The sequence below is a fragment of the Protopterus annectens genome, chromosome 5.part0, assembly GCF_019279795.1.
Source record: "Protopterus annectens isolate FY-2018-M chromosome 5.part0, PAN1.0, whole genome shotgun sequence".
In the NCBI taxonomy this organism is placed as follows: Eukaryota; Metazoa; Chordata; order Ceratodontiformes; family Protopteridae; genus Protopterus; species Protopterus annectens.
In genome coordinates, this window is record NC_056735.1 from 271,700,162 (window position 1) to 271,772,250 (window position 72,089).

Below are 72,089 nucleotides of genomic sequence, written 5' to 3' on the forward strand. Positions count from 1 at the left end.
GTCTCTGATATGGAGCATAAAATACAAAAACAAAATCAAACAATTTGACCATTTGTATACATTTCCTTCAATACATAAATTAAGGTGCCAATTCCACTTTTAATATATGGCTGTCTATCTCCATCTACTCTCCTCTCAAAGCACAGTAACCGTGTAAAGAAGGATAATTGAATCACTACTACCAATGTAACAAAAATATGGGTTAACTATAAATAGTCACCTCATTTAACTGACCAATGATTCTTTGACTACAAAACGTCTAAAACCTTAAGAGGCCATACTGTAAAGTAGCACTCCAAGCTATTTTTTTTTTTTTTTGGAGGGGGCACACCCCGATGTGAAGGCAAGCTCTCACACCCCCAAACTACATATAATATCAACTCTAAAAATCATATAAATCTGGAGAACAGAGAGAAAGTAATAAAAATACAACAGTCACCTTATCCCACTTCTCTAACAATAACAGCCTTTGCAAAATACCTGACACTTTCCATTGATGACATTCTGAGTAATGATCAGCTGACCAACAATAATCGTAGGTTTTCTATTAATACATTATCATAGACTTAATTTGCTGCATGGTGAGACTAACCAATATTTTCCATATGTGTAATTAGTGACATTTCTGCAGCGACACTATTATTTATTTGCATGCATGTGCATTCCGGTTCCCCTGCTAGTGCTACAAGTCTGATCTTTTTCTGTTCTCGAAACAGACACTGTACATTGGCACACTGGAGTTAATCATGAGTTTTCTCATACAGAGCTTATTCAACATGCATTGGCTATGTTTCAGATGATCACATATGATGAGTACAGTTAATAATATGCACTTTATCAGCTTTGCATCTATAGCAAATGCTCTTAACAGAATTGCCTGCAGTAACATACTGTTAGATGCAGACTCATGGTTTCTGTTGTCCAAAAGCACTGCCATGTTTAAAATACTCTGATCATTTGGTCCATTAAGAAATAATACTGTCAGTTTTTGAGCAAAAAGCGGGAAAAAGAAGCAAGTTTATTTTTTCATGCATTTTCTGGATTTCTCCCATTAACATTTTGTACTACTGTGCCATGCAAGTGCTGATATGTCTTGGTATTTACATAGGACCTTGGTTTGTTTTTCAAGACTTTGCATGTGGTATTACCTCCCATTACTTCAAACAAGAAAGTAACACTAGGCTGTGTTGATTTAATCTGAAGTCATTGAAAGAGTGTTTTATTGCAGTACACTAGCAGTGGCAAGAAAAGTGATATTAAGCATTAAGCATTAAAATAAAACTTTGTTTATAAAGTATGTATAGAATCTCCTTTCTAGTACTTGTTTTTTGTACCATTTGTGTTCATCTTACATGAAGCTATATATACTCAGAATGCAGAATCTTCATGTAATGCTGTTATACTCACAGTCACAATTATTTCTTCTATAAACTTAACTGATGTATACCTCAATGTTTTCCATGTAGGACAGTTATTTATAGAATAGGCATTGGCAAATGGCTGCCTCTCTAAATTCTAATTAAATCAAGAATAATTTTTATGGATAATATTAAAAAAAAATTAACACACAACTCAGTTTAGCACATTCAGCCAAATTCAATAAACTCTACATGGTAGCACAGTTTTAGATTCAGTAAGTGCCATGTAGAGGCTCGCATCACAGCACAAACAAAGTAAACACTGTGGCATGCTAATTACAGCATAAGCAGCTGAATTGCATGCTAATCAACCAATCCAACATGGTGGAGCTATTCAACAAGCTATAAAACAATCATGTAGACTCCATGCTGGTTTTCCCTGCAAATTCCAAAACTTGTTGGAATACAGCCACAGAAATAATGTTAGGGGGCTACTGCTGCTTTAATTCATTTGTATGTGCAACAGGCTAAAGCCTGTGCTGCTGCTGCTGCTGCCAATAGACCTAGGCCAAAAAGAAGAAGACTTTTCAGGCCTCATTTTAACTTTTCATAGCCTACATGATGTAAAGCTCTACTGGGTGGATAGTGACACACTACAGGAACTCTGTAACCTCTGTCGTCCTCAACTCAGAGCCAGGGCCAACCAAGGGGAACCCTTCCCATTGGAGACAAAGGTGTGTGTATCACTTAGAATCTTAGCTACAAGTACCTTTCAGAGTCCAACAGGGGGCATGCTGGGAGTGCCACAGGCATCAGCATCCAGGATCTTCCATCAATTCCTGAATGCTATGCTCCAACATGGCAGGGACCATTTATATTTTCTCTGTAAACCTGATGAGAGGGGCCAGAAATATGTAGGAGTTCTACCATGTAGCAAACTACCCTGAGATACTGGGTGCCATAGATTGCACACATATAGAAATTAGGGCACAACCCATGGAATAGGGTAGGCTCTACATAAACAGAAAGGGCTACTACTCTATTAGCAAGTCATGTGTAATGCCAAGGGAATCATCCTAAATGTGTATGGTGGCAACCCTGGCAGTTACTATGACTCACATATCTGGCAAATCTCCCAACTGTACCAGATGTTCATCAGGAGGAGCTATCCCACAGGGTAATTTAATGGGAGATGCAGGTTATGCACTGCAACTGTGGCTGATGACACCCATCAGAAATGCAGACACACACACACACACACACACACACACACACACACACACACACACAAACACACACACACTGAAGAACTCTGTTATGAGGCACATGCTCGGACCAGAAATGTCATAGAATGTGTGCTTGGGCTCTGAGGTCATGGTTCTGGTGCCTAGATACATCTGAGGGAGCCCTGCAGTACAATCCAAGGACATGTACTGAAACATTCACAGTATGTGCTATGCTGCACAACATCATTTTGAGAGAACAACTTCAACAGGATCAGCAAGGAGAAGGAACACACATCCCACCACCAATGCCAAGGTCACCACAGCCAGAGGCAGATGAGGAGTCAGAGGGGGAACCATCAGCTGCTGTGGGTGTAGGCAGATGTAGGCATGCTCAATATGCCCTCGCATTGGCTAAGAGACAATGCATAGTACACTCACCCACCACCTAGGGGCCTAAAACCTTACTCCTACATACATACATATAGTAACATTAATGCCAGGCAATTCTCACAGTCTTTACCTCCCCATGTATTGGCTGTGTACTGCTTGCATCAGACAGAGTCAGTCCTGACCTAAAACTGTGGCAAATGCAGCATTTACAAGTTAAGTCTTGAACCTGGAGTATGTTCTGTAATAATATGAATGAGTGGTATATCCATACATGTTATTAACTTGGTAGCGCAAGCAAGTAAAAGATGGGAGATTTGTACAGAAATTACTTTAACATGTGACAGCAGAGACATATTTGATTTAGATGTGCAGGCTAAATGCAAAAGAAGGAGAGTAACAATAGCAATGTATCCTTGTTTTTGCCATAATAGAAACACAGTTTTGCTTCTCCACCCCCAAAAGAACAGGCAAATGACACATTTGACAAACAAAACATCATTGAAATGCTAAAAGTGCTATCAAATCACCTGTCCCTGAAACATGTCTACAGATTTAATACAGAATATTTAATGTGAAGGTAATGCCAATCATATATACATGTGAAATGCCCTGACAAACTTGCCCATGCCATCAGTACAATTCTAAGTAATGCATAAAGATAAAGGTATAAAAGTCTGTGTTAATCAAAACATATATATAAAACTATTAAACAGATTATCCATAATTACATGTCAGCATATGCAGTATACAGCTGACAAAATGCAGGCATAACGTGTAGATTCAGGACTGTCAGCACAAAGAAGATGCAAATGACGTGTGAACTCTTTAGCATTGCTGAATCCCAAATCCTTGGCTCCATGTAGCACATGTAAACATAGCGTAGGCACTCCCTCAATGTTTATTTTTAATGGATTGCAACTGTGAATGATTACTGGTTGGAAGAAGGTAAACACAACAGCAAAGCAGACTGCTCTACATCCAGTGGGTCTGTCAGGTTAGACTTACAAAGTAAAAAATCCAAAAGAGGCCCCTTGTCACAAACGACAGCACCACGGAAAGAACCTTAACGCAATTTATTAAAAAGTAAAACAAGCGTTTTCGCCACACCAATATGCAGCTTCATCAGAGGTAGAGTGATATACAGGTAAAGAACATTACATAAATAAGTATCCTGACAACCAGGAAGTGACTTTGTTCAATTTCCTGAAGTTCACTATAGCAACATGCTATGTTTAAAAATACTAGCGCCTCTGCGCCCACATTCTGTACCTGATTTTTAACATTATACAACAAACCAGCTCACATACAATGGATGAACATGTGGGATCAAGTTTAAAAAGCATGTTTTTAAAATCTTTTAAAAATATATTAGATGTACAACAATAGACAATATATAACTAAACTAAATCCTTGACAGCCAAAAGTATTTTTAACTGCAAGAAAGTCACTTCCTGGTTGTCAGGATACTTATTTATGTAATGTTCTTTACCTGTATATCACTCTACCTCTGATGAAGCTGCATATTGGTGTGGCGAAAACGCTTGTTTTACTTTTTAATAAATTGCGTTAAGGTTCTTTCCGTGGTGCTGTCGTTTGTGACAAGGGGCCTCTTTTGGATTTTTTACTTGTTTCTCACGTTTCGCTTGGTGTGTTAGACTTACAAAGTGTTAGATTTACTTTTGTCAAGGTTGGAAATGTAACTAATCAGCACACAATTCACAAGTTCTGTTCATGAACATCCAACCTCCCCTTCATTTGTTGACAACTGAATATGATATTATTACCATGGAATATCCTCACACCTTTTAAGGCCAGTGACATATAATGGCTTACAGACTGCACAGCCCTGTGGTCGTTAGCCTAGTAAACACTTATGAACCTAAGAATGACCAACAAACACAGAGTTAACACAGAGTTGTATATTTGCAAGCAATAATCATAACTGATTGTGAAATCACTTAGTACGCTACATCCAAAAATAATAAATGTACAAATAACAGTTCTATGGTGTCATATTTAGAAGATGTTGTGGTTGGTTGTATGCAGAATGTTTTCAGTTCCTTGCTGCAAAGCTGTTTGTGTGGCAAAGAGGCATAAGGCACCATTACTGTGTTCTGAAGGTTCAGTGGAGTGAGAGTTCAAATCCATACCTCTGCTGAAATACTTCATGTGTAATAACATGTCGTAGTGTGTATGCTATACATTGCTTTTCCTCATGTTAGCTACTTTTCTCATTTTTATTTTTTCCTCTTTAATTGTTTTATTTTTTTTTTATTTTTTTCACCAGTGTCTGCGTGATGTTTTGCTTACAGCAATCATGGGAAAGGAGTAAATGAATGGTAGGACTGGCTGTACTTATCTTGTTTGCGTGAAGTGTGGCAGTGCGCAAACTAGACAACTGGACCACCCAGGAAGCAGCCAGAACCCAGACAGTCAAAAATAGAAAGTGGATACATTCAATTCATTCTACTGGCACCGCTTAAACCTGATAAGAGGTGTTGTATGGCAGTTAACAAAGAGACCTTAAGAATGATTATTAAATTATGAAATCTCGTGTAACTAGTCCTCTGGCAGCAGGTGTAAGTGTGGGACTGGAGTACAGATGGTCCTGGATTCTAGTAAATGGTGTGCAATATTTTTTTTTTACTGTTGTGATATTGCAGTTAATAGCAATGAACTGAAACATGAACAACTGTTATTTCAACATTCTTGTGGCAACAGGTTTAAGTGTAGACTGCCATACACATGGTCTTGGGTTCTAATACAGGATATTCCATAGATTTTTACTGTTGTTCCACTTCCCATTATATTCACTCTCACAAAACACTTTAGATAGTGGAGCTGATATTAACTATATGTATGAGGGATGAGACACTGTTATTGATACCTGTGTGGAGGATCATGCCAAAACTCTAGGCCAGATCACTATAGGCAGGGTGCACTGTCTTACCTTCATCCAGACCTATCATATGGAATCACTGGGCTGTGACAACATCACAGATTACATATGGTGTGAATCAAGTCATACACCTTCCTGATACAGTTGAATACGCACTTCAACACACCCTCCACAAGGGCTATGTTCCTGTAGAAGAGTGTACATCAACATGCATCCATCTTAGTTGGAGGGACAGCACCTGATGCATGCATGTACGGAGACTGATTCTCCTCAACTGTGAGGTAGACCAACATGTCATCAAGGACCTCTTCTAAATGGACACTAGTAATATTCCAACTGTAAAAAATCCAAAAAGCGAAATCTCTCCACTCGACTGAATAACAACAAAAAAGAGAAAACCAAGGAGAGAAAGTACTGCCACTTCTTTATTACGATTCCTCACACCAAAAATAACGTTATGAACACCTTCAATTACAATTGTGTTTTCGTCCCAACAAGCATGGACTTCATCAGATAAAAACCATTTCATCTCATTTGTCTTTTATACAACTTCTTAAACTAGGTAAAACAAAAAATGTGAACTAAACCAATGAGAGCGATAGTTGCCAGGTGTATTTAGTGTTAAAACAATTAAATATAGAACATGCTTTCAGTAAAGACTGTGCTTCACCTTCATCAGAATACAAAATACAAAGTGTCAAATGTAAAACACTACGCTTTTAAGTTGTTAACAAAAGGTAATTAGGAACGTCACTTCCCTTCTACAAGAAGGCATGAAAAAAACTGGCATTCGTTAACCTGTAGTTTAAACATTTCATATTAAGAACTTTGTACAAAGGTGTGTTTAAAAGTACGTTTAAAAATAAAAATCTCCTTTTCAGACTTGTAAATAAAATAAAATGTGTATGTTAAACACACCTATCATCAACAACACGCAACTAAAACATGTCTTTATATGTTAACTCGTAACTACATCCAGCAGCCGAGATATTCAATGCCAGTATGAATAAGAATCATTGTCAATGAATTACAAAATCAATTATTAAACCTAAAAGTTTTATTTCTTATTTGTTTGCTCAATTTAATACATTACCATCGTGAAAAATTGTTAATCAATGATGTTATGTCTTTAAAATTCTTACTATCTTTTTACCTTTTATGTGTAAAAACCAGTATAATAGTTGTTACTAATTATTTTAGATAGTATTTAAAGTTTTGATCATAAATGTCCCATGTATTAAATATTTTAGTAATTTAATTGTTTTAAATATTTGAAATGTGTAATTTGTTATAAAATACATTATGTAAAACCTAATATATTTCAATAGTGAAAATTAATAAATATAAATTATTAAATTTTCGTACATAAATAGACTATAAAAATTCTCAAATTTATAAAAGAGAGGAATGTGAAAATTAGATCTAGTATTTTTTGTGTATGTATATAAAACCTAAGAGTAAAAAACCTAAAATTGATAAAATATAGAATACTGTGATAATCATTTTGTATTAAAATGTAATATAATATAGTGTGCATATTTCTTATAGCCTCTTAAGAGCTAACAGTTTAAGAATGCATTTAATTGATATATAGTCATTTAATCCAGGATAGGCACTTGCGGTAGTTCTAATTTGCCACATTAACTCATCTATCTCCAGAGTTAACTGCCATGGCCCACCTCTTGGGTCATGTGTTCTTTGATGTAAAATAACAAACTTAAAGTTGTGGTTGGAATGCTCAAGTATATGCTTTGCTAAGGCATTATTAGTATCCTCCTTACCAATAGCGTACCCATGCTCATAAATTCTTTGCTTGATTTTTCTCTCAGTTTTGCCTATATAAAAGGCCTTACATTACTCACATAATGCTACATAAACAATTCCTTTACTTTCACAATTATATCTTTTATTTATCTTGTATGTCATGCCATTAATAACTACCTCTTTTGTTACTAAAATCAAGGAGCATTGTGGACAAGCGCCACGTTTATACATGCCTTTAGATGAAATAGAGTGTAATTCATTCTTTTTTTCTAAAAGCATTTTCAGATTGTAATTTCTTCTATAAGTGATTTTAAGTTGTGGACCTAACTTGTTGTGCAATGCTGGGTCTTCAAAAATAATTCTCCAATTTTTGTTCATAATGGCTCTAATGAATTTATGATCACAAGAAAATGTACACAAAAAGCTGCTCTTGTAAGGCTCATGTATGACAGAAAAAGATTCTACCTGTTGCCCATCTATTAAGTTGGTATTAGTAGATGTTTCATTTAGTAAAGGTGTGAAGTGGCCTGAAAGTCTTTTGGCCCTAACTTCGTCCCTAATGTTAGCTACTAATTTAGAGGGATAAGCTCTGTTTATAAACATGTTTTCCAAATTCTCACATTCATGATCAAAATCTGATAATGTTGTGATCATCCTTGCTGCCCTGACCATTTGGCCCTTAACAACTGCTTTTTCCTGATGAAATGGGTGGCAGCTACTAAAATGCAAAAAGGCATTGGAGTATGTGGGTTTCCTATAAATCTTGCTAATATATCTTGAATTTAATCTGTCTTTAATAAATAAGATATCTAGGAAATTAATACTATTATCATCTAGGTTGAAGGTAAATTACAAAAAGTCAGTTAATTCAGTGATGCTTGTAATAAAGGAAGGGACTAAACCTTTTGGTCCCCTCCAAATCAAAAACATGTCATCCTGGTATCTAGTGTACCAGGAGACATGTTCCTTGAATATTGGGTGGGTAAAAAGTAGGGTATTTTCCCAATGGGCCATAATTGCATTCGCAAAAGTCCCCCCACAAGGGGAACCCATCGCTACTCCAGATCTTTGCAAATACAATTCTCCTTCAAACATCATAAAGTTGTTAGACAGTACTACTTCAAGTAATGTTTCAATTAGGTAAATAGTGTTGTCCATGACCTTTTTAGCAATTAAATAATCTCTAATCCATTCCATCCCTAAATGTTCAGGGATGACGGTATAGAGGTCCTTAACATCTATAGTTAAAAACTGTGCCTCTTCATGATATTCTACATTGTAGATGTTGTGCAAGAAGCTCCATGAATCTTTACAGATTTGGGTTTCAGATTCAATAAAGGGCTTCAATAATTTGTCAACTTGTTTGGCACAGGCATATGTCACCGAACCTCTCCCATCAACAATTGGTCTAAATGGTGGATTACTGATAGATTTATGTAGTTTAGGGACTCCATAAAGGTATGGTACCCTGGGTGCTATCATCAATAAATATTGGTACAGATCTAAATCAATGTACGCTTCTAAAAAGAGATCCTCAAGTATGTTCTTAATTCGCCCATAGGCTATATTAAGCTCATTTACTGAAACTTTAGTGTAAACATCTGCGTTTAAGAGCCTAAGCATAGCTTTAACATATGCCTCTTGGTTCATTAGGACTAACCCTCCACCTTTATCTGGCTTCATTGCACGTATTTGGCATATTTGTAGTAGGTTAATTATTTCATATTCTGTTGTTTTAATATTAGTGTTATTGTCAAGCTGGTTACCAGAGGTCCTTTGCAAATCCCTAAAATCCATTTCACACATTCTGTTAGCTCTTAAGAGGCTATAATACAAAATGATTATCACAGTATTCTATATTTTATCAATTTTAGGTTTTTTACTCTTAGGTTCTATATACATACACAAAAAATACTAGATCTATTTTTCACATTCCTCTCTTTTATAAATTTGAGAATTGTTATAGTCTATTTATGTACGAAAATTTAATAATTTATATTTATTAATTTTCACTATTGAAATATATTAGGTTTTACATAATGTATTTTATAACAAATTAGACATTTCAAATATTTAAAACGATTAAATTACTAAAATATTTAATACATGGGACATTTATGATCAAAACTTTAAATACTATCTAAAATAATTAGTAACAACTATTATACTGGTTTTTACACATAAAAGGTAAAAAGATAGTAAGAATTTTAAAGACATAACATCATTGATTAACAATTTTTCACGATGGTAATGTATTAAATTGAGCAAACAAATAAGAAATAAAACTTTTAGGTTTAATAATTGATTTTGTAATTCACTGACAATGATTTTTATTCATACTGGCATTGAATATCTCGGCTGCTGGATGTAGTTACGAGTTAACATATAAAGACATGTTTTAGTTGCGTGTTGTTGATGATAGGTGTGTTTAACATACACATTTTATTTTATTTACAAGTCTGAAAAGGAGATTTTTATTTTTAAACATACTTTTAAACACACTTTTGTACAAAGTTCTTAATATGAAATGTTTAAACTACAGGTTAACGAACGCCAGGTTTTTTCATGCCTTCTTGTAGAAGGGAAGTGACGTTCCTAATTACCTTTTGTTAACAACTTAAAAGCGTAGTATTTTACATTTGACACTGTATTTTGTATTCTGATGAAGGTGAAGCACAGTCTTTACTGAAAGCGTGTTCTATATTTAATTGTTTTAACGCTAAATAAACCTGGTAACTATCACTCTCATTGGTTTAGTTCACATTTTTTGTTTTACCTAGTTTGTTGGAATTCTGTGAGTTGCGTGTTTTCATGGCGAACGAAACCGTAGCAGGTAGTCAAGTTCCTCTCTTCTCTCAGGACGAAGAGAATAACCTACGTATTCCCAAACAGGATACTTCGAATTTGGACAACTCGATTGGAAATTTAACAGCACTTGTTCAAGTGCTGTTGGGGCGAGTTGACACTTTAACTCAAAGACTCGATGCTCCAGTACCTTATGGGGCTAATCTACAGCAGCAAAGCCAGATTTTGCCTACTGGAAATACAAGGAACATTGAAGGGGTAAATGCGGTTTTAAACCAGAATGTTGTACCTAATTTGAATGCAGCTACTCCAGCCATTCCTTCTACTTCTCAGGCTGACAATAATACAGGTTTGAGGAACCCGCAACCAGTCGGACGGAGTTCTCCGTACGGGGAAGTCATAACACAAGAAAACGGCTTACCGTCTATTAATTCTTTTTTGGACAACAACAACTTTTTTTCTCTTGGGATTCAAATGGCCTGTCAACATCAAAGCCAGCCTATTGTAAGTACTTTATCTAACATTATAAATGACTTTGATTATAAACTGTTTCGTTGCAGAAAGCTGCAACTAGAGGTTGCTTATTTATCAGAGAGTATAGAGAAAAAAGTTGTACCTAAGGGTTTACGCCAATGGCGATACCCTACGGGTCTAATCGAAAGCTCTCTCTCTTTCATCAAGAACTATTGAAAATGTTTGACAGGCAGGGTGTAGAATTTTTAAATAGACTGATTATTCATTATAAAACTGAGATTGGGGACTTGAAAGCTGACTTGGAAATCTTGGAACATACCATCAAAACACATGAAGAGTTTTCAAGATACAAATATGAATATGCTCGTATTTTCTCTAGCATAGACGCTACTATTACCAAGTTGCTGGCCAACAAAAAGAAAATAATAGCGCGGGATGTCTCTGATTACACTAACAATAAGGCCTATCCAAGGCCTCCAGTTTTTCATCCCAGAAGTACCAATGCCTCTAACCAAACTATCAGGTTTCTTGATGAAAACAATACAGACCTGTTAGAAAATGCAACCACTACTAATGATCTCACATCAGATGAACCAGAAATGCAACAACCAAGGCGTAGTGAAAGACTAAATAGTAATAGAAACAACAGGAATAATGAGATGGCTAATACCAACAACCAACAGCAGAGTGTTAATAATAATCACAACAATAATGCTGATACATCATCGCAGGGTTTTCACAGGAATCACAATGGACCACAGAACAATTATCAATTGCACAAGAAGCAATACCCATTCAAGAACAAGAGGAAACAGAGGAGGAGATAACTGACAGTTTTACACTAAATGCTTACCCCGCAACACTCAGAAGCACAGGGGGTAACTTTAGTGTTTACAATTTCACAAAATTGGACATTAAACAAGAATGGGTTGACTTTTCTTTCAAAGGGCCTTTCCTTTGTCCCTAGTAAAAAGATGGATTTAGTTAAAACCATTATAGATTTAAAATTATTTGTTCGCAAATTGAACCTAAATGTTTTAATAGGGAATAGTACATCTTTAGTTAATTCTAGAAGAGTTTCTAGTGTATTTCATCCTGTTCTCCATCCCACTCTTGGGTTATTTGAAAGAATGTGCAAAATGGATTTTAGGGATTTGCAAAGGACCTCTGGTAACCAGCTTGACAATAACACTAATATTAAAACAACAGAATATGAAATAATTAACCTACTACAAATATGCCAAATACGTGCAATGGAGCCAGATAAAGGCGGAGGGTTAGTCCTAATGAACCAAGAGGCATATGTTAAAGCTATGCTTAGGCTCTTAAACACAGATGTTTACACTAAAGTTTCAGTAAATGAGTTTAATATAGCCTATGGGCGAATTAAGAACATACTTGAGGATCTCTTTTTAGAAGCGTACATTGATTTAGATCTGTACCAATATTTATTGATGATAGCACCCAGGGTACCATACCTTTATGGAGTCCCTAAACTACATAAATCTATCAGTAATCCACCATTTAGACCAATTGTTGATGGGAGAGGTTCGGTGACATATGCCTGTGCCAAACAAGTTGACAAATTATTGAAGCCCTTTATTGAATCTGAAACCCAAATCTGTAAAGATTCATGGAGCTTCTTGCACAACATCTACAATGTAGAATATCATGAAGAGGCACAGTTTTTTAACTATAGATGTTAAGGACCTCGATACCGTCATCCCTGAACATTTAGGGATGGAATGGATTAGAGATTATTTAATTGCTAAAAAGGTCATGGACAACACTATTTACCTAATTGAAACATTACTTGAAGTAGTACTGTCTAACAACTTTATGATGTTTGAAGGAGAATTGTATTTGCAAAGATCTGGAGTAGTGATGGGTTCCCCTTGTGGGGGGACTTTTGCGAATGCAATTATGGCCCATTGGGAAAATACCCTACTTTTTACCCACCCAATATTCAAGGAACATGTCTCCTGGTACACTAGATACCAGGATGACATGTTTTTGATTTGGAGGGGACCAAAAGGTTTAGTCCCTTCCTTTATTACAAGCATCACTGAATTAACTGACTTTTTGCAATTTACCTTCAACCTAGATGACAATAGTATTAATTTCCTAGATATCTTACTTATTAAAGACAGATTAAATTCAAGATATATTAGCAAGATTTATAGGAAACCCACATACTCCAACGCCTTTTTGCATTTTAGTAGCTGCCACCCGTTCCATCAGAAAAAAGCAGTTGTTAAGGGCCAAATGGTCAGGGCAGCAAGGATGATCACAACATTATCAGATTTTGATCATGAATGTGAGAATTTGGAAAACATGTTCATAAACAGAGCTTATCCCTCTAAATTAGTAGCTAACATTAGGGACGAAGTTAGGGCCAAAAGACTTTCAGGCCACTTCACACCTTTACTAAATGAAACATCTACTAATACCAACTTAATAGATGGGCAACAGGTAGAATCTTTTTCTGTCATACACGAGCCTTACAAGAGCAGCTTTTTGTGTACATTTTCTAGTGATCATAAATTCATTAGAGCCATTATGAACAAAAATTGGAGAATTATTTTTGAAGACCCAGCATTGCACAACAAGTTAGGTCCACAACTTAAAATCACTTATAGAAGAAATTACAATCTGAAAATGCTTTTAGAAAAAAAGAATGAAATACACTCTATTTCATCTAAAGGCATGTATAAACATGGCGCTTGTCCACAATGCTCCTCGATTTTAGTAACAAAAGAGGCAGTTATTAATGGCATGACATACAAGATAAATAAAAGATATAATTGTGAAAGTAAAGGAATTGTTTATGTAGCATTATGTGAGCAATGTAAGGCCTTTTATATAGGCAAAACTGAGAGAAAAATCAAGCAAAGAATTTATGAGCACAGGTACGCTATTGGTAAGAAGGATACTAATAATGCCTTAGCAAAGCATATACTTGAGCATTCCAACCACAACTTTAAGTTTGTTATTTTACACCAAAGAACACATGACCCAAGAGGTGGGCCATGGCAGTTAACTCTGGAGATAGATGAGTTAATGTGGCAAATTAGAACTACCGCAAGTGCCTATCCTGGATTAAATGACTATATATCAATTAAATGCATTCTTAAACTGTTAGCTCTTAAGAGGCTATAAGAAATACGTACACTATATTATATTAAATTTTAATACAAAATGATTATCACAGTATTCTATATTTTATCAATTTTAGGTTTTTTACTCTTAGGTTCTATATACATACACAAAAAATACTAGATCTAATTTTCACATTCCTCTCTTTTATAAATTTAAGAATTTTTATAGTCTATTTATGTACGAAAATTTTATAATTTATATTTATTAATTTTCACTATTGAAATATATTAGGTTTTACATAATGTATTTTAAAACAAATTACACATTTCAAATATTTAAAACGATTAAATTACTAAAATATTTAATACATGGGACATTTATGATCAAAATTTTAAATACTATCTAAAATAATTAGTAACAACTATTATACTGGTTTTTACACATAAAAGGTAAAAAGATAGTAAGAATTTTAAAGACATAACATCATTGATTAACAATTTTTCACAATGGTAATGTATTAAATTGAGCAAACAAATAAGAAATAAAACTTAATAATTGATTTTGTAATTCATTGACAATGATTCTTATTCATACTGGCATTGAATATCTCGGCTGCTGGATGTAGTTACGAGTTAACATATAAAGACATGTTTTAGTTATGTGTTGTTGATGATAGGTGTGTTTAACATACACATTTTATTTTATTTACAAGTCTGAAAAGGAGATTTTTATTTTTAAACATACTTTTAAACACACTTTTGTACAAAGTTCTTAATATGAAATGTTTAAACTACAGGTTAACGAACGCCAGGTTTTTTCATGCCTTCTTGTAGAAGGGAAGTGACGTTCCTAATTACCTTTTGTTAACAACTTAAAAGCGTAGTATTTTACATTTGACACTTTGTATTTTGTATTCTGATGAAGGTGAAGCACAGTCTTTACCGAAAGCGTGTTCTATATTTAATTGTTTTAACGCTAAATAAACCTGGTAACTATCGCTCTCATTGGTTTAGTTCGCGTTTTTTGTTTTTGTTTTACCTAGTTTGTTGGAATTCTGTGAGTTGCGTAACTTCTTAAACTAAAAACCAATAAAAACCTTTCATTTCAAATTAAATAAACAAATCAAGTTCCACTAAGTTCATTAATTATTAATGATAAAACAATTCATTTTCCAATTTTCGTTTAAAATCAGCAACTTATTAAATCATTCATTCATTTTAATGTCTTATAATTATATAAATTCATTTAAAAATGTTATAAAAATATATAATATATATACTTTAAAAATGTTTTATTACATTTCACAGTGATGCATTCAAAACAATGAAATAAAAGTATCCCAAAATTTCATGACAACAGTGCCACCTTCTGTTTTTGTTTAATATTACACTTGTTGTATTTTTTCCTTTTACATTCTAGCTGCTCTTAATTGTAATAGGGGTAAGATGGATATATATTCATTCAATCCAAGGGCTTTGTTCGCTTCTAAGGTTAACTGCCACCACAATTCCTTGTAACCTACTGTTTCCTCCCAGGGGCCTCCTCTAATATCACATTTAATTTGATCCAGGACAAAGAAACAACATTTGTATCCCTCACATATCTTAGAATGTCTAAACAATGCATTAGTCTCTTTCCCCTTTTTTATGTCATAAATGTGTTCATATATTCTTTTCTTAAGAGTTCTCTCTGTCTTGCCCACATAAAAGGAAAAACATCTTTCACAGATGGCAAAATATACCAGGCCTCTGGAGTCACAATTGAAATATCCCTTACTAGTTAACCAACGTCCCCTGCTCTCCAAATAAATTTTTTCTGTATTCATTATGAGTTCACATTGTCTACATTTCCCACACATAAATGCCCCTATTTTTTCTCTACTGTCCCTTTCTCCTTTTCTATACAAATTATTTAAATGATTTAATAAGTTGCTGATTTTAAATGAAAATTGGAAAATGAATTGTTTTATCATTAATAATTAATGAACTTGGTGGAACTTGATTTGTTTATTTAATTTGAAATGAAAGGTTTTTATTGGTTTTTAGTTTAAGAAGTTGTATAAAAGACAAATGAGATGAAATGTTTTTTATCTGATGAAGTCCATGCTTGTTGGGACGAAAACGCAATTGTAATTGAAGGTGTTCATAACGTTATTTTTGGTGTGAGGAATCGTAATAAATAAGTGGCAGTACTTTCTCTCCTTGGTTTTCTCTTTTTTGTTAATATTCCAACTGTATTCATCAGACCTGTGTGTTGTTCATGCTAAATCATGTCTGTTACATCTGATAGATGTCCTCAAAGAGGTCATTGAGGGCATGCATGGTGACAACACTATCATCTTGTGGAACTTGACCAGGTCAAGGCATTTGACACAAAGCCACACTGAGGTATTCAATCAACACTGTCATATATGACAATAAACAGCTATATCACCAAGTGGGGAGACCAGTGTATCACATAGGTGGCATCTCACTATGTTAAAATGTGTGAAGTGTCCTATATCTCAGGTCCAGTGATAAGGTCTGTACATCAGGGCTGACTGCTAGGCCCTTTCCTGTCCATTATTTAAGTGATGGACACCACAGATGACATGCACATCCTGTGTCCAAACAACTGTGTGAAGGCCTATAGATTGTGGACAATCATTGACTCCGATTGTGATATTAGTATAATACAGACAACATAAACACATACCTAAATTGCTGCCACTGCCCTAACAACACCTGCAATAACAAGAAAACATGGGGGGATTTGCTAAGTCAGGAAAACAAACACACAACCTAGGTATAATGTGAGCATCACACACTATAATCAGACCAATAGGTATGTGACACATGTCCTGGGGTACATGGTAAGTGGAGCATCCACCAGCATGTGGTCACAGTGTTGAATACTCCTTTGAATGTAGCACAAGTACTGGGCATGTGAAGGACATCCACATCAGAGGCCATAATATCATAACATTCAAAATACATATAAAAAAAAAACCCTCAAAAACTCTGGCCTGATATAAACTCAATCATTCAACCAGGAAAATCTACTACACCAACCCCAAACATCTACAACAATTCTGATAGCATAACTACCATTTTTAACAAACATTTTACTGAATCTATAATTGCCCTTTCCAAGCAGCAAACCCCTACTACTGATACCAAACCAAATAGCAATGCCTTGTTCTCTTTCTCCCCAGTTCTTACAGCCAGTATAAAAAAAAAAACTACTCCAGAAACTAAAACCTACTACACTTGTCATATATAACTTACCCAGTGAATACTTCAAATTTTCAGCTGAATCTATAGCCTTCCCAGTATCAATCCTTATAAATAAATCCATTCTCGAAAACAAGGTCCCTCAACTGTGGAAAATCTTCCATGTAATCCCACTTCATAAAGGGGGACCTTCCACAGAACTGACAAACTGTTGTCCAATTGCTATTCTTTCGCATCTTTCTAAGCTACTGTAGGTGTATTCATCTCCAGGTCATGAAATGCTTACTAAACAAATAACCTTCTCTGAAACACTCAGCATGGGTTTCACCCATCGCGTAGTACCACTACAGCTCTCTTATCCTTGACTAATACCGTAAACCATCACAGGAATCACAACTTTTTATCTGCCGTCTTTCTAGACCTATCAAAAGTTTTTGATATGGTCTCCCATTCCAAACTAATAGATGTACTAACTGAACTATCCTTCTCACCATCTGCCACAGCTTGGTTTAATACTTATTTATCTGGCCATCAACAATCTGTTCTATGTCAGGGTGACCTATCTCCATGCCTTCCTTTATCCATTGGTGTCCCCCAAGGATCTATCTTGGGCCCTCTCCTTTTCTCCCTCTTTATTAATAATCTACACACAGCTACTCACATGGTTCTATAATACAGTATGCAGATGATTCAACACTTATCTGTGACTAATAATCTACACACAGCTACTCCACATGGTTCTATAATACAGTAAGCAGATAATTCAACACTTATCTGTGCTGCCACTTCTCTATCAGCTCTTCATTCTCAAACAAAGGAATCTTTCATGTCTGTTGAAACATGGTTAGCCAATGCTCATCTAATCCTGAACCCAAACAAAACTAAATTATTACTCTTCCAGCCTAACAAGGCATCTATCTCATGCCCACCATTTAACACAATAGTCAAAGACAATACTGTCATCTCCCCAACAACTCACAAAAACCTTCTTGGAGTTGAAATATACAATAACCTAAAATTTGACTTACATGTCTCCCTAACAATAAAAAAGTCCATAAGAAACTTGGAAGTCTATATAGGCATAAAAGGTTCCTAACCAAAATGGCCAAAATTACATTAACACAAACCCATCTGCTCTCCGCTCTACTATATGCCTCTCCACTTTTACCTAATCTAAGAAAAACTGACTTATCTAAGCTAGAAGCATGTTATAATAAAATTGCTAAGTTTGCATCTGACTGCCCATATAAAACACATCATTGTACAGTTTTAAGGATACTAGACTGGCTTGAACTTCCCAACATTATTCTTTACAATCAATTCTCTCTAACTCACAAAATTGTAACACAACCAACTAGAACCCCTGCACCACAAAATCTCATCCTTTCTTACAGTTCCAGCAGACCACTTTACTCTAACAATAAGAACGTACTCACCATCTCCAAGGCCAACAACACTGCAGGAGAATCTTTATTTTCCAGCTATACTGTACATGTTGTATATGCAACTTCCTTCCTAACTCCATTCTCTCAATCTCATCCACTAACCACTTTAAGCCATCACTTAAAGCTTATCTAAAAAATAAGTGGCTAGGTTCCTGTACTAACCCCTTGTGAATGCTCTGTTACATCACAGTATACCCCAACCATATCCAACTTCTTCCCTGGTGTTTAATCTTTTATTCCTACTGGCCTGTCTTAATCTTATATCTTGACATAAGCCATACTGTACAAACAGTACTAGCTATGCTCAAAGCCTAGGTTTTGTTGTCATGATGTAACAAATTTGTATTTTCTTATTAATACTACATTTTGTTTACTTTATACTTTATTGATTATTGTAATTCATGCATTAAAATTTACTGTTACTTATGGAGCTTTTCTCCCTGGGCCTCCGCTGAAAAAGGACCTGTGTCCACTCTGACTTTCCCAGTAAACAAATGTTCAATAAATAAATAAATAAAAATAAAATAAATAATACTTTCATAGTTCTGAGCCTTCATCACACCCATAACTGAGTACAATGTACCCTTCTTCATATAACTCCCTACACATTTTCTAATGATGTGTTACTGAAGTGTACTGCCTTTTTCACAGTCAGCTGTCACACAGCTTAGTGGCTATACCTAAGTATTCTTTCTGTGGAATATACACGCATGACTGCCTGATGGTGTGGAACACCAAACAAGTTGTTACACTAGATGCATTTGTGCCACCTGTTCTGCTGATGCACACACTATATACATAGGTGTTTCACGACAGTAATAGCATGGGTAGCATTCATGACAGTGTGGATTGTGGTATATATATATATATATATGTATATATATATATATATATATATATATATATATATATATATATATATATATATATATATATGCCACACCAGTCAACTAACCTGCATTGCTCATAATGTTGCATACAGGTATAACAGTGTCCCTCCTAACACCTCCAGCAGATGTTACAGTGCCAGGACAGTGTGTGTGGCTACCCTCATAGAGTGTGGATGCATGATAATAGTTGTTGAAGTGTGTTTGTGCAGACTTATCTCTTATCACGTTAAATCACATATATGTCAAAGGCATGGGATTAGTGGTGGCATTATTCTGATATTGTCCATAATTGTTGCTGGTTCTTTTAATATTTTCCATGAGTCTGTACCTGTGTCCTACTTGCTGAAGACATCTGCTAGGATTACCCTCATATTCAGGCATATCAGTTTGCACAGCTTCACAATATGCACCCCACCCGTATTTTATATAATATCCTTGATAGATGCCCTGTACATTATTCATATAAGGATGCTTATCTCACACAGACATCCTCCTCATTGTTATGTCACCTTGTGTGACAGTCACATAAAACATATTTTCACAGTACAGTCTCTGCTGTACCATATAGATATGTGATTGGTGTTGCTGCTATAACCATCTTCCACTGACATGCCCTCATCTGGTGTACTTTAGGTTGTTTCACCTCTCTTCTTTCCCTGTGTTCATTTCTACACTTAATCTGTGTGTCCCTATTCAATTCACACACACCTCCCTGAGTGTTCATTTTACATGGTAGTCCATGTACCATTACAGATCATTTACACAACTTCAGTACAGACTGCCAGGAATGGGATACCACAATACTCTGCACTGTGGATACATTGTCCTGTACTGTGTTTGGACCGTATATTTCGCATTCATACCTCTCAACTGCCCAGATATTCCCAGGATGTCCAGATGTGTTCCTTATCAAACTTGTGTCTTTCTGCCATATCACTGGGATGATCTCAGGACTGATGTGAGTCAGTATTACATACATTTCAGTCATACCTCTCAAATGTCCTGTTTTTGTCTCTTAGTTTTTATCTTTTCTTCATAAAATTTTGGTTTTCTGGAAAATCATTGGCATGTCATTGCAGTTTAAACTCAGAAAATAATGACAGATATTTGAGTTTCAAACTTCATGATCTTCAGTAAATTCATGCTACTGTCAAACCTATTATTCTAGCAACTTTCTAATATTAAAAATTGTCCCTATTTTTGGGCTTTTGTCCTCCATTATTTATGGCTTTGTATAGATTTCTTGCTCTAAGAGATTGAGAGGTATGTTTGAGTTGAGTCTAGCTGATAATATTGAAACTGACCACAATGAAGAGATCATCAAGATGACATCCACAAAAACCCACATCATTGAGAGACTGGATGAAATAAATCCCTCCCAGGGTAAGTACTAACTCACCCAAACACACAAACAAAACCAACACCAGAACACTCAAAACCCGCCAAGGTGGGGGGCTACTCCCCCCACAACCCCCAACATGGGGGCTGCAACCCCCACCCCCCCAATTAAATATACTAACTCCGATATCACACTACAGTTTGGGAGAGGGAAAAGTTCACCTTCACGGCGAACAGGTTACTTACCCTAGGAAGGATTTAGTTCATCCGGTCTGTTGATGAAGTGGGTTTTCATGGATCTCATCTCAATGATTTTATTTTCTATGATGTTGGGTTTCAATATTATCAGGTAGACCCATTTGAGTTTTCATTCTACCACATTTCTATGAGACATCTATGTGAAAGATGTCCCTATTTCTGGTTAATTCATTATGTTGGCCATTGTGCAGATGTGTTGAACTAACAGTTTGAGAAATATCTGTGAAGCCCTGGTGATCATTGTGGCATTCCACTCAAAACTGTGGACCAAATGTGCTCTGATTTAAACAGCATTGCTATTCATGTTTGCTTACATGGTTTCCTGGTCAGCAACAATGTTGCCAGCCATGAAACCTAACTTAGACGCACCAAGTAGCATGAATATACATTACACAATGGTGACCGCTGCCGCTCGCTATGCATCACCATGCAAACATGTAAACTCCATGTAGGGTATGTATGGAGCCTACCCGGAGTTTATTGAATCCCAGGGATTCATTGGTTCATAGGTTCATAGGTAGGTACTAGGCTATCAGCCCAAGGGCCTACGTAAGCCTAGCCAACAAGGTTCCCTGGCTTACACCACCCAAGAAAGTTATTTTCCTGTGCCACTGTCAAGCAGAGACACAGAAGTGATCCCCGGGGTGTATTTTCCATCCACTCATCAAGATTTTTCTTGAAGAGTGCTAATGAAGAACTTTGCTTGACATAGATGGGTAGCCTGTTCCAGAGTATGGGAAGTCTCTGGTACAGGAATCTATCCCTCCAGCATGTCTTGTTTATTGTGGTGACAAGGTTTAGGTTCCTAGAGCATATAGCTCAGAGGGATTGGGATTTCTTTAGGTGTAGCATGTCCAACAACTCTGGGTTTGACATAGCTTTATATGTTAGGCAAAGATCACCATGGAGTAGGTGATATGCTATGGAGTAAAGCTGGAGTTTTTTGAGGCGGTCAGTGTAGAGCATTTGTTTGAGGCCAGTAATCCTCTTTGTGAGATACTTCTGTGGCCTTTCCAGCTGCTGCAGATGTCTTGTGAGGTACATTCCAAAAGGGGCGTTGTACTCTATAATGGGTCTAATGAGTGTCGAGTAGAGGGGAACAATGACCTCTTTTTTCCTAGATGAGAACCCTTTTATGATGAGGTGTGCCATGTAGAAGGACTTCCTGACTACTGTGGTGATGTGACTATCAAAGGAGAGACTACTGTCCACCTGGGTCCCAATGTCTCTTATCACACATTCAGTGTTAAGTAGATTGCTGCCTATGTGGTAGTTCATGGGTACAGAGTTTTTACCAAAGGGGATGACACTGCACTTTTTGCATTGAGCTTGAAGCCATGGTTCTGACACCAGGCATCTGTCTCAGTGAGGCCCTTCTGTAGGATGTCCACATCATTTGGGGACTTGACTATGGCTCCTAGTTTGCAGTCATCTGCAAACTTCGTTAGCCAGAGGCCTTCTGTGTTAGCCTGTACTTCAGAGAAGTAGATACCAAACAGGAGAGGTCCCAGGATGTAACCCTGTGGTACTCCACTTGTCACTGCTTTGAGGTCATATTTGGAGTCTGCAACTTTTACAGTGTGGGTTCTGTCAGTGAGCCAGTTGGCAACCCATCTTGTAATGTAGGGATTTATACCTAGTTTAGAGAGTTTAGCTATAATTCCAGAATGGGGGATGGTGTCGAAAGCCTTGGCAAGGTCAAGATAGGCTGTGTGAACCACCTTACCCTCATCTACGGCTTTGGTGACTGCCTCAAAGAAGTCGATCAGATTCAGGAGGCATGATCTGCCTTTCACAAACCCGAACTGGGTGGGATCCAGAGTTTGGAGGTTACCAATGTCTTTGCTTATGAGTTCCATGATGATACACGTTCCATGGCCTTGCAGACCAGGCTCATCAGGCTAATTTATTTTTATTTTATTTATTTATTTTATTTTACATTTGTTGACTGGGCTAGTCTAACTGGATACATGTCCATTTTCAGTAGAGGCCCGGGGAGAAAATCTCCCAGGAAACACAAAAATACAATCACATATACAAAGATTAATTTCATGTTAAACATTACTAGAAAGAAAGACTAGGAATAATCTCAGAGTTCCAGGGAGATAAGCTCTGAGGAAGCATGAATATAATAACATATACAAGATTAAGTTCATGTTAAACATTGCTAGAAAAAAGACAAGAATAATCTCTGTGGTCGTTTGTTCTTAGTGTAGTGCTAAGTTAAAAACACAACATAATACAGACGTAGTTGCAATATAGCATTTAAAGGATAGCAGCTGAGTTAGATAAGTTATTAGTAAGCAGGTTGGCATAAAGAAGGACAACAAAAGTATGAGCTGCAATATTCAGAATATGTGTTAAAAACAGGTTTAATTAAAGAAGTTATGAGGAGATAATAAGAAAAGATCTAGAAAGGAATAAGTGTGTTGTTAGTAAGAAAGGGAACAAGAATATAGAAAAGAGGAGCGTAGGTAGATCCAGGGAAGAAAGGTAATATATCAGTCAGGTTTAGTACAAGGGCATAACCACTGTGTTCTGAGAAAAAGTTTCAGTTTGCTTTTGAAGAGTGATATTGAGGGAACAGAGGAAAGTTCAGTAGGAAGAAGGTTCCAGGATTTTCCAGCAGTATTACAGAAAAGAGAGTCTCCAGCCCTGTTGTTAGATTTACAAATATTTACCAGCAGTCATTGTGATGAACGTAAGGTCTTAAGATTGTTGTAGGGGACAATGAGGGTAGATAGTATAGGGGTATCTGTAGGATGGTAAAGGGTTTTGTGGACAATGGCAAATTGGTGGAATTTAAGCTGATTTTGTAATTCAAGCCATCCTAGTTGCTTTAGGTTGATACAGTGGTGGGTTCTGAAAGGGTTTCTAGTGGCAAATCTGGCTATGCTATTGTAGGCACTTTCCATTTTATTAAGGTTGATTTTAGAGAGGTTAGTGTATATGGGTGAGGCATAGAGGAGAGAAGAAATTAGGTAAGTATGAGCAATAGTTGTTCTTGCTGAAGGAGAGAGAAAGGGTTTGATTCTGTAGAGAGAGCCCAGTTTTCTGTTAACAGATTTTAAGGTATTATTAATATGGGTATCAAAGTTAAGGTTGTTATCGATGGTGATACCAAGTAGTTTGGTAGTCGAGTCTGGGGATATAAGAGTATTGTTATTGGATGTTACTGTGAGGTTTAATGGGGGGGGCTTACTAGTAGGAGTGAAAAGAAGGAGTTTAGTTTTTTTGGGGTTAAGTAGGAGACAGCGCTGAGTAAACCATAGTTCGACTGTGTTAAAGACCTTTTGGGTAAGGGAGTAAAGCTCAGGTATGGATGGGGCTGAGCATATAAGTATCAAATCATCTGCATATTGTATGCATGTAGCTTGGGGGATTGCTAGGTGAAGGTCGTTGATAAATATAGAAAATAGGAGTGGTCCTAATATGGACCCTTGGGGGAACCCTATGTTAATGGGTAGATGGGTAGATAGAATATTATGCCAAAGCACAGCCTGTTGTCTGTTTTCTAGATAGGATTGGAACCATTTTATAGCAGATGCATCTAGTGACAGAGATTTGAGGATATTTATAAGTATTTGGTGATTTACCATATCGAACGCCTTAGATAGATCTATAAACAGTGCAGAGGAAAGCCTATTAAGGTTACGGTTTTTGTTGATACAGTGAGTGAAGGAAAGAAGGGCAGTAGTAGTGCTGTGTGAGGGTCTGAAACCATGTTGTGAGTTGGAAAGTAAGTTATATTGGATTAGGTGGTCTAGCAATTGTTTATGGATGCATTTTTCCATGATTTTAGCTAGGGAAGACAGAAGGGCAATGGGACGGTAGTTGGAGAGTTCAGTGGAGTTACCTCCCTTATGAAGGGGAATAATATGGGAAACCTTCCATATGCCTGGGATGTGTCCTTCAGTGATAGTTCTATTAATAAGAATGGAAATGGGGTATGCTATAGATTTGGCTGCCTTTTGTAAGTATTCAGCGGGAATCTTGTCAGCTGAAGGAGTGCATGGTATGAGCTTTTGGATGAGGGCTAGAATGTATGTAGTTGGTACTGGTTGGAAGAGAAAAGGAGGGGGTGGGTTAGTGATATGGTTGGATATAGATAAGTCCTGAGTAGATAGCTGATTAGTAAGATTTTGTGTGGCCTCAGTGAAATAGGTATTAAAGGTATTAGCAGTCTGTTTCGGATTCTCTTGGTCTGTGTCTTGTGGGTGTGGTGTGATGGATTGACCTGGGTGTAATAATTGATTAATACTTGCCCAGAACTTTTGTGGTTGATTATGGTGGGTCTGTTGGAATTGTAAGTAGTAGTTTGTTTTCTCAGTCTGCACTGCTTTTTTAGTTTTGTTTCTCAGTTGTCTGAAGTTTTGTTGATCTATTGGGTTTTTAGTTGATCTTGATTTGTTCCAGTATTTATTTCTGAGTTTGATGTTTTGCCTGGTTTCTTTTGAAAGCCATGGAGTAGATTTCGTTCTCATTCTTATAGAGCGAGTTGGGGCATGGTGGTCTAGAATGGATAAGAAGTTAGAGTTAAAGTAATTGACAGCTTCCTCCAGTGGGAGGTATTTTAAGGGAGTCCAGTTGCATGTTCTTAGTTCACTTTGGAAGAGATCGGGGTTAAAGTTTTTCTTGGTTCTAATTGTTCTAGATATGGTTGAGTTGGGTAGGTTGGTTTTATGCCTGATGATGTAGGTTAGTGAGTGGTCACTTACATCATCTGGGAGGGTACCAGATTCATATGTCTGGAGATGACTATTTGTGAGTATCCAGTCTAAGATACTTTCATTATTATTAGGCTTGTGTATCCTGGTAGTGGTGGTAATGGTTTGTGAAAAACCAAAAAGGTTTATATGGCTTGTAGGGTTTAGACTGCTAAAACATTTCCAATCAATGTTAAAATCACCTAGGATGATGGTTTCTTGAGGTAACTTATGAGATAGGCAACAGAGGATATTTTCTATTGTTTCAATATTATTACCAGGAGGGAGATATGTACAGATAATAAAAATGGATTTGAATTTGTTAAGTTGGAGCTTGGTAATAAGAATTTCAGCGTTGGAGACCTGAGGTGGTAACAAGTTGTAGGTAGTAATCTGTAGATTTGATTTAAGAAGGATTGCTACACCGCCACCATTTTTGGTTGTATTGTCAAGTTGCAAAATATTATAACCAGGAGGAATGATTTCATTGTCTTTAGTTGAAGGTTTTAACCAAGTTTCTGTTAAACAAAGAATGTCGAAGGAGTAGACCTCTAGAAGAGTGTGGAGTTGTGTAACTTTGTTATTAAGGCTACTTATGTTGAGGTGAGCTAGTAGCAGTGAGTTAAGTGGTTTAGTAAAGTAGTGGATTGGATGGAGGTTGAGGTTATGGAGTTGAGTAGTAGTAGTAGTAATAGGACCTGGGTTAGGATGAATGTCTCCATCTTTCAATAAGAGTTGTAGAGATTGAATTTTAAGATCTGGGAATTTCGTATATAGAGCGAGAGGTTTTCTTGGCTTGGGAAAGTCATCTCTAATGTGGGTAATCCTATGGATTTTTGCTGGTAGATAGCTAGGAATGGATGTTATGTTAATATGGTTATTGAGAGTAGGTAGAGTAGGAGAAGTAGATAGTGCGTTGGGGTGGAGAGTTTGTGGATATATTCAGTGTTCATAGGAGGTTAGCAGGTAAGCTAAAGTTAGGGGTGGTAGAAGTATGAGTATGAGTAGCCTCTGTCAGAGGGTTGAGTAGGGTGCTAAATGCATCTGGGAGGGTAAGTTGTTAGGTTGTAGTTATTGGTTTGGAGGTATGCTAAGTGTGGAAGGAAAATAGGTGTAGGGTGTTGTAGGAGAAATAGGTAGAGGTAATTGAAAGTAAGGAAGAAAGGTGGTAATTAGCAATGGGAGGGGCTATGATTAGTATGAGAGGGAGAGGGTGTGGTTAGCTGGTATAAGAGTAGGACCCCTGGAGGTGGGAGGGAATTGAGGGTAGGGAGGGGAGCGGAGTGAGCCCGCAGGGCGAACGGAGCTGGAAGAGACAAGTGAAGGAGAATAAATTATCAGCAATGCTGATAACTGAAGGTAAGTAGGTGAGTCAGGAGTGGGAAAGATCAGAGGTATACCAGTAGTCTGTGAGATTAGAGAAAGAACAGGTCAGAGTATGCAGTTGAAGTAAGGGGTAAGGGAAAAAATAGTAGCAGGTCTACGACCTAAGGGGTATTTTGTGTAAAGCAGAGGAAAACTACAGAATGATTAAAGCTTGAGATAATTATAGGGAAAGAGGTTGCCACCTAGTAGGCACATCCAGTATAGCAGGTAGATATGTAGGGAGCTGGCTGGTTGAGAACCAGGGATGGAGTGAATACCAGGTCAGAGGGGGGTGTACATGAAGTAGAGGAGGTTGATTAGATTCAGGGTGGATAGGAGGGGGTAGTAGAGGCTGCTGGCTGTTCAGGCTCGTAGCTTACTTTATGACCCCTGAAGCAATTAGTAGACAGTAGTCAGTTGTAAAAACAGGACTTAGTCAACCACATACTTCCTTGCTTCCTTGAGAGAGGGTGCAGGGCAAAGAAAAGACAGTTTAGATGAGGCCGCAGAATTGGATAGGGTCCTTAGTCACCAGGTAGGTAGGCAGTTAGAGACTAACTCAGGAACAGCACAGAGGAACACAGGGTATTCCTTGCTTCCTTAAGAGAGGGTGCAGGGCAAAAAAAAGGCAGTTTAGATGAGGCCGCAGAATTGGATAGGGTCCGTAGTCACCAGGTAGGTATGCAGTTAGAGACTAACTCAGGAACAGCACAGAGGAACACAGGGTATTCCTTGCTTCCTTAAGAGAGGGTGCAGGGCAAAAAAAGGCAGTTTAGATGAGGCCGCAGAATTGGATAGGGTCCTTAGTCACCAGGTAGGTAGGCAGTAAGAGACTAACTCAGGAACAGCACAGAGGAACACAGGGTACAGAGGTAAAAGGAACTTGGGCAGGAGCAGACAGCAGCCAGGGAATAGTCAAGAAGAATAGGTCGATAGTTCCCAGGATCAGTGGTGGCTCCCGCGTGGGATAACTGTTGCTGTGTGCCATTCAGTGGGCACAAAGCCTGATGCAAGGCTATTATTGAACATGGTGCTTAAGTGGGGAGGCAGTTCATTCAGAAGTTCATGTAAAATGCAGCCTGGGATGTTGTGTTTTTGGCTTTAGAGAGTGCAGCTTTTACCTGCATAGTTGTGATTACAGGGACTCTGCATTCTTCCTGTATAGATATGGGCCCTTTACGGGGTGGGGGGGGGGGTAAAGTTAGCACTGAACCTATCTGCCAGGATGTTGGCAATATCAGTTGGTTCTGTAATTTTCATGCCGTTGTGCTGTAACTCAGAGCAGATCTGGGTGTTGCCATCGAGATTCTTGATATAGCTATAGAATGCTTTGTGGTTGTCCTTAGAATTAGTGGTGATTTTGTTTTTGTAGCTAGCTTTGGAGGATCTTATAAGGGATCTCAGCTTCTTCCTGAGGCTGACCAGGGAGCTCTTCCACTCATGGGATTTTACTCTCTTTTGCAACAGTTTCTTCCTTCTGTTGTATAGTTTGTTTATGGCAGGGGACCACCAGATTGGCTTCCTTTTTTTGGAGGATAGCATCTTGGTTCTGTTTGAGATAGCACAATCCATGCACTCGTGTAAATGCTTATAGAGTGCATTTGTGTAGGATTCAGCAGTTGTAACTGTATTGTCCATCTGCATGGGTGTCATGAAGTTCACCATTTCTGTCTGAAGAAGCATGAAGTTGGCTTTGGAGAAATTTTTTACCGTGATTTCCTTAATGGGGGGTGGGGGCGGGATGTGGATATCAAGGGTGATTAGCTTATGGTCGGATCGGACCAACGAGGAGTTGATTTCAGGTGTGGAACACCGGTCACTCATGTTGGTAATGACTAGGTCTAGGATATTGTTGCCCCTGGTGGGGGTGTGGATAAGCTGATCCAGAGCATTGGAGTTTATGAATTCCAGAAAGCGTTGAGCTAAAGAGTTGGTACACGAGTAGTTTTCCCAGTTAATGGTGGGGAGTTGAAGTCACCCATTATTAGGGTGTTTGGTTGAACCCTAATATTTTCCAGTACATCAAGAAAAGAGGAGTGGGAATCCTGGGGCATGGTGGGGGATATGTAGCAAGCTACAATTTGGATTGCAGTTTTGCCCAGAGTTAGTTGCACCTGGATAACCTCGGATGCATTATGCTGAGCAACTAGCCTGGAGGTGTGGATATCCTTAATGAATATGGACACACCTCCATCTTTGGTGTTCCAGTCCAGGTTACATGGCCGAAAAGTGTGGTATGAGTTATAGCCTGGTAGTGCAGGGGTGCTCTCTGGAGCCTTGAACCAGGTCTCAGTCACTGCACAGATATCGATGTTCTCTATTTTAAGGATTGCCTTGAGTGAGTGCATTTTGAGATTTAGACTTCTAGCATTGAGTAGCATTACCCTCAGTTTTTGCTTGCCTGTTCCTGTTACGGTGGTGAATTTGTTATTTGAACCTTGCCTAAAAAAGGCACTATAGGGGCAGCAAGGGCCTTAGCCAGTATCCGGAATCCCAGGGGCGACAGGTGCAGGCCATCTGTGGCAAAGCATCGTGGTCTGTCGACCATGTCATCCCAAGCAGACAGATACTGGATCCCCTTAGAATGACAACAGAAGCTTAGCCAATTGTTGAAGTCAGTCATTTTGTCCTTGTACTGCGGTATCATTCTGGGCAATGGCAGAATGCTACTCAGGGCTAGGAGTTTTAGATTATTTTTTTTAGTGACTGCATTTCTTTATTTATAACAAATTATTATTTTCTGCTATCACATTGTAAGATTTTTGACGAGTGCACTCCACTGTACTATACAGCTTTCATTGCAACCATACACCTGACGTATTATCTGTCTATTTGGTAAAACTTACTTGTCAAACACTTAATGTCTTTATCTATCCACACTGCTAATCCTCACCATACTACTGTTATCTGGCTTCCTATTATCCAGGTTTTAAAACTGGCACCTCCTTCAGACAATAAACTTTAATACGGTAAAAATGAATATCTAACTCACCAGAAAAATAATACATACTTATAAACATCCACATATTTTTATTTGTTTATTTATATTTGTTGAATGGGATAGTGCACTGATCCCAGTCAGCCATTTGCAGGCACAGCCCAGGTGAAAAGGGTCACATAAGAAATTAACAAAGCATATTTACAGATACAAGGATATGTTAAAAAAAAAAAAATATATATATATATATATGTGTGTGTGTGTGTGTGTGTGTGTGTGTGTGTGTGTGTGTGTGTGTGTGTGTGTGTGTGTGTGTGCATGAATGTATAGTTTTATATATATATATATATATGGGTTCCTATTACAAGAACGAAAGTTCACAACTTCAAACTTGTAATAGGAAGCCTCACTTATGCGAAAGTTGACTTTAACGAAAGTGAACGTCCGCGAAACTGCACTTCACCGAAAGTACCGCAGCACATTGGAGGACATCAAAAAACAAGCTATGTTCTCCACTAGGGTGCGATACTCACAGACCTTAGGGTTAGGGCACGGGTTAGGGTAAGGGGATAGTTAGTAAACCTATCCCCTTACCCTAATCCATGCCCTAACCCTACGGTTCGTGACTATTGCACCATAGTGGAGGACATTGCTATGTCCTTCACTGCGCTGCAGTCGTCACAGTCCTTAGGGTTAGGGCACGGGTCATAGTAAGGGGATAGCCCATAGGGCTATCTCCTTACCATGACCCGTGCACTAACCCTAAGGTCTGTGAGTACTGCACGGACGTTCAGTACAACACCTGTTCGTTGTACTGAACTTCACGTAAGTGCACTTTTGGTTAAGTGCACTTTCGTTGCAGTGAGCATTCCATGCACTATTTCAAAGTAGTGAACCTTCGATCTAGTGTATGGAATCCATATATATATGTAGACATATATATATATACATACATATATATATATATATATATATATATATATATATATATTTAACTTCATAATGTCAACGGCCACAACGGCAAACATGCCAAATGCCGGCCAAATCATTTCTACAAAACCCATACTGTAGAAACCTCAGAAAGCCACAAATCATGGAAAGTCAAAATTTCCGACCACACCACACCTACAAACAAGTCCTAACATGGGTCAAAAAGGGGATAAGATTTCCCAGTTTGGAATATCTGCGTTCGAGGTTTTATAAAGCCACAGTTCGGAGTTCACAGAAGTGGCCTCACCGTTGTGGCCATCAACATTTTGACATCATGGAGGTTAACCATATATTTATGTGTGTGTGTGTGTGTGTGTGTGTGTGTGTGTGTGTGTGTGTGTGTGTGTGTGCGCATATATATGTAGATATATATATATATATATATATATATATATATATATATATATATATATATTATCCAATCTAATTAGGACCTGGGGTAGTTCAATTAATCAAATTGTTCAAATAGTCAAACATACAAAGAACCAGATCAAAAAATTCTAAAATCTTGTTTTTTCTGCACACAGGGAATACACTTTTGAACCATTCATCAAACCCAGTGGACAATAAAGAATAGTTTTCACACACAAGCAGGCTACAAGCTCAGAAAACATGCACAACCGAATATGTATAATGTTTACATATTGAGACTTTATGATTTTTCTTACCCGAAAACTCTGAAAGGCTGGGTTCGGATAACTGATGTTTCTCATAATTGACATTTGGATATTCAACTCTCTCTCTCTCTCTCTTTATATATATATATATATATATATATATATATATATATATATATATATATATATATATATATACACATCTATACATAAATACATAAACATTTAACAATGTTGTAACATGGATGGAAAATGGAATTGAGCTTTATGGATAAGATATAGCCATAAAGACTGAGATGGCGTATGCTACATGGATAGCAGCACATCATCATATAGAGAAGTATGATGCCATTAGAAGAGATGCATGAGAATAGTTCAAGAAAGGATACCACGGGGAGAAGACAGAAAAGATGAGAAACATGAAAAGGGAAGAGGAGTAGAAAGGAGAAGAAGTGTGAGAGAGATGCAAAGAGAAGAGGGAAGCAGACTGAATGAGAGGCAGTAATAAAAGGTGATGACAAGATGAGATAAGAAAGGATGAAATGGGGATTCAGGGGTGTGAGACAGATGCAAGGTTCATGTAGTATGAACTGAGTGAGTGCAGCTGCACTTTGCTTGGGTGAAAAGGTATTCCTTGAGCTGTTGTCTGAAGTCAGAGTAGTTTTAGACTTTTTGGACTGATAGAGGAATGGAGTCCTATAGTTTAGGTGCTAGGATGGAGAATGCAAGGTCAGTGCAACTGAGTTTACTTTTTGGAGTTAGTAGGGTGGGTTTAAATTGAGAGATACCCCTGAGATTTTATGTGGGGGCTTTGGTGAAAAGTTTAAGTGGGAGAAGATGAAAAAGGGTATTGTAAAGTACTGATCCAAGTAGGAGGTTGGCCTTTAAATGTACTGGGAGCCATTTAGCTTTGGCAAGAGTTTGGCAGTGGTGTTCATTATTGGGGGAGTTAGAAATGAGCCTGCAGATTTTATCAGTTATGATTTGTAAGGTGGTCACATTTTTTTCTTTGAGGCTGCAGCTATAATATGTAGTCTACATTCGGGTTGAGATAAAAGTATGCATTTGCCTATGGCAGCTTTGGCTGGCCTGGACAGAAGAGGTGATAGTGTGTTCACCCAGAACAGTAGACTGAATTTTTTGTATGGGTCTTGAATGTGTAGTTGAAAGTTAAGAGATTGGTCTAGCCAGATGCCAAGTTATTTGAAGGATGTGGTAGTTTCTATGGTGGCATTATTAACATCTTTAATATTAAGGAAGCTGGGTGCTTGGCTATTTTTGTTGGTTCCAAATAGCATTCCTTTTGGTTCTGAGAGATTGAATAGAATTTTATTGCTGATTAGCCACTGGTTAAGGGTTTGGAGGTCATTGTGGTGCTGAGTTTGTATAACAGAGTGAACTTTGTTTGACCTGTCGATGACCATGTCATCTGCATAAAAATTAGAGGTATCTGAAGATGATCAAATGGTATTTTGTTGCTAAATATGGAAAAGTGCAGAGGAGCTAAAGTGAAACCCTAGGGAACTCCTTTCATAATAGGAGCTATTTTATTGGTAGTGGTGCCTTCTTTAACCTTGAAGGATCTATTGGTGTGGAAGTCTACAAACCAAGGTTTTGCATCAGCACTAATGCCTATTACAGTTAATTTTTCAAATAGTAAGTTATGGTAAATTAGATCAAAAGCTTTTGTGAGGTCAATAAAGGTCACTCTTGTCAGGTTGCCTTTGTCAATATTGGGTATTATTAAATCGGCATCTGTTAGGGAGAAGACAGCTGTTATGGTGCTGCATCCAGACTGGAATCCATGTTGCTTCCTAGATAGAAAATGGTATTGATGTAAATAAGCAATAATTTGGTTGCTGATAATTTTTTTCTAGTATTTTACCAAAACTGTGAATTATTGAGATAGGACAGTATTGTGAAGTAGTAATTGGCTTGGGTATTTTTGGAATAGGAGTGATTACTGCTGTTTTCCCTATCCGGGGCATAATCTTAGTTAAGCAGAGGTTGTATATGTGAGTGAGAGGTTGAGAGAAGAATTCCTTACAAAGGTAAATGAACCAAAGGTCTAGGTTATCTGAGCCTGGGGAAGGATCTATTTGTATTTGGTCCAATTGTGTTTCAGTCTCTTTGGTTCTAATCGTTTTGAAGTGGAATAGTGGAATGTAAAGGGGGAGAGAGTGGTATTGGGTGGTAGGTTTGTGATGTTGATGTGTGGCAGGTTGTTGAACTCTTTGAAAAAATCAGTGAAAGGGAGTTTGGATGATTAGGATAGAGTTTCTGGGAGCTTTGGCATAAACATGTTGGATGAGGGCATTTAATTTTGGTAATGAGATTGGTGGAAGTGGGTATACACTAGCTATAACAAGGAGTTTTTTCTTGTTTGTTGGAATTTTTAAAATGATTCAGGTAGGATCTGATTCGGGTTCAGGCGCCTAGGCAGTGAGACATTTCCCTGTGGTACATTTGACTGGGGATACATGGCTGAAGTGACATTCAGCTGCAGAGGAATATGGCTGTTTGCAAATTCCCTGTGGGCAAAGAGGAAAATATGTTGCCATGCCCACAACTTCAAGAACCAAATGCACAGTGGGAAAACAATGTCCATGGTCCCCAAGGGAACATGAGACAATTGGCAATATGGCAGGCATCAGCAACAGGCTGGCCAGAGGGCATGTCAGTAGCAATAAAAATGCAGTACAAAATGGGCAGTGCCTTTATAACTGAAGTGTGTGGACCACTGCCCCCTTCACAGAGTCTAGGGAGCATTACCTAAAATGCATAATGGAGCATAAAAATGACTACAGCAGCCTGCAGGATTTCCTCCATGCTGTAGCACACTTCTACGTGTTGTAGTTACATAAGTATGTACTATACACTAAACACAATACTCATTACTTCTTCTGCCGCCATGCATTTGGTTATTAAAGCTGTGAGCATGGCAGTGTGTGCTTCTCTTTGCCCACAGGGAATTTGCAAACAACCATATTTCTCTGCAGCTGACTGTCACTTCAGCCATGTGTCCCCATTCAAATGTACCACAGGGAAATGTCACACTGCCCAGGTGCCTGAACCCGTAAAGAACATACAGGTTTTTGCATGTAGTATACTCACTTAATAAATCATGTTTTTATTGCAGTTAGAGCCCATTGATGCTCATTGATAGCTATGTGTGCATCTATCTATCTATCTATCTATCTATCTATCTATCTATCTATCTATCTATCTATCTATCTATCTATCTATCTTCCTATCTGTCTATCTATCTATCGACTGATGTACATATATATATATATATATATATATATATATATATATATATATATATATATATATATATATCTTTATATGAGTCTACTTTGTTTCATTGAATCTCATTTCACTAAATTTTATTTCACCACGACCACTTCACTGAAAACACAAATAACTGAAAACTCATTTCACTGAATCTCCTTTCACTGAACTGCAGTTAGTATATATGGCACTGTGTAGAGGACTGTAAGGTAAGTAAAAGGTATATGCCCTTTTCCTCACTGTAGTGTGATCCTGGTGTTAGTAAATATAGTTGGGGGATGTGGGTGGCACAGCCTCCCACATTGGTGGGTGTGGTGGGCGTAGCCCCCCACTTATTTTGAGTACATATTGTCTCCTGGAGAGAGTTAATCATTGGTGTTGTACCTCCCTGTAAGTTCAGTTCAGTGAAATGAGATTCAGTGAAATGAGTTCTCAGTAATTTGTGTTTTCAGTGATGTGTTTGGAGTTAAATGAAATTCAGTGAAATGAGATTCAACGAAACAAAGTAGATCCATATATGGATATATATATGGATCCCTATCAGATGATAGAAATTTCATTTGACTGAATCCCATTTGACTGAGACCATAAGACTGAAATTTCAAAATACTGAAAAATCACTTGACTGAAACTTATAATACTGAAATCCTTCAATGCTAAATTTCACATACTGAACTGTAAAGTGGATGATATAAATTCGGAATAGGTGGGGGGATACGCCCCCCACACCCCCACACACACCCCAACTATATATACTAACTCCAGGATTGCACTACAGTGGGGAAAAGGTTTATGCCCTTTTTTTTCTATTCTGGTTTTATATTGTCCACTTATATTAAAAGACCAAAGATGCATTCTTTCAAATGCGTCTTGGTCGAACTGAAAAGGCTGAAAGCAGAAAATATTGAAGCGGATGTTAAGTGAATTATTTTCCTGGGAAAGAATTCACTTGGTCACTTTGGTACTTTGTGGTTTTCAGCACTGTAGTGCAGTCTCGGAGTTGGTATATTTAAGTAGGGGGGTGTTGGGGGTGAAGCCCCCAAGTTAATGTAATGTTTGCACTTGATTTTTTTTGTTTTGTTTTGTTTTTGTTGGAACAGCAATTTTTTTTTCCCTTGGAAAAGGCACTTCGACATTGTAAGCTTTCACTTACATAGGGTCGATTAAACACCGTTCGCTTTTTTAAGCGTTCAGTGATTTAATATAGACCCGTCCACTTTACAGTTCAGTGTGTTGAAATTTAGCATTGTAGGATTTCAGTATTATAGGTTTCAGTCAATTGATTTTTCAGTATTTTGAAATTTCAGTGTTATGGTCTCAGTCAAATGAGTTTCAGTCATATGAAATTTCTATCATCTGATAGGGATCCATATATATATATATATATATATATATATATATATATGTGTGTGTGTGGGTGTGTCTGTATAGATATGTATCTACATACATATCTGCATTGTTTTTCCCATCTCCCACAATTTCCTTTCTGCATGCAGGCACCATTCAAAATATGCCTTGCCTTGGGTATACACTGTTTATGAAGGAGGACTAAACTTTATGATTCATACTAAACAAGCTACTCTTCTTTCCTTTCAAAGAAATTAAGTTCTTCAGGGATGATATGTGCTGTATTTGACAGTGTTCTCACGCAATTTTAACTCACTACCAGGATACTAAATACTTTTATTCTCCATTATTAACGGTACAGGTACATATATTAATAAGACTTTCCCTACGTACTGCTAATAAGGCACTCTTTTCAGCCAATGAATTCACACTTTTGTCCACAGGAATGGCGTTTGAAGTTGCAAATTAAATAAAGCAATTTTGGAGGCATTCAACCATTATAAGGTAATTTTTTGTGGCAAAATAAACTAAGAAATGACATAAATACAAACAGTGCAAACAAAATAATATTATCTATTCTGAATCCTAATTATATTTAAACTGTGCTTCCCGACCCTGGAACTACGTGTTTACTAAAATTAACAATTTCTTTGAAAGGATAGTTGCTGTTTATCCCCCCAATGACTTTTGGCTCTAAACCCAGAGATCATATCCTTTTAACAAGTCCTGTTGTGTAACTAATGTAATGATATGTAATTACAGGAAAGAACACAGTGGGCATGGGCGGTGTTGAAATGTTTTGACTGACTTGTAATAACAGAAGGATCATGTAGTCTCAGAATGCCATGCACTGTCACGTAGCTAACTGCTATCAGGCACAGAGAGTCTGAGTGCTGACATTTTTTTGTTTCCTTGCCTTCGCCTTACAGCATTTCCAGTTTGAACTAGTGCTTTTATAAATTCTGCTATGCCTTCAGGCCTTATTATGTTATTGAACCCTAAAGGAAGGAAGTTGCTAAGTCACAGACTGCTGGCACTTATGCTGATGGCTGCATACATATTTCCAGATAGCTGCAAGTTCAAATCTTTCCATGGAAAGGTGACAGGTTAATTAAGGCATCAGATCCCAGAACTCTGGAGCTGGACTTCCCAGCTTAAATCCCAGCAGAATTTATTATTTACTAGTGTACTCTTTAACTGTAACTCATTTTAAGATGGTATGACATCATTTCTAATCAGAAGATATTTATACGGATCTGAATTTCAGGAATTATTTTAGTTCCTCTAAATGAGCCATGCATACCAGTGTCACTAAAAAAACTTACAGATAAAATTGTATTTCTTGTTGAGATATTTTTATGGGTATCAGTTTGCATGAAAGAAGACAGTATGTCATGCTTAGCTTTTCCTGCTCAAATTTCAACTGTATAAAACATCTGTATTACTTGTCAAGATGAGACTGCAAAGAGTAATGCCCATAAAAAAAGAAATAATGCAACATACATTTTTTTTTATTTACACTTTCTGGTATGACATTTGCAAAGGTGTACATTGTATTTTTCTTTTTAAAGAACATCACTACCTACTGACATAAGCTGGACCCTGTTGCAGGTTTGATGCCATAATGCCAATTTTCTCAACTGTGTAAAGAAGTACAATAAAATCAGTTATCTTTTTTGAAATGAGTGTTTTTACATATTGAATTTCATTATTTAATTCAGTATTATTAATTAGAGAATGCATGAAACCTAAAAGTGTCACACCTCAGTTTTTTTAAAGCTCAGATAATAGTCTTTCTGAAATTACATCCTCCCTTGCAAGATGCAAATGTCATCTGCCTTGTGAAGGCCCAGCTTCATTATTCACCATCCTGCAGAGCTGTCACAAGTTCTTGTTAGAATGTTTATCTTCACAGTCTGGGTCTTTTAAGAGACACATTTCTGGATCATATTCATGGGAATGTGGGTGGGTCTTTTTAGGGAGGACAATAACCTGCACATAGGGTACCTAGCTCTAGAAAGCATGTGACTTTCAAAAATCATGGACAAGTTTAACAGAAACATCATCCTCACAGAGGCAAGTACAATTAAAGGTAGCCAAGGGATATATTCATGATTCAAGACCAGAGAATGTCTACTGGGCCTCTACTACAGTCCTTTGTATAAGCGCATAATGGCATCTTCCTATGAAATCATATTACTGCCTTACCATTTTCTATATTTGATTCCAGTGTTCTTTGCAATAGCAGTTTTGTGTTGACTCTTCTTCAGATGTCATCATAATAAGAATTATTTTCAAGTTGTTTAACTTAATCTGGTTACTTCTCAGGAATATCTCTAGCATTATCTGTCTTTACTGACAGAAGCTAAAATATACACCTTAATTTATAATTATAGACCCATTTGGATGGCACAGTGGTGCAGCGGTAGCATTGTCGCCTCACAGCAAGAGGTTCTCTGGTTCGATTCTTGGCTGGACTGCCTTCTTTGTGGAGTCTGCATATTCACCCTGTATTCATGTGGGTGTGCTCCAGTTTCCTCCCACATTCAAAGACATGTATCTGGAGTGTTTCTCCCCAGGCCTCTGCTGAAAAATTGGCTATGTTCCAAGTTGGACATCCTGGTTAACAAATATTAAATAAATTACTTAATTAATTAATCAAATGCTGTAAAACAGAAATATGGAGGGACAACATTCGGTACTACATGGGCTCCTGTACAACATGCACTAGTATATTGTATCACCTCAGTCACATTATTAGCTGCATTTTATTTTAGTGAATTAGAAAGTTTAATTGAAGGTATACTAGGGAAAGGGAGGATCAGTTGAGAGATGGGAAGTACATGGCTTTATATGCTGTACCTGAGGGAGAGCACACAACAACTATGAGTTAGCTGAATGTTCATTAGTGGGGGAAAGTTTTGCATACTAAATGCAGATCAGTGTGTTTAAACGTAAGAAGGCATTCTGTGAACATTAAATGTTACTGTTGCCATCAATTTTGTTTAAATAAAGGTTTCTTCTCTGCATGGTTCCAGTCCCGTTTTTTGGATATTGGACTGCAGTTTTGCACCAATACTGGATTTACTTATTATTGTTGCTCTTGTTGCACTGCGCTTCTGAGTTATAGTCAGGGCTTCATACTTTTATGCCATGGAGCCGGCCTAGAAGGGTCTATACTTGCTCAAATATAGCTGTAGTTTTGGAGTCAGTTTGTAAGTGTGTAGCAATATCTGTGGTTGTATTTAATGAAAATAAACAGCATAGCTTTACTTTCTGAGGCATTACATTTTAATGAGATGGAGGAGATCCATAGTTCAAGTTGCAGCAAATAATCAAAATTTAATTTCTAACATTTTGGTAGGTGCACCACTGGATATGACAGACCATAAATCCATTACATTTGCTCTTAGAAAGTTGTGATCCAAACAACATAGCAACAAGAAATATAACTTTGGTTTGCTTGATTATGATAGGATTAAAAAAATAATCTGGCAAAAAGCCAGATCTAAATCTTAATAAAAAGATTGCTATGGTTATTCAGAGTTACAGGATATCTTGACTGGTGGCATAAAAAAATGAAGACACAATTAATGAATGAATAATACTAAAGCATATTACAGCTATATTATAGCTCTTCTCTGTCCACTCGCAAAAATCATGGAAAAATGTGTCCATGCGCAATTATTATGCCACCTATTACTAGAAAACCTTTTAACACCTACTCAGCATGGTTTTCGACCGAACCATAGTACTTCCACCACTCTCATTGCTTTTACCAATTCAGTTGCACAATCCAGAGACAATAACAAACTAGTCTCTTGTCTATTCCTGGACTTATCCAAGGCATTTGATACTGTGTTTCATCCTTTGCTCATTTCTAAACTAACAGAACTTAATCTGTCCCCATCCACTATCTCTTGGTTCAGCAGCTACCTGTCCAATAGGCAACAATCTGTTAGATGACTTTCTACACTGTCCCCTCCTCTGCAGTCACCACAGGTGTGCCCCAAGGCTCCATCTTAGGACCTCTTCTATACAACATTTTTAATAACAATCTTTCTAAATCCTGCCCCAACTCAACTTTCATCCAAGATGCGGACGAGTCTACAGTCATCACCTCCTCTGATTATTTCGCAGACCTGCTTTCCAAAACCCAACAAACTTTCACAAATATTGAGACCTAGCTAACCAATAACCAGTTAATACTCAATGCTAAGAAAACTAAACTACTTCTATTTCTTCCTAAATCACACCCTCATAACATCTCAGCATTCACTATCACCTCATTAGACAACACCACCATCAATGTGAATCCCATACAAAACTACTAGGGGTCATAATTGATGATAAACTAAAGTTCGACCTTCATATAAATTGCTATATCAAAAATACTAACCAAAATCTTGGCTCATTATACCATAACAAAAGATATCTCACGCCAAAAGCAAGATGGTTACTCTTTCTTGCTTATCTCCTACCTTGTCTCTTCTATGGCTCCCAAATCCACACTAACCTACAGGCAACACTACTGAATAAGATGGAAAATACATATAATAAAATAGCTAGATTTGCCACCCACACTCAACTTAAACCCCATCACTGTTTGGCTTTGAAAACACTAAACTGGCTTGAGTTCACCAATCAACTTCTTTTCTATCAACTTAATATTATCCATTCTATCCTCTACAAACCCTCCTTCTGCCCTAACATTTCCAACATCTTAAATTACTACCTACCAACCAGAAAATGTAGAAGCATCAACCAAAACCTACTTGACATCTATAAACTTAAAAAATCAATTGGTGAAACCCTCTACAGTTATCTTCCCTCTATCCACTTGAATAAGCTACCTTTAACAATCAGATCTATTACACAGTGCCTCCCATTTAAAATCGCCCTAAAAGTCCACTTTACAAATACCTGGACTTGCTCCTGTACACAACCACCATGAACTTAATCACCTGACTCTCTTTGCATACATCCACTTCTCAATTTGTATGTGATTCTCACTCAGAACTCTAACTCCTAATACCCTTTTCACTCAATTTCTCCACTACCCATATTTACCTCCCCCCCTTCTTTTCCCACTTAGCTTATTTCCCCTTTCTCAGATTTCACTTGATTCTAACTACTACTACTCTCCTTAATTATTTACAAATTAAAGAAAAATCTCTAATTTTCCCTCTTTTATCCATAGCCATACTTTTTCTATCACCTGCTCTCTCTATCAACTTCCCCTCTGCTTTTGATTACTGATGTACATGCTTTCGCCTGTAAGAACTAAGATTTGATATACAGTACCTCTATACTTTTTTCTTAAACTCTGCGTTAATTGTCATTACTTCCCCTGTATATGGTGAAGTCTTTATGTATTGCAGATATATGAAATACTTTAACAGTTGCTTTTATTTCCTTTTTTGTTAATAACACATTTAAACTCTCATGTTACAATTGCGAATCCAAGCATTATAATGCATGTTTATATTACCTCATGAATACTGAATTGTTTGTAAACATGTTTATGGTGTATGTAATATTTTGTGGAGTTTTTCTCCCTGGCCTCTGCTGAAAAAGGGTGTAAGCTCAGTCAGACATTCCTGGTCAACAAATGTCAAATAAATAAATACATATTAATTCATTCAGCAAATCAGGAAATTCTATATCATGACTGACACATAAAGATGTACCAGAAACTGATACCAAATATTTTTAATACTCAATTTAACAGAGATGCTTTGAATGCTAATGGGGCAAATTGTACTATTAATTTGCAGCTGTCTCAGGGTACTTGGCCATTAATTAATTAATTAATTAATTAATTAATTAATTAATTAATAACAATATTATTAATAAATCTCTGAAAAAGGTTAAAAATAATATATCCATGGTGACATTCCCTCAGTATTAGACAATAATCTTTCACTGATACTATCACCAATCCTATTTAATGTGTTAAATCAACTACTATCAACTATTGCAGTGCCAAAAATTTGAAAATTATCCAACATTACCCCTACATTAAATAAAGGTAAATCCACTGATGTTTCTAATTACAGGACTGTTTTTTTAACTTCAGTTACGTGCAAATGCTTTGAGAGATATTTGATAGGCCTCGTACTAACTGAAACAAATCCACTTGATGTAAACAATTTACATCAGCACAATGTCATTAAAGGAAGATCAGTATTAACTAATTTGACTGAATTTTATGCATTTTATTGTATTACCCACCTTTCTATTTGTAAGACACTTGGGGATTTAAGTAATAATTCTTATATAATTAATTGGTTGCAGGATGATTAGCACAGAATAGTAATCAATCTAAGGGATTCAGTAGGCATGAGCTGTCCTTGACAAAGGCGAATTGGGTTGGATCCAGTGTTTGGAGGTTTCCTATGTTATTATTTATCAGGTCCATGATTATTCTTTCCATGGTCTTGTGAATAAGACTAGCCAAACTTATGGGTCTGTAATTTCCCAGGTCAGTAGATGGTCTCCCTTTATGCAGAGGGACAAAGCCAGTCCAGAGGCTGTGGCTAAATAGAGATCCTAATGGGCCTGATAAGTCGAGATTTAAGCTGTTTAAGAGGCAACCTGGTATGTCTTTAAGCCACAATGAAGCCATGTTTTAGCCTTAGAGAGTTCAGTGGCAAACTCTTCTTTGGTGATAATTGGTGGTGTAGTGGAAGGTATTTCTTGGGGAAGGACTGGGTATGATGGGGAGGTGAAATCTGAGCTGAGTTTATCTGCCAGCAGATTTGCTGTATCTCCTAGCTGAGTATAAGTGATGCCATCTACATTTTTGGGTATAGCTCTTAAGACTGTGTACATAACTGAAACATACTTTATGGTTATCCTTAGCGTTGGAGACTATTTTTGCCTTAAAGTCTGCTTTCAGAGACTTGACTAGTTCCTTGATTTGCTTATTTAGACTAACGAGTGACTTTTTGCTCTGTTGTGTACATTCCCTCTTCTGAACAGGATTTTCTTTCTTTAGTTGTACAACCTATTAACACCATGGGGTCTGCCAGGTGGCTTGTTTTTGCAGTTTGACCTGGGTTTATTTCGGTCTGGTACTGACACTTCTATGCAGTTGTCTATATGGTTATACAGGGCTTTTGTGTATGCCTCTACATAAGTTTCTGTGCTTTCTGGATTTGGGAGAGCTTGGAAAATAGCTATGCCACCCCTTACTGGGGGTAATTTACCTTAGAGAAGTTCTTAAAGTGTTTGGGGTTAGGTAGGGGGACTAGGGTTACCTTTATTTTATGGGAGACTGCTTTGTGATCTAATCTTACCAGAGAGGCCATCACACTAGTGGAGGTTTCAGCACTCTCCCATATTAATAAGTACCAGATCTAGGATATTTGTTCCTCTAGTAGGAGTACAGACTAGCTGCTTCAGAGCATTTGAATTTACAAAGTCAAGAAATCTTTGAGCCTGCATGTTAGTGCTCATGTATGCCTCCTGAGTAATGGAAAGGTAATTCAAATCATGATGAGTATGGTATTGGGCTGGATAGTGAGTGATTCCAGTAACTTCAGGTATGATGTATGAGTTTCCTGGTTCATGGTGGGGGACCTGTAGCTATGAATAGTATGGTAATGGATTTTTCCCATGGTGAGTTGGGCATGGATTAGCTCAAGCATGTCATTGTTTGACCAACTTTGAGGTGTGCTTATCTGTTATGTAGATAGATATACCTCCACCATTTGCTCTTTTATGTTCATTGGGTGGTCGGAAAGTATGAGAGGCATTATAGCCATGCATTGCTGGAGTGCTTTCTGTGTCTTTGAACTATGTTTCAGTAACTGCACAGATATCAGCATTCTCCAGGGTAAGAAAAGCTTCCAGGGAGTGCAGTTTCTTGTTGGGACTCCTAGCATTCAATAGTAACACGTTTACCTTGTCCTGACTAACTTTTGCATGCAGGTTTGTCTGTTTGGCAAAGCCTAAAAAGGCACTATAGGGGTGGATAATGTTTTGGCCAATATCCAAAAACCTAGAGGTGACAGGTGAAGACCATCCCTGGCAAAGCAGAGTGGCCTGTCAGCTATGTCCTTCCAGGCTGACAAGTACTGGACCCCTTTGGAATGACACCGGTAGCTAAGACAATTGTTAAAGCCGATCATTTTGTGCTGGTATTGTGGCATTATCCTTGGAGACGATAGAATGTTGTTCTGTGCTAGGCTTATACGTGCCTGTGACACATATTTGAAGAGCTCAATCATGTTTCTCTTCATATAGTCCAAGGCGGTATGTCTCAGGTCATTAATGCCCACATGGACTATGACTGAGTCACACTGGTATGAAATCATTTAATAATTATAGTTCAAAGTTAATCTAACTTAGATGCATTTAAAAGAAATCTTGACAACTAGACTGGTTCTGATGTATATAATCCTGTTTTTATGGAATGTGCATTCCCAGAAGGCCTTAGGGTCAAAGCACAATATAATAACTTATGAACTTATGTGAAATTCTGATTTGCCTATACATGAGCTTTTAGTCAAAGAATACCTGAATTCATTGTTTATTTGATTTAAAGGTGCCAAGCTCCATGGTACAGAGGAAAAAGCCCTGCCTGCCACCCAGATGGTCTCGTTTTAATTAGCAGCCTGGACATGGGAGGAGCTGACAGAGACAGAGAGGAGTGATGAGGCAGTACCTGCTCTCATCTCAATGGGGAGATGGTTGTAGAGCACATGTCGTGAGTGTGGGCACCATTCTAAATCCCTGCTGGAGACCAGAGATCAAAGGAGGTGCTTACTTTTGAGCAGTCAAGTTTATTGAAGCTACATGGAATGCAAAAGCCAGAGTTGTGCCTTTGCTGTTACCCACTGCATGCCACCTGTTTGACCTCAAGTGGACATGCACAGAGGAAGGGCTAAGTCAGAATGTTTTGGTTCCCTATAAATGATTGCACAATTCCTGCCACAAACCCACACCATGAAGGAGCAAACAAGCTGTAAGGCTCTACCATCTAAGTGAGGAAATGGGTTTGGGGATATGCAGGAGAGTAGCTTGACAGTCAGTTAGAAATAGGTGGGAAAAGTGAAACCAAAAAGTTTCCTCTTAAAAGATGTTTCTTTAAAAATGCAAACTTTGTCCAAAAACTGTCTGGCACTTGCCAGCAACAGTAGATTAGGATAAGAGTGAGGTGTATATTATCTGGAGAAGCACATTACAATGCAATCCTTATCTTAAGCAAGGACACTAAGGCATTAATGGCATAACTGAAGTGGAACTGGATATTCATTTTCACTCCTTCACTTCCCCCCTGAATAATAACCTTTAGCTTGGAGGTCCATTCTAAATCTTCTTTTTCAGTGTAAGATCCTCTGACCTATTTGTTATCTCCTTTTGTGTATGCCTTGATTTTCCTTCTGTGATCCATACTACTAATTAAGTTCCTAATACTGTCAAGAGCAAAGATGTTGGAAAATGACAGGACAAGTTGGAATTTGGAGGAGTAAAGAAAATCAAAACAGCAAATACAATAATTCAACAAGAATCTAGAGTGTGTAGAATTCTTAGATCACACATAATCATGTATACAGCTTTCTCTGTCATCTTGTGAACAGGGATATATCACAACTTTAAAACTGAATAAGTTTCTCTTCTCATTACTTTATATTGCATGGCAGTAACAGTGGCACTGAAATTCCCATACAGTCCTCCAGCATTGTTTTACTATCTGAAGCTGATTGAATGATATGTTGTGCAGTGGTTTCCTGTAATGACATGATATGAGTGTTCTCTTTGCTAATTTTCAAACAACTGCACATCCTATAGGGTCATAGTTTTATATTAAGCTAGTGGCATGACATGTACTGTAGGCTTAGCAAACAATGACAAAGAAGAAGAACACTTGAAGGTGAGTTAATAGCTCAGAATATGATGATAGGAGGCATTGTTAATTTGGGAGCTAGCGATACAATATGTTCAGCTTGTATTACACTGAGGGGGGGAATATAAGGAGAAATTGAAGGAAAAGGGAAGAATGAGAAGTCATAATGTTTAGACTGGCATAGCCACTGACTCCTGGGGTGAATATATGGGCTCTTATCCATTCATCTAAATGAGGTTTGAATGTTCCTAGGTATTTGCATTATCTAATATGTTGGAAAAGCATGTTCCTTAGAACAAGGAGGTGCTGGGTAATGATTTTATCCCTAAACTGGAACTTGGTGATAGTCTGGCATTGAACTATGTCTTTGAAACAGGTATAAACTGGGAATTATTTTTCTTTTTTGAAGAAAAGGAGGTCACAGGAAGCAGGGGCTGATATTGGCTGACATAGCTCAGAAAGCAAGGCACAGATCACCTGACAGGAGACTGTATGCCACCAAAACTAAGAACAGGATTTTTAGTCTATCTGAATTATTGATGTTCCTCAAAACATGGACTCGTTTTGTTATAAAATGCAGAGGTATTTCTAGTTGGGAGAGTTATTTAGAGTTGTATCTGTCAAGTGAAGCATTACATTCCACAATTGGAGGAATGAGGGCCGAATAAAGGAGATTTTAGACAGATTAGAAACTAGATGAGAATCCAGAGCAGAAGAGATGGTTAAAAACTGGATGAGTACCCAGAGCAGAAAAGATGGACGAGGTAGAAAGATTTTCTGACAAAACTGAAAGATATAGTGATTTAAAGGCTTCCCATTGTTTGTGTAAGTTCCTAAATCCTGGATGACATGTCTGCCTTAAATTGAATTCCATTTATGAGATACTATGCATAATCACTAGTTTTACCAAAGGTAACTATACTACACTGTAATTCTCATGCCAACTTATTAGTATGACCAAAACTGTGTTGGAGTATTAGTGTACTGGGGGAGGGCAGGATAACTCCTAGCTTCTAGTCATCTGCAAAATTAGACAACTGTTTTTATCATTTGCCTGGACTTCAGAGAAATAATCCAAAGAGGAGTAGGCCTTGCCTAGAACCCCGAGTGATGCTACTAATTATATTTTGCTTTTTGGAGTAGGTAATATTTATTCTGATCAAGTGTGGCCTGTTTGATAGCCATATGGAAATTCGGTGAAATGCAAAGAGGTCGTTGTTGGGCTTATTCATGATGCTAAATTAAATAATAAAATGTGTAGATGGGAAGTCCTTCATCTAGGGCACTGGTGACTTTAGAGGCTGATAGGATTAAAATGTACAACATACCCATAACAAAGCCAAACTAAAAAAGTTCAAGAATCTACAGATCTTGCATGTCTTTATTGATTAGATCTACAATAACTAGTTTCATACATTTACAGATGTGGCCTATATCTATCTGGGACAAAAAAGAGACGGCCCTTATTGAGTGGGATGACTATGGCATTTCTCAGCTATCCAGGTACATTTCATGAAGAGAGGTTTTGAATGAAGATGGTTAGGTGAGGTTTGGCTAGGTGATGCTCTAAGTTTCCTAATAAGCAGCAAATTATACTGTCTTGCTTTGATTTTGAAGAAGATGGCTGAGCCTGAGTTGCTACAAGGACACGAATGTTATAGCCAAGATGTTAGCTAGGAATTCTGGGATGGTGTAGATAGCATCATTTACAGTTAGCTAAGATCAAGTCATGGTATTGTGGTGTATTTTACATGCACAGCTGAAAATGTCTTATGGTTGTCCTTAGTGTTGATATCTGTCTCATCCTTATAGCTTCTCATAGTATTCTTGAGTTCCTTACTAACTTGGCTGTTTTGTTTTCTGAACTAGAAGGAGACAAAATTTATATAAAGCAGCACACTTACATTTCTTGTTATATTAACTGTTAATTGTAGCATTCCACCAGACTGAACATTTGATGTATTTTATTGTTTTGACTAGAATGGAAGGTGACAGTTTTCTTCATCCAGTGATTTAATTAGTAATAACATTCTCTTGTTTAGGGCTGGTGTGTCAATATTCAGCAATTAGGAATGACCGAACAATTTATGTTTTACAAAAAGATCAACAAAATCTAACAGACTGATTTTGATGAAGTCCCTGAAAGCAGATGGATTATTGGGACAAGAGAGCCTGGTCTTGACACAGCAGGTGATGGCAAAATGGTCTGCTTTAACTACAGGAAGAATAAAAGCAGGCCTGAAAAGATGGCTAGGGAGTTAGTTAGAAATAATTTGCCATACTTCAGGGGCAAAACCTGTAGCTAAGCTTCCACAAGGGCATGTTTGGTGATATTAATTATGCATCCAAATACATTATCAGGAAGTAGTATATCTGGTGTTAGATAACACATTCCTTGCTTGTTCCTTTGTGATATTAGGAGGTATAAGAGATTTTGGAATTCAGGGAATTATGATAGTTATATTAGGAGTAAGGTTTGCATTCAATTTTTTTCTAATATTTTTAAAAAATAAACAGTCTGGAATCTGTTTAGTTCCAACCTCACTAACATGAATGTTGAGGAAAAAATAAAAAAAAACTGAAAAACTAGTAGACTTAAAACTTTGTTCATGAGCTCAGTCACAATAATTCGTAAAAAAATCATGAAACCCAGGTAGTGTTCCAAAACAAGCCTTTATTCATCACAGGAAAGTGATCTTCAGTAACAAAAAAATCAGAAATACTTTGCAATGTTAAACATATCAGCTTTTATACACTTAAAAGTAAGTGTATCCAGGATCATGTCTAACGTGTTTGATTCATATCTGCTGGTTAAGAAATCATTTTCAAGATCATTTATATTTTTGAGAAAAGTGAGCAAAGCTGTAGTAATGCTTGCTAATCTGTAGCTTTGTTATGTTAATACATTGTGCTTAGTTTTTACTGGATGCGTACTGTCACTGTGAAGTAAGTAGTTCACTCTTGTTGGTTTCCTGTATAAGTTACTAATTATTTTCCTCTGTCTTTATCAATACTAACAGCCATATCAAGAAACTGCACTGACTCCAAGCTGATGAAAGTGGTAAATTTCAGGAAGGAGATGGAGTTACTGATGTTTTGGATAAACTCAGCGAGTTTAGATTTCTCACCTTGCCAGACAATAAACACATCATCAATAAAGTGAAGGTAGCTGGTCATAAATCTCCCCTTTGCAACACAAATTCCTCCTCCCACTTGCCTAAGGCTACATTGGCCAGGCTAGGGGCCATAGCTGCACTATCCCGCTCATTTGTTTGTAAGCCTGACCATTGAAACTGAAAAAATGTAACTCAACACCAAGTTTATTAGCTTTCCCAAGTGTTCAGTTTGACGTTGTGTAGCATTGTTATTTCTGCTGTAAGCCTCTGCAGTTGCTTTAATATAGTACATATGTGGTACCACAGTGTATAGGACTTCACTGTCCGTAGTTACCAATATGCTTTGTTCATTCACATGCACATCTTTTATTTTTCTTAAAATAACAACAACAACAACAACAAAATTTTATGTACTAAAGGTAATAACATACTAGAAAAATAAAAAATGATGTGTGGAATATGTTTAGTTATTTTAACCTAAATTCTGCTTTGATTAGATTTAATATACTCTTGCATCACACCAGAGATTTAAATGGTAAATTCAAAACACACATTTTGTTTCATGCCAATATTACCATAAATTATTGGTATAATTATTCTATTTAGCATACTGATGCACACTCATGCACACACCTGCACACTTTTATAGATTACTTGTTTACTTCATCCGTTGTGTTTTGTGTGTTTTTTCTACTGGTTTTTATTGTATTAACATTTTTGGGTCTGTAAACATGAAAACTGTCATGACAGGTGTTTTCTTTCCAACTGCAAAGCACTTGACATTGTTTTTTTCTGAGGTGTAAATAACTTAGTTTTTATGTACACTAATACATATGGCTGGATATTTATTAGATATTATTACACAGATATATATTTATATTTATAATGTTCTAATTTGATAATGTTTATGGTTAGCTATATATGTTTTTTTCTTGCATCTGTCTAGTTAGCACTTTTTACTTATCTACCTATGTATATGATTTTAGTTCTTCTCATAGACCTGATGTACGCTTTATTGCATTAGTTAGCCGAAAATGATATAAGTTAAAAGTTAGTATTTTTATATGTTTGTTATGCTTTTCTTAATACCTGATTTTAGAATATGGGTTGCATATAGGCAGTGTTTCCCTTAACTATGATTTAGTTTGATCTAATCAGCAGTAGTGTGTGGGAGTAGGTACTTGCTGTTCTTGAATGCGCTTTTACAACCTTGTTTATATTGTTTGCCTGGAACAGGCTAGTTTAAAATTAAACAATACATATATTTTCCATACCTACTTCTAAGTGTATAATAGCTGATATGTTTAACATTGTAAAATATCTCTGTTTTTTTTTTTGTTACTGAGGATCACTTGTCCGTGATGAATAAAGGCTTGTTGTTTTGGAAAATTACCTGGATTTCATGATTTTTGGAAAATATTCTGACTGAACTCATTAATGAAGTTTTAAATCTACTCGTTTTTCTATTTATCATTTTTGATTTTTTGATTTTCTAATATTTTTACTACATATATTGGATCTGAGTGGGTGGTGCTATTTTGGATATGTTCAGCACACTGCTGGTTGCTATTCCTTAGTTTTCTAATGTAAGAAAAGACAGTCTTAATTCTTTGGCTTCAGAAACTAATTTAAGTTCATGATTTGCCTTACTAGCCCTGATAGCAGCTTTGTACATTCCTAAGTGATATTGCTATTTGCACTCTGAATTTGTAAATATAGTTAAATATTCTTTCCTTTTAGTCTATATCTGTGAGGCCATTCACATTGCAAGATAATATAGAAAATGTTGCCATTACAATAAGAAGTCAATATTCCTATCTATTATATACAGCAGGTTTTTTTTAAATATCTATTTCTAACTTGTGTGATACATGCACACACTAATAGTTGGCAGGTTGATCCTTTATACAGTTTTTTATTACCATCAATATTGAAACCTATGTCACATTTTACAAAACTTTTTGTTTTAATGAAGACCCTCAAACAAACAAAAAAACATATCCCCAAAACTTGATAGCTTTATACAAACACAAAAAAGTACATCTTCAAATAATGAAGTTTAACTCTTCTAATAGGAACAATTGTCCCAAAAAGGCAGCTGCAAGCTTTAATTAAACTGAACTTGAGGTTATCCATGCTAAGATGCATGTTAATACCTCTGCTTCTACTTACACTAATTGGTGTCTATTCTTTTTATCTTTATTCCCCTCCCAGATAAGAAACCAGTATTCTGCATTTTATTGCCCTATTATCAGCTTGACTCCATGGAAATATAAGAGGAAAAATGTAGTCCTCAGCTGCAGACTTCTAAAGATAAGTTGAAACATTTATTGCTCAATGAAAAATTTTCATTATATTCACTGTTTTCTTATTTACTTGTATCCACTTAAAACTTGTTATTAGATTAAGCTGGGGTCTTCTATGCAAAAGTAAGGGGAAAACATATCAGCTGTATATACATTACGATCTATGTACCTTTACACACCATCTCCCACATCAGCATCCCAAGATTACAGCCTGTTCACATAAATATGTTTTTGTCTAGTCTTTTTTTTTTCTCTTTTGCATTGCAATGCCTACATTTCATAATACTAAAAAAGAAGAAAGAAATAGGCACCTATTCACTTTAGTTCATTTTTCACATACTAAAACAAATAAAATGCTTTACTATAAAGCATGCAATTTATATCACACAACATTTCATATAAATACTGTTAAGAACAGAAATTGTTTTACTTGTAGTTACCTTTTTCGTTCCTCTTCCCCTCCCCTTCCAAACATTAATGACATAAAGTGAGGCAAATACCTTTTAGTTCCCTACATGATAAACAAACTCAACAAAAGTCCACTCTTTCCAGTTTTTATTAAAGTGCTGCATTTCACAAACATGATTGATACTTTGCAGTCTCATAATTATTCACTAATTTCCTTGTTGCTACTCTTCTTATTATTCATTTCCATCTCCTGACTACAGATCCTGGTTCAATTCCAAGGTACTCACAATTCTTCTAGTCAACTCATATGCTTTTCTCTGTCTATCAAGAATTTTCCTTTAGAACAATGGAACAGGATTCACTGGCAATGTCTCTCTGTGTGCTTTATTATCAGAAGAATAAGAAGCACGTTCTTCCAAGATGGTTAATTTCAGCTTTCCCAATGTGAAATTAGAAACTCATAGAAGAGAGCCAGTGAATTTGTCTGTTTTTGGGTAAATTTTAGTTACTGGTAGTAAACGCACTACCTGGATGTCAGCAAAGAAAAAAACGTAGAGAACCTAAAAGAAAATCAACCACAAAAAAGCAAGGAGAAAACATTGGGTGAGAAGAATTCTGCAGCTGTTCAGCAAAAAGCAGTTCAACCTCTAGCTTTGCTGCCAGACATGACTTGCAGTAGTCTAGAGAGAAAAATAAGTCAAATGTGCTCAGAACTGATTGAAATAAACAAAGCACTGAATAAGTATTATCAGCTCAAATGAAAAAGCTGAAAAATGGAAACAGTTTAAACATATATTCAGATGAGCTTAGAAAACTGTGAAAATCAGATATCAGAATAAAGAAAAGGGTTGCCGAGTATGAGACTGCTCAAGAAGAGGTGTTTCAAAAATCGTAGAATTAGAGAACAAAGCACATAGGGAAACCTGAGAGTTTCTGCAGAAAAACTAAAAGTAACAGACGATAGTAATTTTATGACAGCACAAATAAGCAACTGGACTGGTATTCAACATCAGGAGTTATTAATTGAAAGGGCACATTGTGTGCATGCTCCAAGACTGGCTGTGGGAAAGCAGCTAAAACTTCTAATAGCAAAAATATAATCATATCAGCAGAAAGCGTTACTTCTGACAAAACTGTGGTAGAAGGACAAGGTGCTAAAAGTTGGAGGTAGTAGAGTGTTTGTGGAAAATTATTACTTACTACACACCAGGCAAAAGAGGAGCAAATTTATTCCAGTAATCAGGGAGTGTTGAGAGGCATGTGTGAGGTCCAAGCTGCTGTATCCAGATATCTTCAGATTTTTTTTTCCTGGAGGATCAAAGTAATTGTTTGAGCCAGAATATGCTAAGGAGGGAATACTAACGTTTTTCCAACAAAAAATGAGTTCTCAGACAGAAGGGGACTCTGCTTCTTATTCTTCTAATAATAAAGCTGATAGCGAGATTTTGTCAGTGAAACCTTTTCCAATGTTCCAATGTAAAATGCTTGAGAGACAGAGAAAAGCAGAGTAGTTGACTAGAAAATCAGGAGTACAGTGGAAATGAACCAGAGACTGGTGTTAGGAGATGGGGATCAGCAGGAAGAAAACTAACAACTCAGAAGTTAATGAATACATGTGGGATTACAAAGCATCAATTACGTTTGTGAAATATAGCTGATCAAGAAAACTGGGAAATATTTGACATTTTTGACTTTGTTAAAATTTTAGGGGACTTCAAAGCATATGCCATACTTCATGTTATTAATGTCTGGAAGAAAATTAAGGAGAGGTGAGGGGAAGAAGAAGAAGAAAAGAGGCAACTGTAAGTGAAATACGTTTTGTTTTTAACAGTATTTTTATTAAACATGATATATACTACATTATATATAGTAAAGAATGTTCAGTTATTTTGCATGTTATAGAGAAACTAAAGTAAACAGCTGTTCTTTTTCTTCTTTTTATTCTTGTTTAGTTTTAACAAATGTAGGCACTGATGTAAAAAGAGAAGAAAGCTGGATAAATGCATGCTTAAGATAATAGGCTGTAATCTTCAGTTGTTGAGGTGAGGGACTGGTTGTAAAATTATACAAATCATGTTATAATTAAAACTAATATGCCTTTTCTTACATTTGCATATGGGAATGACTGGATTAAGGTGCTTGGCTTGATTTAACAACAACATTTATGTGGAAGTAGCTGAATAAGAAAAAAACTGAATGTAATTAATTTTTTTTCTTTAGCAAACAAATGTTCACAGTGCAACATGAGAAGCCTGTAGCTGTAGGCAACTGTGTATCTGGTCCTCATGTTTCTATGGAAATAAACTGATAACAGGGCAATAAAAACAGAATACTTTTGTGTCAATGACTAAAATACAATGTTTTCTGAAAGCACTGAAGTTGTTTTCTACATCTGAGAAGAGGAATAAAACAAAAACAGCACTTAGTGTAAGTAGAAGCACAAGTGGGACCATGTGTCTTAGCAGGAATAACCTTTATTATAGGTCAATTAAAGCCTGTGTGTTTTGCTGTTAATCTGGGGCAATTGTTCCTATTAGAAGGGTTACACTTTATTATTTGAAGATGCACATAATTGTGTGTATGCATTACGTTAATACATTATGGGAGTATTCTGGGGGGGGGGGTTGTTTGTTTGAGAGCTTTCATTAAAACAGCAAGTCTTTTAAGATGTTACATGGATTCAAATGGAAAGGACAAGAAACAAATGTATAAAAGATCAAACTGTCAAACATTAGTGTATGCATGTAACACAAAAGCTAAAAGCAGACATTTAAAAAAAACTGTTACACAAACAGGTGGGAATAATAACATTTTATCATAATGGAAACTTGCTCCATATTATCTTTAAACATGAATTAAATAGTAGTGAATGATATTAACAAATGTAGAGTGCATGCAGACACATTTGAAAAAAAAATGAATGTGTGACTTTGATAAAGAAAGGATTTCAGGATAGTTAATACAGTTAAATATCTAAGACAAAGGGAAAAGGGAGTACTTATACAAATTACTAGAGTAGCTCCAATAGTAATAGAAGAGGAAAAAGGGTAATAATGGTAGAGTTGTAACAGTACATAAAACTGCTACAGTGGAGCTTTAGAAAATTCTAGGAGACATAATCAGCCTTCAGCAGGGAATATCATCTATGGGTAAAGACTTTGATTTTCAAAAGTGAGGATGTATTTGTGGAGCCTAAAATTGAAAATTCCCAAAAAAGGAAGATTTTTGAAAAAAAAGAAATATGAAAATATTTGGTATGAAAGATGTGAATTCAGTAGTAAGAGCATGGAGAGAATTTACATATTACTCCCCGAGGTACAAGAACTGGGCTAGGATAACAGAAATTATATTTCACAGGAGCATGTGCATTTACTTGAAACTTTTGATACATGTCCAATAACTATTTCAGATCATACACCAATAATAACTAATGAAATAAAAATGAGACAATGGTGCTTCCCCACACATCTATTAAACAGTGAGGAATTTAAGGAATGGGTAGTGGAAATTATTTAGGGGTTCTCAGGGAAGATAGACATTTCTTCAAAATTATAGCTAGGGAGTGGGATAAAAGGAAATGGAGTTTAAAAGTAGGGTAGAAATAAAAGAAAAAGAGATGTGGTTAAGAAGTTAAAAGAATGATTTAGAGGGACTGACAATGGTTGAATTATTGCAGAATAAGGGAAATCTCACAAAACAAGAACAGGAGAAACTGCAGAAGGCTAAAGAGAAATTAGAGACTACCTGGATAATATGCATGCGTTTAAAAGGATTGCTGTTATGCAACTGGTTTAATAATAAATACAGAGCACCAAAGCTTATAGCACAATGGCTCAAGCAACAGAAATTAGAAAGGTTTGTTGCCAAGCTTAGGAAACCTACAACAAGGAAAATAACCAGAGATACTGTAAAAGGAATATCTGTATAAAGCAGAGAAATGTGGAAATCAAGAAATGTGCAAATAGAAGTATTTATGGAAAAACTAAATATGCCAAGGTTAGAGGTAGCTGAGGCTCATTTACTAACAGTTAGGGTAGGAGGAAATGAGATTAAAATGGTGATGTATAACCAATCTACAGGAAAATCTCCAGGAATAGATTATTCCTGGAGAAGTTTGGAAGCTAAGATAGAAAAATGTGATAAAGATCTGGAAGTTTTTGTTTAATAATATTTTAAAACCAGTAGAAGCACCAACATCCTGGAAGAAAGCTGTAGTGGCTGAAATACCAAAAGATGGTGAAGACCCATTAGATCCAGTTTCATATGGGCCTGTTTTGATTCTAAACAATGATTATAAAGTGTTTATGTTTATAATGGCTAAAAGAAGGACAAAGGTGCTGCCAAAATTGATAGACATGAATCAGTGTGGTTTTGTGGAGGGGAGGCAGACATTTGACAGCATTAATAGAACAATTATGATACACAGGGAAGCAAAATGTAAGAAAATACCACTGTTGTTGATGGGTCATGATGCAGAGAAAGCATTTGACAGAGTAAGCTGGGATTTTATGAGTAGGGCAATGGAAGCATTTTCATTTCCTCATAATAATAAGGTTAATTAGGAGAATATATGAGGGACTGGAGGTGAAAATTAAAGTGGGAGGGGTTCTTCTCTGATAGGTTCATTTGAACAGAGGAACCAGGTAGATGTCATCTTTTCCCTTTTTTGATTTGTGCTGTATTTAGATCCACTGGCAAAGAAAATAAGGGACATAAAAATCAAGGTTTAATAGGTATGATAATTAAGAAAAGTTGGGTTTATTTGCAAATGATATTATTTTGTACTTTATAAAACCAGAAAAGGACATTTCAGTGTTGTGGAACATTCTGAGACAGTTTCAAGTCTTTTGGGGATATAAATGTAATAACTATAAACCAAAGGCAATGGCTGTAAACTATGTACTCAGACAAAAATTGGTTCAATAATATCCATATTTATGGGGACATTATAAAATGAAGTGCTTAGCAGGATGCATTAAAAAAGGATTCTATTAGGGCAGCAAATGATATGTGGGAAGAGACTAAACAAAAGATAATACAAAAACTGATAAACTGAAAGCTCTGGTTTAAGAATATGGATAGCAAGATACAAGCAGTAAAATATTTTAGTCCCTTAGTTTCATACACTGATCACACATATTTTTATCAACAACAGGACAAGTTGTGACTAACAATGAACAAAAGAGTTGAAGGATTTTATCTGGGAGGGGAAGAGGGCAAGAGTCAAGTGGGATAAGCTGACCCTTTCAATAGAAAAAGGTGGTTTGGGATTACCTGAATTGAGTGGATATTTTCAATTATAAACATTGTACATCACATATGATCTTCAATGTGCAATGTTTATGACTGAAAATATGTCAACATGTTTTTTTCATTTATATAAATATATCATTCCCTGTGTCATAACTGATAATTCAATAGAGATGTTTTTGTTAAAAAAAGAAGAATGAGAAGCAGAGTCCTCTTCTGCTTGATGGTTAGCTTTTTGTTGGACAAACTTGTGTATTTCCTCCTTACCCTGTTCTGCATCAAAACTGATTTTTATCCTCCAGGAAAAAATATTCTGAAGACAGTTGGATACAGCAGTTTGAATCTCACCCCTGCCTTTAAACATTCCCTGAATGCTGGAATACATTTGTTTCTCTTCTGCTTGGTGAACAGTGAATAATCATTTTCTGCAAACATTCTACTGTATCCAGTTTTTAATACTTTGCCCTTCTTCCACAGTTTTGTCAGGATCAACTCTTTCTGCTGATATGATTCCACCTTTACTAATACAGGTCTTGGCTGCTTTCACATGGCCAAGTTTGGAGCATTCTCATGGTGTGCCCTTTCAATTAATAGCTCCTGCTGTAGAATACCAATACAGTTGCTTATTTGTGTCTTCATAAAATTTATATAGTCTGTTCCTTCCAGTTTTTCTGGTACAGCAGAAAATATCAGGTTTTCCCTACTTGCTCTGTCCTCTAATGCTAACATTTTTGAAACATCGCTTCTTGAGCGCTCTCATACTCAGCTAGCCATTTCTTCATTTCATTTTTTGATTTTTGCAGTTTTATCAGCTCATCTGAATATCTGTTTAAAGTTCTTCCATTTTTCCAGCCTTTTGTAATTTGACTTGATATACTTCTTCAGTGTTTTGTTTATTTTAATAAGCTCTGAGCACATTTGACTTATTTTTTCCTCTAGATTACTCTCATGTTTTTCACCAATGCTAGAGGTTGAACTGCTTTTTTTGCTGAACAGCTGCAGGATTTTTCCATTCAGAGTGTTCTCTTCAAATTTTCTAGCTGATTTTCTTTCAGGATCTTTTAGTTTCTGCTTTGCTAGAATCCAGGCAATGTACTTACTAGCTAGTAACTGAATTTACTAAAAAGTGACATTTCCTGGCCCTTCACTTTCAGTTTCTCTTTTCAGTCTTGGAAAGTTGAAGTTAAGCTGTTGGTCAGTGTGTAGCCATCGTGGGAAGTCCACCTTTACCGATATTCTTAATACAATCTTTAATATGAAGAATGTTAGACCTGTTGTATGATTTAATACTTTCCTCTATTTTATAGAGTTTATTTAATTAATTGGGCTACCAGGTTGATTTATTCTTAAACTTCCTATTATATTTAGCTCTACTAGAGACAGCCAGGTCTAGACACTAAAATTAGGCAATGTGTTAAGACTTCTGGAAATGTGGAGAGCCACCTTGATATATTCTGATTTAAGGTTGGAAATGTCTACATTGATATCTACTGTTGGAATGTTCATTTGCCACTATGCCTACAACAGGCACTATGTGGGCAGCAAGGGCTATAACCAGTATGCGGAAGACATGGAATGAATGGTGCCAGCCATGCTCGTTGAAGCAAGTTAAACTAAAACTATAAAGGGTTAGCCCCCCAGGTTCAAGCTGTTAGGGGGTGTGATCGGCAGTTCTGAATCCAAATGTTTGGTAGTGCAGTATTCATTTTCATACCAATATTACTGAATGCTGATAAGAAAATGAATAGGACTGAAGTACTTGCTTCAGCTCTTTTTGTGTGGGGTTTAAGTTGTAGCAAGTTGCTTACTTGAAATGTAACAAGCCTTTTTTTCATAGAAAACTTTTTTTGCTCTAACTTTGTGCTGGCAGCAGATCTACTAAGCTAACTAAAGTCAAACAGCTTTAATTTGCGTATGGGTATCATTCTGGGCAAAGGAATGATTCCACTCAAGTCATAGTCTTACCTGCTCTGTATGCCCCTCAGGGTTATGCACCTCAAGAAATTCATACCCATGGACTATCACTAAGTCATAATCATATTTGTCCAGAATGAAAGATTTGTGTACCCTTCTGACATCATTCGGTCATATACCATAAAGGAGATTAGCCATAACTCTACTTTTGTCCAGTATTGTGAATATGGAATCAGTGTGCCTGTCAAGGTCTAGGAGGTTTGGCTCTTTTGCTCCAGTGGCCTGGAGCTGATGATATTGAGAAAGGCCAGGGCATAAGAGTCACTGGATATGAAGATGGATCAGATGGCATTTAGGAAATTCAATTCTCCTGATAAAAATGTGTTTAGTTTGATATCCCACTGGTAGAAAATGACTAGATATTCAATATATTCCTCCAAAGGCAACGATAATTACAGATGAAGTAAAAATGTATATTTTGTGAGTGATTTGGTCTTATACTAAATCAATGTTATACCTCAATATATGTAAAATATAAAAAATGTTAGCGATGATGAACGCCAAAATGAATCACTATTCCCATGCAAAACAATCTGCTTGATACCTCCAGCCTTAGAATAACACTGTCCGTGATCGGAAAAACACTGACAAACGTTTATTGAATCACAAGGTTTAGCGCTTTCACTCACAAGAAAGTGAGCTTCATCAGAACATTTTAACAGCTGTTCTATGTCATTTAAATACCGCCTTTGGCGCCAAAAAAGCCATCAGCTGTTTAAAGCTGCCTTACCCGTGTAACAATTCACATACAAGAATTTATAAAAACTTTTCCTGGTACAATAAAAACATATAAAATGAATATGTAGAACCATATATAAATATACATGTAAACTGACCACCCGACAAGTACATATAAAAATACAATGATAATGTGTGTTGATATACTAATTTCTAGTATGCCTATCTATTCCTATTTTCTAAAATAGGTTTGATGAATATATGTTCATTCAGTCCAGGTGGTGTTGTGGCATCTGTATGTAATTGCCACCATAACTCCTTGTATAAAAGTACATTTTCGTAATTGCCCCCTCTGGCGTTTGGTGTTATTATTTCTAAGATAGCAAATTTGAATAGATGGTTAACTCCATTCAGGTCTATGTGTTTAAATAAAGCATTTTTGGATCTTTGGTCTTTATACTGTACAAATGGGAATAAATTCGCTCCCTTAGCTTTCTTTCTGTCTTCCCTATGTAATATCCAGCACATGCCTCACATTTAGCCATATATATTACTGTTTTAGTATTGCAATTACCTTGTTTAAATGATATTTTGGTTCTGTTAACATTATCCAAAAATAATTCTGAGCCTTCAAATATAGAAGAGCACTGGTTACATGCTCTGCATCTTGATGTGTGTGCCTTAGTATCAAACCTTCTATTCCTGACCAACCCCTTTTCTAAAAGTGCTTTTAAATTACTCCCCATTTTAAGCACAACAGAAGTTTTTTTACCCAAAATATCTATTTTTTCCTGATCCGTCAACAATACATTCCAATTTTTGATTAATATGTCTTTGATTTGATTAGTATGTGGTCCATATTCCAATATACAGGCCCTTTTGTAAGCCTTAATATTTTCCCTTTTAATTTCTGAATTACAATGCATGTTGTCAGCCATGGACTTGCTCCTAATAAAGGGGGATATTTTTTCCCCACTCATTTATTACATATTCCTTGACCTCTCTCATCATTTTGAGATCATAACCCCTGTCCTTAAATAATTCAAAAATGTAGTCCACTTCCACAATCATGTCAACATAGTCTGATGTCGTTCTAAGGGCTCTAATACATTGTCCCTTAAATATGTTGTGTAATAATTTTCTAGGGTGATTACTGGTGTATTCTATGTATGAATTGGAAAAAGTGTTCTTCCTATAAATCTTGGACTTAAAACCAGCCATGCTGTTGGAAATAAAGGTGTCCAAATATGCCACTCCGGTTTCACTATAATCTGTAGTAAATTTCAAATATTCACTACTTCCATTGATGTATTCCATGAATGTGTGAAAGACTCCTGGTCACCTTCCCATAAAATGTAGATGTCATCCAAAAAACGCGAGTAGTACTTTATACTGCTGTAGTGCTGACTCTTAAACATGACCTCTTCTTCCCAATTAAGCATGACCAAGGAGGCACCACAGCCCTGAAGGTATTGATTTACCATTGTTACTGTTACAAATGGAACCTAGTAGCAGTAGGCTTGCTCCAACAGAGTTTACTTTTGATTTTTCCTTTGGCAATCTTACGGAGGAGGCAAAACGAACAGGCACCAAGCCTAAGAACAGTCAACAAGTGTGGACATACTCACAAACTATTGCCAACGGCAATAGGGATAAAGGTATTGTTTTTCCCAACACTTTTTTCGATAAAACAAAAACTGGTAAACCACATGTAGGGAAAAAGGACGATTTGTTGAAAATCTTTTTTGAATCGCATTGTAAATTTGACAATGCAAGTGACGATATGGGTTATAAGCAATTAAACCCTAATGAACTGAAAAGTACTTTAAAAGAGTTCATTTATTTCTTTGGGAAAAAGTTGAACATGATTAACACCATTAAGTTAGATAATGCACATTTATCACAATGTATTAACAACAAGATTGTGCCAATGGGATTACAATTTTTCAAAGCACCTACGGGTCTAGATTTAACTAATGATGTAAAAAATGAATTTAATGAGTTGTTTGAGTCTTTTGGAATGCAGTATATGAAAAAACTGTTGAAATTTAATGATGAGAAACTATGTACAATTATTAATGAAGTAGAACAACTGAATGATGTTATACTCAATGATCTTATGTATGACAATTGGGAGAAGTTATATTTAAAACAGTTTCATTTAACACATGCTAAAACAAAAAAAGCTTATGACAGGAAATGCAAGAAAATTAAGAGGGACATGGAACAATACAATAAAGGTGCAGTATATTTATGGGGAGGGGGGCAACATGCAGGAAATATGGATGCTGACACACATCACAGTTACAGTAAGAAAGGTCCCCAGTACCAACATCAAACTTTACAAACACATAAAGAACATTACAATCATGGAATTTTTTTCTCAGGACAGGTATGTTGGCAGTCAACCGGACTGGAAAAGGGGAGGAAAATGGAAGAAGAAAACCCACAAGTACTAGATGGGAATAAGTGTTTGGGAGACATTCATGATGTTTATACAGCTGACCCTGACATCATTAGGAATGGAATAATTTCCAGTGACAAACAGTTTAAAATATTTAACTACACTCAAATGTCTTTGGATAAAGCACACTTTAGTCTGCTATCCAAGGGAATGAAATGTATTCCTACAACTTGGTTCAGATTAGTGAACTGTTTGAGTGAATTTAAACTGTTTATCAGGAAGCTAAACTTAGCGTTGTTATTTAAGGACAATGGGAAACATAACACTGTTTGTAATGACTCCCTAAAGAGAAAAAGTTGTTTCATTCCAGTAATGGATCCTGGTGTACAGGTGTATGATAAGTTAGTAACACAGCAGATATATCAATTTAACTACAAGAACAAAAAGAAAAAACTTAAATATAACTTATCATTAGAAGAAAAAGCAGTGTTGCACAGGTTAAGAGCTGACAGTAATATAAGGGTCATGAAGCCAGATAAGGGAGGAGGCGTTGTGTTATATGACAGTTTAGAGTACAGTTCCAAGATGCACGACATCCTTCGTGGTTCAGGGAATTATGAAACTGCATCTTTAAATGAAGTCAACATAGCCTATAGACAAATAGATTTGCATATTGAAGAATTTTGGTTAGACGGACGGATAACTGAGGACCTATACAATTTTTTAAGAGTAGACCATCCCACAATGGCCACTCTTGTGGGCATTCCCAAAGTACACAAAGACAGTGACAACCCACCATTTAGGCCAATAATCTCTGGTAACAAATCTAAAACATTTCCTTTAGGAGTCGCTGTTGATTCGATGCTTAAACACCTATATGGTAACATATGGCATATGGTCAAGGACTCTTGGGAATTCCTTATGAATTATCCAGTAGATATTTGGAAACATGGTTATTTATTTGCATCTATTGATGTTATAGACCTTTTTTCATGTATCCCAAGAGATGAGGGAATGGAGGCCTTTACCAATAGTATTAGAAAACATAGTGATCTTGAATGGGACAGAATATGTTTGATTGTGGAACTCATGTCCATAGTTTTGGACCACAACTACATATATTATGAGGGTGAATTATTTAGGCAAACTAAGGGTGTAGCTATGGGGGCAGCTTGTGCCCCCATTTTTGCAAACTTGGTCATGCTTAATTGGGAAGAAGAGTTTGTGTTTAAGAGTCATCACTACAGCAGTATAAAGTACTACTCGTGTTTTTTGGATGACATCTACATTTTATGGGAAGGTGACCAGGAGTCTTTTCACACATTCATGGAATATATCAATGGAAGTAGTGAATATTTGAAATTTACTACAGATTATAGTGAAACTGGAGTGGCATATTTGGACACCTTTATTTCCAACAGCACGGCTGGTTTTAAGTCCAAGATTTATAGGAAGAACACTTTTTCCAGTTCATACATAGAATATACCTGTAATCACCTTAGAAAATTATTACGCAACATATTTAAGGGACAATGGATTAGAGCTCTTAGAATGACATCAGACTATGTTGACATGATTGAGGAAGTGGACTACATTTTTGAATTATTTAAGGACAGGGGTTATGATCTCAAAATGATGAGAGAGGTCAAGGAATATGTAATAAATGAGTGGGGAAAAAAATATCCCCCTTTATTAGGAGCCAAGTCCATGGCTGACAACATGCATTACAATTCAGAAATTAAAAGGTAAAATATTAAGGCTTACAAAAGGGCCTGTATATTGGAATACGGACCACATACTAATCAAATCAAAGACATATTAATCAAAAATTGGAATGTATTGTTGACGGATCAGGAAAAAATAGATATTTTGGGTAAAAAAACTTCTGTTGTGCTTAAAATGGGGAGTAATTTAAAAGCACTTTTAGAAAAGGGGTTGGTTAGGAATAGAAGGTTTGATACTAAGGCACACGCATCAAGATACGGAGCATGTAACCAGTGCTCTTCTATATTTGAAGGCACAGGATTATTTTTGGATAATGTTAACAGAACCAAAACATCATTTAAATAAGGCAATTGCAATACTAAAACAGTAATATATATGGCTAAATGTGAGGCATGTGCTGGATATTACATAGGGAAGACAGAAAGAAAGCTAAGGGAGCGAATGTATTCCCATTTGTACAGTATAAAGACCAAAGATCCAAAAATGCTTTATTTAAACACATAGACCTGAATGGAGTTAACCATCTATTCAAATTTGCTATCTTAGAAATAATAACACCAAACACCAGGAGGGGTAATTACAAAAATGTACTTTTATACAAGGAGCTATGGTGGCAGTTACATACGGATGCCACAACCCCACCTGGACTGAATGAACATATATCCATCAAACCTATTTTAGAAAATAGGAATAGACAGGCATACTAGAAATTAGTATATCAACACACATTATCATTGTATTTTTATATGTACTTCTCGGGTGGTCAGTTTACATGTATATTTATATATGGTTCTACATATTCATTTTATATGTTTTTATTGTACCAGGAAAAGTTTTTATAAATTCTTGTATGTGAATTGTTACATGGGTAAGGCAGCTTTAAACAACTGATGGCTTTTTTGGCGCCAAAGGTGGTATTTAAATGACGTAGAGCAGCTGTTAAAATGTTCTGATGAAGCTCACTTTCTTGTGAGTGAAAGAGCTAAACTTTGTGATTCAATAAAGGTTTGTCAGTGTTTTTACGATCACGGACAGTGTTATTCTAAGGCTGGAGGTATCAAGCAGATTGTTTTGCATGGGAATAGCGATTCATTTTGGCGTTCATCATCGCTAACATTTTTTATATTTGTGGATTGAACATCAACCAGGTTTCTGTTGTTCAATATATGTGAACACTGCCCAGATACAGGGTTTGATTCATTCCACCTTCATTTGCCTACAGTGTTACTCTGAGCAAATCCCTTAACCAAACGGTGTTCAAGGTTCACTTCTAAAAAGGGATATATGTGTCCAGGGGGTTATCTTGTCAACAAATGGGTAATAAAAAGTTGATATTATTTGTGATGAGATTTCTAATCACTATAGATATGACCCTACTGATATTATTGGTCCTGAATGAATGATAGGTGATAAATCCTAGAACAGAAGTAATGTTTTCTGTAGATAGTAATCAGCTTTCAGTAGCTAGGTAGATGTATATATTCTCCAGGTAAAGGTAAATTTCTAAGTTATACATTTTACACTGGGGAATTTTTGTTTTGAGCAGAGCTACCCTGATGCCTGGCTGATATGGATTTATTAGACTGGAATGCCTTGCAATTTTACTTTGCCTAAAAAGGCATAATGAGGGTAGAAAATGTTTTACCTGCATACTCTTGAAGAATAGATGTAGCCCATCACTGGTAAAGAAGGAAGGTATGTCTACTGTGACGTTCATGGGTGTCACAGACTGGAATTTCCTATAATGGCACCATTGATGTAGCCAATCACTGAAGCCAATGATAGGTAATTCCTATTTAGGTATCATTCTTGCTAAGGACAGAATGCTGCTTAACACAAGAGATTTCCCCTCCTTGATAAGATACAATGAGAACTTCATCATGTCTCTGTGCATCTCATGCATGGTGGACTTCATGGGATTGTTCACCTCAACATCAGCAACAACAAAGTCATAGTCATGTTTTGAACTCTTCAGGGCATGGAGGGCCAGGATGACATCCCCATTAGCAACAACAAAGTCAGAGTCATGTTTTGAACTCTTCAGGGCATGGAGGGCCATGATGACATCCCTAATCCCAGTGCCTGTCAGACAACTGATGGTCACCCTGTTCCTTGCTAGTTTGGAGAGTATATAACCTGTGTGCCTGGCAATGGAGTCGTCTATAGTGAGAACATTGCTGGTATTATTATCTGTTTTAGCTGTAGGCTGTCTCTGTCTTAAGGCAACAGTCTCTTGAGCTTTGTGATTCTTTGAAATATTATGTGCAATGTAATGATAGCAGACATGGATCTTGATACATGTATGTGACTAGGGGTTTACATTATTATGAGGCTGTGTGTGGATGAGGTGTCTATCATGTGTCTTCAAGTTCTTGGGTAGTTTTTTTCTTTCTTTTTCTTGACTATGTCAGCATAGGTAGGCTTATGTCTATTGACAAGGTCAAGAGATTAGCCCAAGAGAGTGTAAGCAAATGTCTCTGTCATAAATAGACATGGTGATAGGTAATAACAGTCGACTGTCAGTAAACACAAGACAGTCACTGGCCTGTCAAAGGATGCCTATGGCAATAGGCTGGCCAAGGAAACAATGTTAATAGTCTATGCCTCCAAAGCTGGCAGCCAGATAGGCAGGGTGAAGCACCAGCTGGAAAGTTCAATGTAGCAGTGGTAATTGAAAGTGTGATGCTTAGAGTGGATCAGGTACATTAATGGACAACAGCAGTATAAGTAATATTATCTGTAAAAAGGTTAAGTCATTCTTTCTATGAGATGTTAGTTCTTTTCCATTTGGTTAAATTATATGGCAATTCAGTTGATTTCTGCATATTTTATCGCTGAATCAGCATTCTACCAGGGAATGAGCAGCTAACTTTATTCTGGCTACCATGTCAAGCAACATTGTAATTTTACAAATTGTCCTGTCACTTCCTCTAAAGAATAGAAACTGTGTAGCTGTCAAAATTATTACCCATGATAGCAATAGCAATGAAGGGTGGCCGCGGTGGTGCAGCTGTTAGCATTGCCGCCTCACAGCAAGAGGTTCTCCAGTTCGATCCTCGGCTGGGGTGCCTTCTGTGCGGACTCTGCATGTCCTCCCTGTGGTCAGGTGTGTTCCCTCCAGGTGCTCTGGTTTCCTCCCACATCCCAAAGACATGCTGTAGGTGGATTGGACACTCTAAATTGGCCCTAGTTGTGAGTGTGTGTGTGCCTTCTGTGAAAGGTTGGGTGCTGGGCTGGCAACTCGACACTGTAAAACTCCACTGCCAATCATGAGCGGACAGGTGATCCGCTGTGGTGATCCCTAACTGGGAAAAGCTGAAAGAAGAAGGATAGCAATAGCAATAAAATTATTCCCAGTACGGAAATGTGCAAAATAATGAGTCTATATCCAGGAAAGAAAGCTGTACTAAATATTCATTGTACTATATTATTGTCACACAGATGTTACAAAAAGTAAAGGAGAAAAAATGGTTAAAAAGAAACGGTATTCTGTCTGACAATCTCTACTGGATGCACTTAGGTTTATAATAGCAAACTGTCATGCCAATCTCATTAACAATGACTAGATGTGCAACCATGCACTTCTCTGTATGGTCGTTCAGTATACACAGGAAACTTAGTTTCACTCACTTTCCGCTATGACACGCAGCTGCATTCTTGCTTTTGTTCTGAAACAAAGAGGTCATGTTTTTGCTCACTTAATGGGAATTTAATTTGATTTCATCATCTATTTGTGAAAAGAGAAGGAAATTCAAACTTGTTATCTTTAAAGGCAAAACCACTTTGCAACCTCTAAAAACATTTATTTCACTTATTTATACTATACTACATTTTCAGTTAATCAGTTCTCTTAAAAATAATGCACTCCTGTTCACAATTCTAAGAAATGTTACTCAAGTTTATTATCCAAAGTGCGTACTGTTAGATTCTCAAAAAGACACAAACAGAAGGATTCATAAATCTTCTATTGAATACAGCTGAAAGCATGATGCTGTTTTAAATTATACTTTTTCCATAAGTGAGGGACAATGTATGTTTTTGTTTTATACATTGTGATAACATCATTGATAGTTGCATATGTTGATACTTCTCATCTGACATTCTTTTTTTTTCCCAGGAAAAAGTTCTCAGCTGTGCTTAATGGTTTCCTCAATTACACGTTATGTCAGTTCCTCATTACAGTGAACATTTGATGGGCTTGTTCATGTTTTTGTTGCATTCACCACCCTTTCAAGTTTAATGAATAACTCTGAATTTGTTTTGTTTTGCATCTTGAAGTTAAACTTTCCCGGGTTTTCTGTAGAATCAATCAGAAATTCTATTTTCTTTTGTTTTGTCATTTGTTATCATGTGTCTTGCTACACGTTGGTTATTTGACATACTGTTTTAAACATACCTCTCAACTGTACAGATTTTCACAGAATGTCCAGATTCTTGCTCGTATTTTTGGTCTGTTTCTCATAAAATTGTGGTTTACTGGCAAATCATTCGTAAATCACTATGGGTTGAAGTCAGGAAATAACGACAGACATTTGAGAGTCAGACTTCATATCTTTCAGAAAATTCATGCTAATTCAAAGCCTATTATTTTATCAACTTTCTAAGTTTGTAAAAGTAATACTTAAAACGTGTCCCTATTTTTGGGCCTTTGTCCCCCATTATTTATGGCTTTGTCCAGATTTTTTGTTCTAAGAGGTTGAAAGGTATGAATTGTACAATATTGTTATGATCAATATTTAAAAAAAATAAGGCAAGGTTAGAGCAGGATCTGGTGGATAGCTCTGGAAAACTCATGTTAGCCATAGCTGCCTGAAATAAGGAAAGAACAAAGGCTCGGTAACCACAGAAGCAGGTTGCAGAGTGGGTGAAACGTTTCTTAAAGTACTCAAAACCCAATATACCACAATAAGTAGCTGTATTTTCTTAACAGTCTATAGATCTTTTCAAGAAAATAATTTATGATTCACAAATGAGGACCAGTAAGGAGTCAGTAATGAACATTCATTAATATGCTGCTTGTGAAAGACTATGGTCTGGTCAAAGGCAGTGACATGGAGGGTGCCTGAGTATAAGGTGTCAGGTGGGATGCTTTTATATCCATATGTAGCTATGTAAGAAAGAAAGGTAATGCATAGCTGTTTGGGTGATGCATCACATGCATGCTCATTGATGCATTACTATTTTACATTGCTTTTAGGATTACTGATTTGATTCTGGAATGTAGTCCCCTATCCACATATGCACTGCATGTCTCTCAATTTTTTTATTTATGCATTTATTTGTTTGTTTGTATCATGCTTTACTTTTGGTTTCTGTCTAAATTCAGACTGATCATCTATTTACTTAGCATTTTCTGATATCAATTTCTCGACTCATGTGAGCTTCTGACTCCCAGATTATCAAGTCATGTTTATTCATCAAACTAAGACTGAACACATATTGTGGAAAAGAAAGAAAAATTGTTTTGTGCCATTATTTTCATTAGTGACCAAACAAATACAGCAATCCTCCTGTTCATAGTCAGGCTAACTGCTTTCCCTACTCCTGCATAACACTTTACTTACTAATACAGCTATTGTGGGGTTCTGCAGAGCTGCAAGACTATTATGGGAGACAACAACAGGGTTGTAAAGTGCAGTAGCTAGAATTGCACTGTACATAGGCAGGTTGATATGCCGAAAGAAAAGTTATTGATCTGATGCTGTCTGTGTAATTATTTCTCACAAATGGGTCTTGGATCCAACCTTGGATCTGTGCCGGCAATTTCTCAGACAGATCCAGAGCTCAAGCTCCTTCCCTTTCCAAAACTTCTCGCTGTCTTCTAACCCTCAGATCTCATTTGCCACTGAATCGCTCCAGATGTGGTCCAGGCTCAAGTATAGGAACTAGAGATAAGTGCTGTTTCTCTTGACTTCCTTTCCTGTCCTTCTTACTTTTTAGGTGTTGTTTCTACCTTTTACTACTACTAGTCTAATTTAATTCCTTCCCTCCATGTTAGAACCTTGTTTTTTGTGTAGATAGGTTCTCCCTTCCCCCCTCCTAGTGCGTGGTACTTCACTCCCTTTTCATATAGCTGGTCTTTTTTCTCAAAAAAATATATATATTTTCTTTCCTTATTTGTGTGTGTGTGTGTGTGTGTGTGTGTGTGTGTGTGTGTGTGTGTGTGTGTGTGTGTGTGTGTGTGTGTGTGTGTGTGTGTGTGTGTGTGGGTACTGTGGTTAGGATGGTTAAAAAGCCTTCAGGTTTTAAAAGCTGCTCCTCATGCGGACGGAAGATGCTGTGCTCCAACTCACATGAGGAATGTCTCTAATGTTTAAGGTCGGCACACCTGGAGGTTGAATGTGACATTTGTGCCACATTCAACCCTAGGGCCCTTGTAGAGTGCTGCAACAAATGTTTGCTAAACAGGTTGGCCAGGGTGGTCCTCTGCCTTCAGACTCTCCTTCCAAGCTCTCACAGGAGCCTAAAAGAGGCCTCCTCCTCCTTCTGGGGAGTCCTCTTCTTCTTCTCTTCCAAGAAAGCTGAGGATCTCGGATGGCAGATCCCCAGATCTGAGTCCAGCCTCTTTGGCCTTGGATCTGTGATCTGTCATTCTGGCAGCTTTAGATCAGACTCTCCAATCAAAGTCCTCTGCAGATCGGAGGCCTTCAGATCCGAGTAGAGGCAAGCAGTCCCTGGATCATACCAGTTTGTCAGATCCATCCGGTACAGCTTCCAAACCTTCAGACACTACTAGGTTGTCAGATCCGACAGTCCTGTCAGATCCTGTTGTTATTGAGGATTCCCCTTCAGATTCCTCCAGTAGGTTAGATCTGACTCATCTGGGCTGATCTCCTTCTCTTGGCTATAGGACTGTGGGATCCAAGGTCAGATATCCAGAGAGAGATCTGGCCACTTTTCAGCTTCTTCCAGATACTTCAGAAGTCTCCTTCCCTCAGACATGGATAGGATGATGAGGAGTTTCCTCAGGGCCAAAATCAGGATGGGTTTGCTGCAATCCCCTACCCATGTGGCTAGGGGACCCTCCCTGTCCACAGGCCTCTACTCTCCTCTTCCAATCCGACAGATTTTGGAATGTCAGAACCAGGAGATTTCTAGTGAGAGGCCAATGATGTTGGGTATACCCCCCTTCTCCACACCATTGGAGTCCCTGTCTGGCTCTGTTCTACAGCCCTCATACCAGGGTGGGCCTTGTCTCTGAGGGGTTGGCATGAGGTTCCTTGGGTGGGTTCATGTCCAGATATTTCAGACCTCTCCCTTCCCTTGTGAGCTTTGGTTCTAGACAGCTCAGGCCAATATTGTCTGGGGGCTTTGGTGCTGCATTGGGGTCCCTTCTTCCTTTCCAGGTGGCCTCAGCCACTGGGGGCGGGGTGGCATCATCCAGTCTGTTGGCCTTCCAGGTGGCAGAGAGGACATTCTTCAGTTTGGAAGTTACCTCTCATTCTTCTCAAGGTCCTCCCCAGCCTTCCTTGGGATTGGCTGCTGAGGCCTCATCATCCATTCAGGGTCAGCCCTCCCATAAGCGCCTTCAGATGGGCACTGTCCCACTTGGGGTACCATCTCTTTTAAGTCCTCCCCTTAGCACACTGGGGAGGAACCCCCTCGGAAGAGAACATGTAAGAGGAGGCACTTGGACTACCCAAGAGAGTCCCTCACTGAAGACATGGATTTTTAGGAGGGACATGAGTCCCCAGACTTCTGCCTGAGGAGGTTTCCTTCAGGGGACATCTAGGAAGTTCTCAAACAGAGAGGTGGATGATCTTCTCCATCCCTGTCTTTGGAGGAGCCCATGTTCCTGAAGGCATTCAAGAAGGGCCCATCTTCTACCTGGGTTCCCCACCCTACTGGCAAGCTTGTGGAACTTATCATCAGCAGAGCTTGGAAGGAACTGGACATGGTAGAACTTGTCCCAAAGAAAGCAGATAAGTTCCTCAGTCCTAAGGATAGCTCTTTTTGGATC